We start from the raw sequence: 72,089 nt of genomic DNA, 5'->3' as shown, positions 1-72,089 counted from the left end.
CAACTACATAGGGAGGATTGTGGTCCCAGGCTAGCCTGGGCAAAAAGCAATACTCTATTTAAAAAAAATAACTTGCAAAAAAGACTGGAGGCCTGGCTCAAGTGACAGAATGTTTGTCTAGCAAACCCAGTACCATCACCAAAAAAAAAAAACAAAACAAAACACTTGAAGCAGAAATATGTCATTATTGCAAAGTTTTGGCAACATACCAAATGATGTTTATTCCCATATATATATATATATATATATATATACCATAATTTTTTTGTTTTTGACAGTACTGGGGTTTGGACTCCGGGCCTTGTGCTTGCTCAACAGGCACTCTACCACTTGAGCCATACCCCCAGCATCATAAAATAATCTCCAATACAGCATACGATAACAGTCAGAAATTCAATTGCCACTTGGGATTATTTTATTTTCCTATATTTGAAAATACAGATAACAATTGTTTTCCAGGCCTTCCATACTTAGTGGAGTGCATTTTCTGAAGAAGAAAGAAAACCAGTCAGTCCTGGTTTATTTCTGTTTATCTACTTCCTAGCACACTTTCAAAATCCTGTATATCTAGAATACTGATTTTAGGTTGCAGTCTCTCGTGTAACTTCCTGAAGTGTTCATGAATGCTTTTTTTTTTTTACCTCCTTGTCTACCAATTCTGTCTCATGTGTCATTTCTAGATCTGTTTCTTCTGATTGACTTTTCTCCTCATGCTTCCTTTCTTGGGTGCCAGACATTGTGAATTTTAACTTATTGGGCACTGGAGATTTTTGTGTTAACTAACTTTCAGTCTTTGTTCTGGGATATTGCTACTTGAAATCAATTCAATTCTTTTGAGTGTTTTTAAGCTTTGCTAGGTAGATGCCGACAGCCTTAATACAGAGGCAATAACACCTTTGGGAAACTCTATTTGATCACCCTTCCATGCTGGCTAGCAGGAGTACAGACTACTTCCAACCCTGAGTGAGCTCTGAAGATTATTCTGCTGCACTTTTCCAACTGTTCTTTCCCAGTCCTGGGTAGTTTCTCCATGTGCATACGATGATCAGTACTCAGGTGAAGACTACAGGAACTCTACAGATCTTCTGCATTCTCTCTATGCAGGTGTCCTCTCTCCAGTATCGCCTTTGTGAATTCTCTCCTCTGGAGACTGCTGGCTTCCACTGGGCTCCCCAACTCTGGGCTGCATCTGGAAAGGTTCTCTCTGGACAGAAGCTGGCTATTTGGAGGGTTCACTTCATTTCCCCCCACACAGGGATCACTGGCCTATATTTACTACTGTTCCACATCTAAAACCATTGTTCCATATATTTCACCTGCTTTCCTTAGCTGTTTAAGGCAGAATAAAACTAGTTCTTGTTACTCCCATCATGACTTAAAATGGAAGTTCTGAAAGGTAAACATTTCTCTAGAATTCAGAATGAAAATGAACTTTCTAAATTTGGAATTCTTAAAGAACAAACAGGAATGAAAACTGACCCTTTAAGCCCTTCAGCCATGGTATTCAGTTCAAAGTAGAAAAGGAAAAAAACACACTGGAAACTTCAGAGTAAAAATTCTAATGTATATATACCTGAGGATGTGATTGAACATTTTAAAGGTAATTTACCTATCCTGTTTCAAAAATACCACTTCCATTCCTTAAAGGTCACAAAAATCATTGGTTCAATAGCCAGCAATGTTTTCTGATGTGATGATAAAATACAAGTTATTTTTCTATTTCTGTTCTTAGGTAACAAAGAAAACCAAAAACTAGTGTGACTGCAGTACAAATCTGTGCAGAGAGAATACAAAATTAAAAGGAAGGAAACAAACAGAAAAATTGGTCTGAGAAAGCTGGTAGGATTTTTTCTGACATGCCCCACTTTGTATTGGTAAGACCAGATAATGAGTAGCACTTTTTCTTTGTAACAATTCATTAATCAGAGAAATGATCCTTGCTAGTGTTTAGATGTTTTACTTAATTTGGTACCTCTGGCCTGCTGCCCCACTCATGCCAAAATTATTATTTCTCACCCAGCAGGTGATAAATAACAACTTCAGTCATGATTAATACCATGAATCCTTCAACCTGACTAATGCAAAAAAAAAAAAAAAAAACAAAAAAAACTTGAGACCTATAGAACAAGTGGTGATAATTGTTGTGAAAACTGTTGAAGCTCTGCTCAGCTTGTGAGGGAAGAAATCCACAGGCAATGAGGCGTTCGCCAGCAGGCCAGCTGATCCTTGGAGGCTTCATTAAGCCTGTCTCAGTGACATTCGCCATTTGAATACCAGTGCTAGCTTTTCTCACTCCCAACACTAAGTTTTAAGTATCTTCAGAGAAAAGAAACCACCAACTCACTTTGGCATACACTTAAATACTTATTAAATGGATGAATGAGTGATTGAATAATAAGAAAATAGAATTCTTGGCTAGCACTAGACATTGTCATATGGGTCATTTGAGAGCTACATACAGTTATCTCTTCTCATTTCTCTAATAATGCAACTGTGCACAAATGTAGCTTTGTTAAAACCCATAGCAGAATTAACATTCTCTGCTAGCAAAAAGAAAACTTAGCAATGGCCAGTAACTGAAGCCACATGATGCCATCAACTTGATTACTGTCATTTAGCACTAGGAACCAAGGTGCAGTAACAGAGCTTTTCATTGGGTGGATAGTCTGAAAATGCTTCCCAGGATATTCCTTGCCTCCTACTTGAGAAACTACTTTACATGGTACTATATATTTTAAGTCACAAGTCAACAGATTCATAATAATGGTCAATCAGTTGAATGTGGCCTACAGATGGCAAGTTTTGATTGATTGATTTTAGTTTAATGCCTTTAGGTAGAGGGATGCATTCTCCAGTTTGGTAACAGTCCCCTTTATTCCCTTTGTCTAATATCTAGTTTGTCTCACTACTCATTAACCCCTGGCTTCTGAACTGAGTTTGTGGTTTCTGGCTAAATGGAAAGGCACTAAGCAATAACAACAACGGAAAAAAAAAAAGTCTGAAAATAATTTGCATAGATGTATGTCACTACCTATACCCAAAGATTTTCAGGAATAACAAATTAAGCATCAATTTCACTACCTAAAACATATTTTACTTCTGCTCTTAGCTAAAACAATACCTGGCATGGCATCAAGATCACTTGAAAATCACACAGCAGTGTAAATGGTATGAAAACACAGAGGAGGGGAATGGAATCCAGACTGGATCTCAGGACAACTCTTAAGAACAGAATCTCAAGTAAAAAAAGAAACAGATTAAAACAAGAACCATCTTTCCTCATTAATCAAGTACCTCATAATTCCTAATAAAAAATGTATAACCTTAACTTTATATTGAAAGACTAGATTGCTGACATCACTGATGCACTCCTTAGGAGTAAATAAAACATTCAAACAAATTAACCAAAACTAAACTGGATTGATAGTCAAAAAATCTACTCCCCAAAGCCTCCGATTTATGAAAGATAATCTCTTCTATGTTTCAAAGAACAGAAGAGGTATAACTACTTTAATTCTTTAACTCAACTTTTTGAGGAATAATTTACATTCAATAAAACTTTGATGGTTTCACAAATGTATACATCTTATATCAAAATCAGTCTTTTTCCATTATCCCCAGAAGTGCCCCCTTGCATTCAAGAGCAAAATAACAATGAAAAAATCCTGACCTTAGGCAACCATTGATCTGCTGTCTCTATAGGTTCACTTTGCCTTTATAAGATTTCATAGATATGTAGAGTATGTACTTTCATGCTTGGCCTCTTACCATCAGCATAATGGTTTTGAGATTCACTCAGGTTGTTGTAACTAACAATAGCTCATCCCCTTTTATTACGATTATTTTATTGTTTAAATGTATCATAACTTCTCTTTTCCTTGGGAAAAGAGATGGATCTTGGGTTTTTTCTTTTTTTTCAAATTCTGGGTGCTTGTGAATTAAACTGCTATGAATATTCAGGTAGAAATCTAGGCAGGGACATGGCTTCAGTTCTCTAAGGCAAATACTTAGGAGTAGAATCCATCAATGTAGCAAACGTATATTTAAGAAAGAGTTGTCCAGTGCTTGCACCAATTTATGCTTCCACTAGCAGAGAACGAGAATTTCTGTTATTCCTTGTCCTTGACAGCACTTGGTATTGTCTCCTTTTCAATCTTAACCATTTTAATACATGTGTAGTGGTATCTCATTTGTAGCTTAATTTATATTTCCCTGATGAATAATGGTATCATTTCTTTATTGGCCACTGATGTATTTTCTTTTGTATAATGTCTGCGTAAGTCTTTTGCTCACTTTTTAACCTGGTTTGTTTGTGTTTTTACAAAGTTCTAAGAGTTCTTTGTTGTTCTGGATGCAAGGCCTTTATCAGACATATTATTGCAAAAATTTTCTCCTTGTCTGTGACCTCTTCATTTTATTAAGTATCTTTGGCAGAGAAGTGTTTAAGTCCAATTTTTAAATATTTTCTCTTTCTTGTAAGTGCTTTCTGTGCCCTATCTAGAAAATCTTTGCCTACCTCCCCAAACACAAAGTTTTTCCAAGTGTATTCTTGTAGAAGTTTTAGAGTTTTAGCTTTACACTTAGATCTATAAACATTTGAGTGAACTTTTGTATTTGGTAAGATTGGAGGGGTTTTTCCCCCATAGTATCAAGTTATTCCAGAACCATCTTCTTAAAAGTATTTATCCCCCACTCCAAAATGACTCTTTCTTTTCACATAAAAGACTTAATTAAATTCTGAATTGCCTTAGCTTGTAAAAATATATATCAACATACTAAATATTCAACAAAGATCCAGGATATGGAATATTTAAAAACACTTCTCTTGGATCAGCCAAAAATACCGTTAGTTTCTGTATTATCCATGTCAATAGATGAGTTAAAATTACTTCTAATAAAAATCACAAACTTCATAGAAATCATTAAAGATGCATATAGACACTAAATTTTGACGTCAAGGTCAGGCACTTCACTTGGAAGAACATGGAGTGCCCATGAATTTTTATATTAAGACATTTGATGTCAACTTTGTTTTATGGGAATATTTTATATCGCACATAAAGAAGGCACTGCTATTTAGAAACTTAAAAAATTTGCTAGAACCATTAAGACTGAGGTAAAGAATTTACTGAGCCTTCCCCAATTTCAAAGAGGTAATGACAGATACTATGCCCACTGTCAGCCACTCCATGAAGAGGGGTATACTCATCATCATCCCTAGTGTTTGTGTGAGTGGCCTTTTAAGAGAGTTAAATCCACACTGTAGTAAACTTGTTTTTTTTTGGCAACCCAAACAAGGAATTTGCTTGGATCTATTTCAATTTTTTTCCCTTGCAATTGATACCACTTCATTTTTTCCTACCTTGTTCCTCATCTTTATCAGAAATGCCCATCTAAAGACTTTTGAATATACCAGTAGGAATAAAGTGCCCATGTGTTTTCAACAATTCAAGTTGGTTAGTGTTCATGCTTCCCAAGTATCTGGGGTGACAGGCCTGTGACACCACACCCAGTTTTTATTGGTTAAGATGGAGTCTTGTGAACTTTTTGCTTGGATTGACCTGGAAGTGTGATTCTCCCTACCTCCACCACTTAAGTAGCTAGGATTATAGGCATGAGCCACTGTGCCAGGCATAAGGTAGTTTTTCTAGAGATGATTATGTCTGCTTTATCTTATTCAACAAGATGTTACAGAAAGGAAAATCATGAATCTCACTTCCAAGTTCCCCAATTGACTCTTTTGAGTTACTACCTACATTTTTACTGATCTTTCTCTAGTATGTCTCTGCTTTCTGTTATTCGAGTCTCATTTATTTTTCTCTATTGTACATTTCCATTTTATTGATTTCCACTCTATTATTTCCTTCACAGTACTTATGTATAATTTAATTTCTTTTTTTCTAGATTCTAAAAGTAGAAGTTAAGGTCTTGATTACAGACTACTAACAGGAGCATGTAAAGCTGTAATCTTCCCCCTAGGCAAGAGGGGAAGGATGGGACCCCACAAATTTGAATATATGTATTTTCATTATTGCTTAACTCAAAACAACAAATTAAGAAATATTCTCAAATTTCCTTCACGATTTCATCTTTGACCTCAAGCTATTCAATTCCTAAATACTGAGGGATTTTCCATGATCTAAATCCACTCAGTAAGTATTTGTGCACCTATTGCACATTCAAAAACTAACTGGAGAAAGGGAGCAGTGAATTAGACAGTACCGTTTTTATTCAGAAATGCACAGTCCTTGCCAGGCACCAATGGCTCATGTCTGTGATCCTAGCTACTTAGGAAGCAGAAATAAAGAGAAATGAATAGTTTGAGAGACGCTTTCTCAAAAATACCCAACACATAAAAGGGCTGGTGGAGTGGCTCAAGTGGTAGAGCACCTGCTTAGCAAGCATGAAGTCCTGAGTTCAAACCCCAGTACGACCAAAAAAAAAAAAAAGAGAAATGCACGGTCCATAGCAAACTAATGATGTTTGTTAAATGAATGAAAATAAGCACCTTGGAGGATGTTTACATCCTCCAAAGAACCTAATTCTCAAGAGTATTAGTCTGGAAATGAAGTAAGAATTTAATACCACGAGATAAAAACAAAGTGAGTACTCAAGAGTTTGCTAGCCAGATGCAATGGTTCATGCCTATAATCCCAACTACTGGAGGTGAGAGATAAGGGAATCAGAGTTCAAGACCAATGCAGACAAAAGTGAGCCCCCCCACATCTCAACAAAAAAAGCTGGGTGTTGTGTACACTTCTGTAATCCCAGCTACATGGGAGTCATAGGATTGCAGTCCAAGGCTGGCTTGAGCAAAAACACAAAACTCTATGTGAAAAATAATGAAAGCAAAAAGGTATAAGAGAGCCAAGTGGGAGAGCACTTGCCTAGCAACCACAAGGCTCTGAGTTCAAACCCCAGTAACACCAAAAAACAAACAAAAAAACAACCACAAAACAACATTGCTAAGTAATGCTTCCTGAGCCGTCCAGTGAGAAATTCAGCACTCCTAAATTGTGCAAGAAAACAGAGAACGAAAGCCTATCTGTTGGAAAGAACTTTTAATGTCATCCTATCTCTGCTACTACATTACATGAGTAATATATTACCACTACTTACACATAATGGCCTTAAATCCAGGAACAGTTCACAGATTAAGTAATTTCCCAGTCTATGTAAACATCAATTCTTGATAAACACCTAGGTGGAGTGTCTTTTTTTTTTTTTAATTTCAAAGCCCAGAGCTTTAAGAGTTCAACACCTTAGTTTCATCACTGGCTTTGCCTTTTCTTTTTGAGATTCCAAGTGTGGTCATCAGTAGATTATTTCACATTTTCTTCATGGTGTTTTCATCTTGTCTTTCAGCTTCTCTATTTGCTGTACGAGTTTTCAATACTGTATAACTTGTTTACTCCAACAGGGAAAAAAAAAAAACCAGGGATCTAAACAAATCAAATATATACATCAAAAAGTTAAAAAATAATGCAAGGCCGCAAGTTCAATCCCTAGTACCAAGGGAGAATAAAGGCTAAAACCTATCCTTAATGTTTTATTTTAATTATCTCTGGTTTCATAGGAGTGAAACGTAACACTGATGAATGTGTATTACATTAAACTTAGTAAGCCAACATTTCTTATTTAAAGGAACAAACCTCTACAAAATTGGTAGTTTTGGAGGCATGGCTCAAGTGGCAGAGCAATTGCTTAACAAGCACGAAGCCCTAAGTTCAATAGTACCACCAAATTTGGTAGTTTTTCTAGTCTTGTGTTTTGTTTTTTTTAAAAACACATTTTTTCAAAACAACTTTTCTTCACTTTAGTTTAAACCAAGGTTTCTGAAGGAGCTAATCCTCCAGAAACAACTTTGTGCTACATAAATGGTCTATTTTTTTTATGTATTCCTAAACCAAAACAAAATAATTACTGTTCAACATTAACAAAATATACAGATTAGAGAGATTTAATATTCTCACTCCTCAGGAACACACAGATTTTTAACTCAATAATCACTGAAATTGGGACACTGACCTGAAGAGTCTATATTGACCCATCATCTAAGTTAGTATCCTGATAATTTGACATACCTTGTAAAGTTTTCAAAATACTTGGTAAAGCAAAGGGTTTCCTTCTTTGTTTTTTAAGGGGAGGTAGGAGTCAAGAGGGAGAAACATTGTTTTTCAAACTGTAATCGCTAACATTTTTTCTTTGAACATAGATCTTCATCAGTAAGTAGGCATACTATATATCTTTAGTGTTTAAATAGTGTGTAACCAAATCAAATAAAGTATGTTTTAGTATTTTATGAAGATTAATGATTATGGTAGAAACAAATGAATCTAGCTTCCTACCAACTACATATTTAATAAATTGTCACTAAAACTTGCTATTCTAACTGATCTTAATAACCCTAAAACATTACAATATTCTAGAATAGCTTGATTCATCCTGAGAAATTAAAAAAATGCTTGATGCAGTTTCACTATTAGATTTTACTGCATTATAATTATTTGAAAAGTGATAATCCATGTAACAAGAAATACTATAACTTTTATAATAAAGTTACCAGCAACATTTCTGAACAAAATTTCAACTTGAAATTTCATATAACATGGAATTCTAATCAGTGAATGCACAAAAATATTGGGATGACTGGCTAATCATTTGTGTAAATAAGTAAATAAACATACAAATACTAGACCCAAATCCTTAACTCCATTGTATTACTCAAGATAATTTTCAGACAGACCAAAATGAGTACAAAAATCAGGAAGATGAAAAAGATGGGTTGTGCTGGTCAGCTTTCCATCACTGTGACAAAATACCTAAGGAGGAAAGATTTATTTTGACTGTTTCAGAGGTCATTTGGCTCTGTTGTTTCAGGGTCTGTGGCAAAGCAGTATGTCATGGAGGGGGAAGCATGTGACAGAGCAAAACTGCAACAACAAAATACAGTGAGAGGAAGTGTCCAGGGTCCCAATAGCCCTTTCAAGAGTACCCCCCAACAACTCAACTTCCCTCCAATAGGTCCCATTTTCCAAAGGTTCCACCATCTCCTAATAGCACCATCAGCTGGGATCAACCTTCAACACATGTACCTCTGATGGACATTTAGGATACAAACCGTAACAATAACATATTTCAATTCATTAAAAACATTTACTTTCACTTTTTAAAAATGAAGTAAAAAAGTAAATGGCAAGCTGAAGTCGAATTTCCACAACACCTATGAAAACAATGGGATAATTTACCTATGACATAAAGATCACATGTAAATCAATTAGGAAAAGAAACAACCTGATCAACAAGGATAAAAATAGATTATGAATAACCAAAAAATTGAAAAATACTAACAATTTATTAATCAGATACAAAATCAAAGTGTAATGAGATATTTTTCACTTAGAGTCGGAGATATTTTAATGTTTCTTGATGAAACGGTTTCATGGGAATGTAAACTGTACAATTTAGCTATACAACCTTAAAACATTTCTTAATCTCTTAATGCAATATTAATATAATCTCTAATCGATTCAAGTGTAAGTCCCAGAGTCTGAAGGCCTGAGAACCTAGAGATTTGACATCTGTAAGAAGATGGATGTCACAGCTCCAAAACAGGGAGCTAATTCACCCTTTTTTCCTCTTTTATTCTACTCAGGCCCTCAATGGGTTGGATGAGGCCCACACCCACTGTTGAGGATAGATCTTCTTTACTCAGTCTACTAATTCAAATACTAATCTCTTCTGGAAACATCCTCACAGACACACCCAGAAACTGTTTTATCAGCTATCTTGGTATGTCTCAATCAATCAAGCTGACACATAAGATTAACCATCACACCAGGACAGCACACAAGGAAGAGAAAGTACAATTAGAGCCTGGAAGACTCACAAAGTTGAGGTGGTAGAGAGAAGAGGCCAAGGAGATGAAGGCTGCTAGAGTCTGCAGGACTGAACAGTGGGGATGAAAGAGAACTCCAGAGATCTGAGGAAGGCCTTCTAGGCATTCAGGAGACCACTGTCAATGAGTGTGTTTTGAGGAAACTGAGGCCAGGAACACCACACTGACAGATCACATTGTGCCTGTTTCCACCAGTAAGATTCACAAATCTCATAATTGACCGAGTGCTAGACAGAATATTTAAAGAATTAGCCCTAGACTAAACATCGTTCTGTTCCTACCTACAAATTATTTCAAATCTTACTAACAAGACCCAAGAGTCAAAATGTTTTCCAGAAGTTTAGCTGTATTCCAGAACAAACTTCAAGAATATTCAAAAAAGCAGAAAACTATACAGCACTCCAAAAGAAAAAATTAACAGTATTTGACATTAGATAAAAAGTTACCAGGCGGAGTGGGTGGTAAGGGAGGGGGTGGGGGCAGGGGGGAGAAATGACCCAAGCCTTGTATGCACATATGAATAATATAACAATAAAAAAAAAGTTACCAGGCATGCAAAGAAGCAGGAAAATACAACTTATAAGCAGGAGAAATATCAGTCAATAGAAAACCAACCCAGAACTGACACAAAGACATTACAACTGCAGTTGTAACTAAACATGAATGTTTAAAATATGTGAGATCAATCATGTTAAACATGAATGTTTAAAATATGAGATCAATCATGTTAAAGAGACAAAAAGGTTGGTGAAAAAAAATCAAACTTCTAGAGATAAAAAATATTATGTTAGAGATGAAGAATACACTACAGAGGATCAATGACAGGTAAGATACTGCAGAGAGGTCAATGTGAAGACGTAGCCAGAGGAACTATCCAAAATGGAGAATTCAAAAATTTAAAAACTTATTCTGAATCTTACATGGATGTGCAAAAAGCTAACTTTAATTCCTGAGAGTAAAGAATAAGATGGGGTTTATCAGGCATCAAAATTTGATATAAATTATAGGAATTAAGACAATTTGACTTTGATGCTGAAACACTCAATGTAACAAAATAGCCAAGAAACAATTCTGTGTGTATATGGCAACTTGACAGTAAAACTGAGATGTGTATCAGCAGGAAAAGGTCACACCAGTGAGTAAAGAGTACTGGGAAAATTATCCACTTGAGAAAAGAATGAAATTAAATATCTATCCCCATTAAAAGATTCATATTCAATAGACACATGGATGAGCCCTTTGTCCCTCTGAAAGTTTTCATCTCTCCTGAACTTCATTTTACTTCCCCTTCAGAACTTGACCCTCTGGAATTACTTTTATGCCCAAAGGCCTTTTTATACTCAATTCTATTTCTTTACAACAAACAGCTTCCTGTGAGTCAAACCTTTCAAATTTATTTTCTGTGGGACAAGAGATTTTGTTATTATCTTCCAGATTAAGTCATTTTCCCAAGTACTGTCATTTCACAATTTCTCAAAGAATATGAAATGTTACAGTGATAATTATTACACGTGACAGCAAAATTTCATTGAAAAGTATATTTCTTAGTAAGCTGAGTAAAACTGATTTTCTAACCAACTTGTTCTTATATCCAACAATCAAGACTCAGCCCCAAGGAGACAGAATTCAGCCTCAATTACATTTCTACTTTTGTTTTATAGTTATAAATGCTTTAAAAAAAAAAACCTGTTTGTATGAATATGTAGATAAGGAGGTATATTACAGCAATATCCTTTTTTATTTTTACAAACTCCTTATAAGTAATAGCTCCCAAATCAGATCAAAAATAAATTTTTAATTACTTTTTTTCTTGCTACTAGAGTTTGCACTCAGGGGTTTGCACTTGCTAGGCAGGTGCTTTACCATGTGAACTGCACCCCACCCCCAAGCTAAGAACCTTAAGATGAGGGATGGGGATGTAGTTCAGTGCTAGAGTACTTGCCTAGAATATGCAATACCCTTCTTCAACATCAAGTACTGCCCACCCCCCAAAAAAAGAACTTTAACATAAAAGGCAAAAATTGCACAAAAAAAATTGGGGAGCAGCTTTTATTATCTCAGGGATGATGAATATAGTAAGTTAATGTTCAACATCCACTGCCACCTCCTTTTAGGGCACCTTCTTCTGCAGAAGATGGAAAGTTAAAACCCACATTTTTCCAGACTTCCTTCCAAATAGGGTTCTGTGTGTTACTTAGTTTTAGCATTTGACCAGGTAAGTTGTGAAAGATAAAAGTGAGGTGGAAAGTCTAATACTATCATTTCTATGGCAAGCATTATCATAGGTTTTTTTCTGTAGAAATGCCATCAGAGGTATCGCCTGGTATCAAGTCATTAGCTCTGTGAAATTAAGAGGCAATGTGTGGGCATCCATTCTGGTAGTGCTTATCACAGCAGGGATTTTCTGGTTCTCTTCTGGAATGCTACAGCAGTCACAAACAGCATCCCATCATGGCACCTTCCTGATCAAGATAGGTATAGTACAACTGGAGCGCTCATGGCTTCCCAATCCTAAAAGAGGCAAGAGTGTCATTGCAGACCTGCTTCTGCGGAATCGCTCCTCAAAGCACAACCTCCAGTGTTTCTTCAGTGCTGTAAAAAGATTCTGTAAGCCACTTGAAATCTTATAATAAACTCCATCCTGCTTAAACTTTCTAGAGTAAATTCTGGTAGGATTTTGTTTTGCTTTTTAATGTTTTAGAAGATTTATTAAGAGTCACATAGGTTGTCAGCAAAAAACCCTGTAAAGAACAGAGGAGCTATTTGAACAAACAATAGTCTTTTCTAGGACAATTCGAGAGTCAGGACCAGAAAGATTTTTTTTTCTTTAACTTTTGTACAACTATGTAGTTGAAAATTACATCTTCCTCATTATGTCTGATATCAGTTTCCCATTATCTTCCTTCACAAATTTCAACAAAAAGGTGAACTGAATGTGCTTAAGAATTTCAAAAAAGGTCTTTACCGGTATTACTTTTGGCATATGGTTTTTAAGGTCTCAGTTGTAAAGTAGGCAAACTTAAAAGGGAAACACTAAAATACACAGAAATATTTTGCTCATCATCATACAATGGGTCACGTATTTTATGACTGTGTCCACCTACTCAGTTAAAAAAGAAATGAGCCACAGGGCTTAGTAGTTAATCTGCACAGAAGGCAATAAGATCTTAAGAGTTCCATTAGTGACTTCTACAGGGAAGGATGCCCTAAACAAGGCACAAAAAGCTCAAATCATAAAGAAATCAAGCATCACTTTAACTATATTAAAATTAAGAACTTCTATACATTGAAAGACACCATTAAGGAAGTAAAAAGACAAACCAACTAGGAGGAAATATCTTTAACACTTATAACCAACTACGAATTAATATCATAGAATTTCCATAAATCACTAAAAACAGATTAAAAACAATCCAACAGGAAAAAAACAGACAAAACTATTATGAATAGGTAATTCACATAGATATACATAAGCACAGAAAAAAATAGCCAATAAGCATAAAAAATATACTCAGCTTAAAATACAAACTAAAACCACATTAAAAAAAAATTAAGTCTAGGCCAGGTGCAGTGGCTCAAGCCTATAATGCTAGCTACTTGGCAGGCAGAGACTGGGAGGATCACAGTTTGAGGCCAGTCAGGGCAAAAAGTCAGCAAAACCCTATCTCAACCAATGGCTAGGAGCAGTGGAATGTGCCTGTCATACCAGCTATGTGGGAAAGACCAAACAGGAGGCTCACAGTATAGTCCAGCCTATCTCCAAAATAACCAAAGCATAAAGGGCTGGAGGTGTGACTAAAGGGGTAGAGAGCCTGACTAGCAAGCACAAAGCCCCCTCCTAAAAAATTAAGTCTAATAATTCCAAATGTTGGCAAAGAAGTGGAAGTGTGAAAATTGATAAATATTCGGGAAAATAACTTGGAATTACCTACTAAAGTTAAATATACACATATCTGACAACCCAGCAACCATATTCTAAGTATATACCCTGGAAAAATCAATACACATTTGCACCAGAATATATGTACAAGATTGTTCATAAGCAGTTTCTTTTATAACAGCAAGAATCCTGACACACCCAAAAGTCCACCAACAAGGGACCATAGAAATAAAGTATTACATTTGCATATAAAAGAATACTATTAACAGTGGAAGTTAGCCACTGCTAGGTTGAATGAAATGAATGAAATTCAAAATGTAACACTGTGTGGAAAAAAATCAAAACTCAGAATTCAAATATGTTCTCATCTATGTAAAGATTGAAAACAGAGAAAAAATTAAAGTGTGGGAATGATTCACACAAAGTTCAGGATAATGGCAGTCTCCAAGTTGAGAGGGGCTAGCTTTAGATTAAATCAGTGTCATGTGAGGCCTGCTAAGATTAGAAATGTTTACTTTTTCACTTAGATGTGAATTTGATGCATATCACAACAAAATATTAAGATAAAGGAATACTGCTGTATATTACATTTTAAGCAGACATGTGAACAGATATAAAATAATATTGAAAAAGAAAAAGAAAAAAAACCAAAAAATAATGGGGTATCTATTGGCCTTGAGCTAGTAACTGTTGAAACAAGGCTGATAGGTAATAGTAGTACTTTTTGCTACTTTCTCTACTTCTGTGTATGTTTGAAATTTTATATAATAAAACCTCTTTTTAAAAATTTCGTACTTTTAATTTTAAATGAATACTTTTTATATCAAGAATAAACAAACAACCTTGATTTCCAACTTCTGCACAGACTATAGAAAGATGAAAAGAGCACTGCTCCTACCCTTACAATAACCATAAACACCACACAATCTGCAAACTTTCTCAGGTTCTTGAATTCATCAGTAAACTGAAGCTATAGGGACAACTAATTCAAATCTAAAGGGAGAAGGGACATGAGGACTTACCTGAAACAGGTACTGTTGAACAATAATGAGAACTAAGCTAAAAATTAACTAATTGCTAAAGACTGATTGTGGGCTAACAAAAGATTTAAAATAAAACAAAAACCTGAGGTTCACAGATTCAAGGGGAATTTATATGCATTCAAAGGTTCTAGGAATCTCACAGAAAGTTCATACAAAATAAATTAGAGACATGGTAGGAATTATGAGAAAGTTTACTATATTATGTGTGTTTTGACAGTATAACAGTATTTAATTCTTTTGTCAGCACACTGGCTTTTCACTAATAATTTTTAGCTACTATCACTTGACTTTATAAATTCAAATGTAAAAGATAAATGCAGGAAACTGAACTCGCCATTACAGAATGTCAATGTTTCCACTTTCCATTACATTGTGTTTTGATAGATTCATTTCAACACTGAACAAACCATCTCTGAGAATAATCCACATACAATATAGATATCTCACCTTGGAATAAACATTCAATATCTCCTGATAAGAATATAGCAGTTGTGATCATTAAGATTAAAAATATCAAAACCTATGACAGAGTATATCCAAAAAACTCAGAGAAAAAAATTTGTATTATGTATACTGATTGTGTATAATACTTGCATATGTAAATGAATTATGGCAACATTAAAAGAAAAATGTGCTATATGCAAAACATGTATATAAAAATATACACAAAAATCAGTCATAAAAATTGTGCAAAAAACCCCAGATGATGGGGGACTTTTTATTTTATTGTACACATTACAAAAGTAACTCAGAAAAAGCTAATAGTGGTATATCCCAAAGTGCGATACTCAAAGTTTATGTGGGATTTAGACCAGAATTTAGATTAGAAGAACCTGTTAATCCTTTATAATCTTAACAACAACAAAAAAAGCAGAATGGTGAAAAGTCAAATTGATGTCAGACTGCCTGGGTTTGAATAACAATTCTATCACTTACTAGTTCTATATCCTTGGGCAAGGTATCATTATTTTTGTGGCTCTATTTCCTCACCTATAAATTGGGGACAAATAAGCATCATAGTATTTTTGTAAGGATTAAGTGAATTAAAAATCCCTGTTACATAAAAAGAAAGTACTATCATTCTTGACATTTTAACATTTTTTACAACTAGTTCTTTATGCCATCCCTAGTTTTATAAGATATATTAGAAAATTTGAAAGCACAACATATAATTCTTAGTGTTTACATATAAACTGCCATCAATACTTCTGTGAAAACTATCCTCTCTTCCCCAAAAAAAGGAATAAAAGAGCATTATCGAAATGTTGTCTCAAAAAAAAAGTAAGGTCCTTCAACCCATCCCCTTATCAAATGTAAATCACAGCTGCTCTGATGAAATGCTATTTAATCCAATCCAGTCTGGACATAAAGAATGCCCTTCCATGTTAACTCTTCACCTCACTGAACTACCTTATAGTCATCCATTTTCTAAGTGCATACTTGCTAAGAGCATTGTTCCCATGACCAGTTTCATCAAGTACCTAAGGAAGTAGTATTAGAGTATGTAACGCAAATTTCTTGCCTAGAAAAGACATTGTTTACCCTGTATTTATATATAAAGCTGAGTGAGTAGCTTTCAGAAAGATCAAAAGAAAGTGAGTAACAATCACACATTTATTTAAGTTTTATTTTTATGTGCTTATAAGGAAACAAACATTTCAAAATATATAGAGTACAATATATCAAATGAAACAATTCAAAATTAATGTGTACACAAATAACAATGTAAAGAACATACATAGGATACATTATGTAATTTGTTTTGAGGTTTCAAAAAACAGTGTTTTTGGTTTTAAAATTCTGATGCCAATCTCTATCATAAATTCCAAGTAACATGTATTTTAAAAATTAGATTTTTTTTTAAAATAACTAAGTTCACATATAAGCCTAATGCAACCTGCCTTTACCTCGATCTTCAAAATAGTGCTGTTCGATTCTTCTACAGAAAGCAAGGAGGTTGCTGTAGTTTTTCACCTTCTCAGAAAGTTCATCATTGGTCAGCTGTGTGGTAAGAATAGTGTACAGATGGCCAAATACTAGGGCATCAAGTTCAGTAGGTCTAAAACAAAAGTAAAAATGAGAGTAACATGAACAAGACCTAACTTTAAAGTCAGAAAATATTCTGACTTTAAAATATTTTATTCATCAATTAAAAATTAAAATGTCACATAAGAAATAACTCCTATCATAACTTGATAGAATTTATTCCATTTTAACTTCGTTGTAAGACATGAAAACACTAAACTATGATTTAATAGTTGTGACTTGCTTGCTTGTAGTACTTAAATGTGTTAAAAAATACATAGATGTAAATAGATCACATTAATTTAATTATTTTAATCACCAAATAAATACAATAAGTACTCAATGTGCCAGAAACTGTACCAGAGGCTAGATACAAAAACAAGAAAGACACTCTAAGACATGGATAAAAGCATAACTTACCACAACATAAATTATTAAATATTTTAATAGATTCATAAACAAAATTCTGTCGAAGCATTTTAACAGGATTTCACTGTGATGCTGGGACCAAAAAAATGATACCCAATTATTCAATCATGAACCAAGAACATTATATGATCTAAATTTTTACCATTTGTAAAAGAATTTAGATTTCTGAAAGAGACAATCTTAAAGATGGCTTCCTCCTAATGTAACTTTAAGCTTCTACTCATTCTGCATATTATAGTCAAAATGCCTTTTGCAATGTTACTAGGTCACACCACTCCAAGTATAAAACATCCCAGTGGATTTCCACTTTCACTAAAATAACAAACTCCCTACTCTAAACATATAAGGAGTAGATGATGTGGTCCCTTCCCATCTCTTCAGCCTCATTACCATTCTCAGCACAACTAAAACTGCGCTTTGCTTTTTTATCTGAACATAACAAACTCAAGCTAATCTTGAGGCCTTGGCATCAACTATTCCTCCTACCTGAATTATTTTTCCCCTGACTTCACGTTTGGCTCCTTCTTGATTTTCAAAGTGATGCCCAAATGTCACATTTTAGAGCCAATTCTGATCACTCAAACTAAAGTGGACACTGTGTCACTTACTATCAGGTAATGCTATCTTAGTTCTCCATGTAGTAGTTAATGTCATCTAATATTTACTGTTCATTATATGTCTCTTCTATGAGACTGTAGGTTCCATGAGGAAAAAACCTGGTCTACTACTTTCTAGCTATATTCCCAATGCCTAGAACAATGCCTAGGACAAAATGGGTCCTCAATATGTGTTGCATAAATCACTAAAAAAATTATATGCTTCTCTTTATTACACTATAACTGTATTTATTTAACTGTTTTCCTCACTACACTCCAAATTCTTTAAAGGCAATACTGCCTATATCTTTACTTCCCCAGTTCTTTGTACAGTATCTAGAATCTAAAAGATGATTTGCTGAATAAATGAATGAAAGAGAAAAGAAAGAATCCCACATGTGGAGCGTGGGATATTTTATTTTTTTCAGTAGCGGTTATTCACATTCTTTCAAAGCCTTCCCTCTTGTGACACATTCATGAGATATTAATTAAAGTAAGATGTATAGCTGAACATGGTAGTGCACACCTGATTCCAGCACTCAGGAAGATGAGGCAGGAGGATTAAGAGTTCAAGACCAGCCTGGACTTCATAGGGAGACCCTGTCTAGAGCAAAATAAATAAACAATAATAAAAATAAAATAAAGTTAGATAGGCAGTCTATGGCTATACCTAAGAGGACAGTCGATAGGATAGTTTTTTAAAACTGTAAGCGTCCTTAGACATTACAGACAAAGAATAAATAGCAAACAGATCCTTATAAAACATTAACTCTTCCACATTCCTAAGCATTTCTTTTTGGCTGTCCTGGGATTTGAACTCAGGACCTCAAGCTTGCTAGTTAAGAACTCTACCATTTAAGCTACACCTCCAGCCCTTTTAGCTTTAATTTTCAGATAGGATCAGATTGTGATATTCCTACCTATGCATCCCACATAGCTGTGATGACAGATGTAAGCAACTAGTCCAGCTTGTTTCTTGAGATGAGGTCTTACTAACTTTTTTACCCAAGCTGGCCTCAAACAATGACCCTCCTGATCTCTGCCTCCTGAGTATCTTGGGCATGTACCACCTGGCCCCCACTAAACATTTCTTAAAAGGTATATCTTATCTTAACAATTAAGGACTTATTTTTTTAGTTCTTGTTTAGTGGCAATTACCTTTTGCTTCTTATACTAGAATCTCAAAAACATGAATAGTTTCTCTGATGCAACTTCCAGCAGTATAGCTATATGTTCTTTATCAATAAATGAAGACTCTGAATGAGTTCAAGAAGGAATGCATGCTCAAAGTAGAAACGTCCAGAAATACTCCTGAAGTGGTCAAAATGTTATTTGCTGCAAATATATACCCACATAACTCCAAAGGTGCTGAGTTACATATGGATATGAGCATACAAAAATTGATCTGATGTTACATAAAGATAGCAACTTTGTGGTAGGTTACTTTAGAAAGTCTAAGAAGGGGGGGAGAGCGAGGAGGGGGAGTAGGTGGTGGGGGGGGGAGCAGGGGGGAGAAATGACCCAAGCATTGTATGCACATATGAATAATAAAACAATTTAAAAAAAGAAAGTCTAAGAAGAAAGAAGTAAAATATAATAGATTAAATCGAACAAAACATACACACAAAACTTATAAAGTATATTTCTTATAATCTTTACAAATTTCAGCAACTCCCTATATTAATTGATTCTGACATATATAAATTACCAATTCCCACAATCCCTTTTTTTTAAAAAAGTACACTTATGGTGGTAACACAATTACATGCCTTTGTTAAAACTCATACAACTATATTCATAAAAATACCAAGTTTACTAAACGTAAATTACACCTCAATAGACCTGACTTTAAAAAAGGCAAACAATAAATTCAGAAAAATATCTACAATTCATCTGAAAGACAAGGACAAAAAACTATACTTTACCCAGAATTTCTCATTTGTTTAATCAAGCCAAGACTTTAATGACTTTGCTATACTGTAAGAGGAGAAAATACCATTTTCTATTCTTATGCTTGCCAAATAATTTGTGGATTGTAATTTGGATAGAGAAAGCAATTCTCCTCCTAAGAGCTCTAAGATATTTCAAATATATTGCTGCATTTATCTTTATAGACTTTTTATTAGAAAAATATTCCAGGATGATAAATATATTTTAAAGTCCTAAGAAATTTGTTGCCTTCTTATCTTGCATTCTCATTTTTTTCACAGTTCTGTTTATCTATTACTCTTTCATTTGAATATCAAAACAAAAAAGTATCATAAAATGTGAATGTTTTCTTGACCTCTTCCATTTTTAATTTTTGTGGTACTCATCTTTTTTTATTTATTATCATTTCATCTTTCCTTTTTCTTTCTGATACCCTTCATAGAATCATCTACTTTTAAAAACAGTAATTTTACCTAAGGGTTTCCTAATATATTATTAACTTGTCACATCTTCACACTACTAGAAATAATCTGTATCCTTTCCATAAATACCAATCACTGGTCTTTAGAACTTTCATTCAAGTATGTAAATCAAACCCCTAGCTTCTTGGTCATTTGTTATCAACCACTGTTCGTAAGAACAGTGGTTCATAAGTACGAACCACTTAACTATCCTTTTTCTCTTCTCTCATCAAGCAAAGTCATTTGGTTTCTTTCATGAGTCCTGTCTCAACATCCTTGTAGAATAAAAGTTGATTCTAATTTTAGGGAGTAAAAGGAGAACACATAGGAAAATTAAGAGAACTTGTCCAAATTCAGTATATGTGAGAGTTAAGAATAGAATTAAAAACAGGTCCTGTCTGGGGGCTGGCGCCAGTGGGAGAGGAAAGGATATAAGGAAAGGGTGTAGGAGGGTGAATATGGTGAAAACATTATGTACTTATGCATGAAAATAAAAAATGAGACTTGTTGAAGTGTTTCCAGGAATAGGGGGAGAGGGGATAAAGGAGAATAATAGAGGAGGTGAATTCAACTATGATATGTTGTGAGAACTTTTGTAAACGCATCCCCAGTACAATAATAATTTTTTTAAAAGAGAAAAATAAATTTTTTTTAAAAAAGGAACAAACTAAAATTCAGGGCCTCCAACTTGGAGTCTAATCTATTTATCCTATCTTAACTTAAGCTAGCATTGTACTAGCTACAATATCATGCCTCACAAAGGAATGACTCCTGCCACAGATAAAGGAATGAGAAAAGTTTAGTCACAGCAAAGTGAAAATACTGGCTACTTTTTAAGAAATGTAGTTTATTTGTATTTTAATATTGATTAAATGATTAAAATTTAAAAATTGAGCTTATTCTTCATTCATAATTATTGGTTAGTGAAAAAATCTTTAAGTATCAAATAAGGTAAAATTATCTCAAAAACCTGTATCTTTATATCAATTAAACAGTTCCTTAAATGCAAGCCTTTGGTTTTGCAACTATTCTAAATTTGAATTTCTTACGTATAATTATACCCTTATAAAGAAAAGGAATGTCTTGATATTTCCTCTAAATTATGTGCCAAATGATCTCTGGTTGTAATGAATTTAACTGAGAAGAAGTTATATCTATTTTCTTGGCTTCTCCTAAAGACAGTAAGCATGCACAACAAAACTAACTCACTCATAAACCAGAATACACTTCAAACAATAAAATATACCCCTTCTGAGCTTCTGAACTACTAAGAATTCAGTATCAGAAAGAAAAGGAACTCCATAGTACTAACATTTGGATATATTTCCTTGTTACAGACTAAACAACAGAAATAGAAGCACAGTTGCAGAAGCTTTACCTATCAGGATTCCATAATTTGAACTCTGTGACCTTTCTAATTCAGAGATCAACAGGTTCCAAATTTTATCTCAAAATCACTGTGTTACAGAATAAAATAGTTTAAACATTTCCAAGCTATCATTATAGCCATTTTTACTATAAATTTTAATAGCTTTACCAAATGATATCTGACATGGCTATAAAGATGAATGCCTATGAAGATATAAAAATAATAGTAAATAAAGCCTTTTAAAAATTATCAATCTAGGGCTAGAGGTATGATTCAGCAGTAGAGCACCTGCTTTGCAAGTATTGAAGCCCCAAGTTCAAATCCAAGTCCCACCAAAAAAAAAAAAAAAAAGAAAAAAAGTTATCAATGTAAAAAGCAAGATATTTTTTAACAAGCTAAAGACAAAGTTTCTAAAGCAAACCACTGACATTAAAGTGCTAATTTAAACCCATCTTATACTGGATTACAGAATAAATAACCATTTTGACATATTAAAACTGTAATTTTTTAATAAACAAAATTCATTCTTTGCCTACATTGGCAACTTTCTTCAAAACTGCAAAAAAAGAAAAAACCTTGTCAATGAAACATGAATTAATTTACATGTATATACATACATTTAATCTACATCCTTTTATATTAATTTCTGTGCTTTACAAATATTATTCCTGTTTTTAAAAGATAAGTTAGTAATAGTGCTGTCCATCCAACAATATTCTTTATTGCTTAGTCTTACTGACTTTCCTAGTCCTGAGTCATATCTCATATAGATTGTGGCTGCGTTAATAGCAGCTTCAAGTTTTTGTAGTTCTTTAAAGTTTATAATTTTAAGATTTTATAGTTTATACATAGCACCTTGAACTACCTCGTTATCTTGTCACAATGATCGATTTACATAACTAGCCTTAAGAAAAACTCAATGACAAAGACTACATTTTAGAAATCTTGGCTTCCCAAAGCCTAGCACTGTGTCTGACAGCCACAGACGCTAAATAAATGCTTAGTGAATATAAAAATGAATTTAAAAATAAGTCTTTTTGTAAATATTTCTTTCTTTTTTCCATGTCCTGGTGCTTGAAGACTCAATGGGTGGATGGGACGTAACCACCTGAAGATATGACACCAAGGGGACTGAAGCCCTTTTGCCTTTGTACTTAACAGGGAAAGAGACCAAAGGCCCAGGTCTCTGCCGAGAAAAGGAGGGTTATAAATATTTCTTGAAAAAGCAATTCCTTTATAATAAAAGAAATCTGCAACCTAATAATACAGAAATGAAACTAAATATATATATAATAATCAAATGTCTTACTGCTTATTGAAGAAATATGGTTGTGTTCCCAGTCTTTGAGAAAGAGCTTGACAGCACTGGTCTACATCTTCTAAGACCTAACATGGGCAATGGACACCAAAGAAAAAATATCTAAATTAGCAAAACAATAAAAGTATCCAAAACTTAATTTGTATTACAGCTTATAACAGAAACATAAACTTAAGGTAATTTTTTATAATTTATTTAAATAAGACTATAGGCAACATACATGACATAGGTAATGCTTTCTATATAATTGGAAGAAAATATGAGAGTGAATTTCCTTCCAATAAATTTAAGTTACTTATAAGGATTACATCAAGAAAGTTTTTCTCTCAACACTGTCTAAAAAATGTTTTCCTGAATCCATACATTCAAATGATTTTGCATATATTAAAAAAATCTGCCACATAAAAATGATACTACTAACCCACCATAAGTAAAAGCATTTCAATTATTTTTCTACTATATGGAGGTAGATGTTATTTATTCTATCCCTATTAATTTATTAAATACAAATCAGTAGGATGGCTAGCTAGGATTAGGGGTAGTGCTGGCAAAAATGAGACATCAATTAGCTTAATGACACTCAAACTCATGACCTTAACAAAATATACATATATATTTTTTTACATTTTGCTACTTTAGTAAAGAAAAAAATATATTAGGGACCATATTTAATAAGGTTTTTTTAAAGCCCCAATGCTGAAGATCTGTATTTACTGACATAAAAGATTCCCACAATGTATTATTCAATTGGGAAAAAATCAGGTTATAGAGTAGCAGGCATAATATGATCTCATTTAAGGAAACTATTACTAAGAGACATCTAGAAAAATGTTCTCCAAATGGTTAAGAGTGGCAATTTTAAGGTGGTCTGATTTCAGACAATTTTTATTTCTTTTCTGTATATAATTTTTTGACAATAAGCATGTATAACTTTTATAAAAGAAGTAAAAGTACTTCATGGAAGAGAAAAATAGCAAATGTTTTGCTAATTTTATATTATCTGGAATTTTTTTAAAGGAGTACCATTTTTAACATACAAAAGTTGAGGCTTTTCTCAACTTCATCCTGAACTGACCTGGTCAAGGGTCTTGTTACCCCATCCAATAGCTTTCATCTTTCGTTTGACTTCCCATTGCTTCTGATAGGCCAAAATATGATTCAGAGGCCAAGGGTAAGGAGATCCATACCTAGCATGAGTGATCTAGAGCATAAAGACTTTGTGAAAATATGATCCCTCCTAAAAACAATGCTTATTTTCACAAATAGAATTCTAAAATATATTTATAAAGAACATACATACAGCAATCTGAAAAAAAACACAGCTTATGATCTAAAAAAATAAAATTTTAAAACCTTCCCTTTAAAATATATATATACTTTTATGTACTTTTCGAGTTATATCAAACAATGACACATAGCTTCCCTAAAATGTATGTGCAAGCAAAATTAAAGTAAGTGAAAACCTGTATCACTAATGGTATAAACCACAATGTTTCATTTATGAGCAGGGACTTGCGATTCTGAGCAAAAGTGTTTTCTCATTAAATTTTAATTAAGATAAATGCTGCAGAACCACTCACCTCCCCTACTGTAGCTTCATCACACCACTGAAGATACAACTTCAAGGAACAAAAGAACAGTTACCAAAACTTTAGAATATCAAAGAGAAAAAGGATAAAGTTATTCTTTGCCATATTAATTTTTTATAAGCCAACTTTATAAGTCACATATATGAAGAGGTTTTTTTCATAGCTAATATTGCTATACAGAATTATCAAATTTAATGGTGGTACTTTATAAAAACATTTTCTTCTCACAATGTATCTCAAATACCATTAAAATATTATAGGTATTATTTAAGTAAACTTCAAAAGGTCAAAGTAAAATAATGAGTAGACAAGAATCACCCTTTCTTATAAGCAGAAAAAGTAGAGCTGAAAATATCAGGTTACTTGTTAAAGGTAATTTGGACAACCATCAGAGCCCTGCAATCACTTGATTATGTTCACATTTTTCAGTAACTTTAAAATAACCCCTAAGAAAGTTACATATTTTATGAGAATACAAACTACAAAAGATTTTATTTTATTTCAAGTCCTATTATTTTATATGATACCTCCGCAGTCAACAGCATATTGTTGACTAATTCCATGTAAGCTTTCATTTCTGCTTTTTGGACTTCATCCAACCCATCACTAAGAGAATGGCCCTAAAGGAATTTTAAAAAATTTAAAATAGCATTATATTAAATATACAAAAACTTTCGGTTATCTTACTAACAAGTGATATAACATGCAAGTGTCCAATGGATTAAATTCCAAAATGTCTCCTAAAACAAAATTGTTTTATATAAAAGCATATTTAATATTTTATCATTATAAAACACTAATTAATAATTAACAGTATTTATTTATTATATAAATTACTTCCATTGGGCAAAATTACAGAAATTCTTTCATAAAGGAAGAAAACAGAATAGTCAATAAACCTTGTATTTTTAAGAAATAAACCTTAATAATATAAGAAATGCCAGAGGCTGACATGTGTCACTTATAAAGAGGTCAAAGATGAACCTGGGGAAAAGGCACTAATTTAGAAATTCTAATACTACAGTATCCATGGAATAATCTTTACTTCAATCTGGCAATCTGTCGTAAGATTTTTAAAAGGTATACCCTATAACATCCCAATACCAAACTGAGGAATATCATCCTAATGAGAAAGACAAATGTACAAAAGTTGGTGCAAGAAAACTTATTTTAACACTCATGACAGCAAAAAGAAAACAAAATGGCCACAACCTAAATGCCCAACAATAAGGACTTAATATGGCAGAATTTATAAACATATTGGTAATTTTAAGAGTAAGTTGCAAAATAACATCTAATAGTATGATCTGCTTTTTTTATCTACATAAAATGAAAAGTCTAGAGAATGTTCCAGAATTGGTATGCTTCTTAATAGCTATTAAAATCTAGTTAAATGAAAAGTAAAATTTATCAAATAGATAAATTCTTTTAACTTCTAAACATATCCTGCATCTCTCTCTCAAAAATCAACTGAACACTTAAGAACCTAAAAGTCTTCCAATGTGACCAAAATTCTCATTAGCCTAAGTTAGAAAACTATGATATTATAAATATCAAACTACTTTAGAAATATTTGCTAGTAATTTGCATCAGCATTTTATAAAACTAGGTAAAAATCTATGAAAACATTAAGACAGGCTAAAGAAGGATGAATGACTTATTTAAGAGTAACTGTGATCAAATGCATTTAATATCTTTTTTATTACCTTGGCTTTAACGAATTGGACTATTGGACCAAGTTCTGATACTACTTGGTTTCCCACATGAATAAAAGGTACTTTACCTGTTGAGGGGGAAAAAAAAGTATGAAAACATATTCAGTAAATTAAAGTTTGTGCTAATAAAAAGAAATTACAAAAAAAACCCCCTCAGGTATGTTTTATTAATAAAGATTTTTATAAAACTATAAACTTAAAAATTATAGCCAGATACATGTGGTAAACTCTGCAAATTTTTAAACACTGATTACTAATCAATTTTAAAACAAAAGAATCAGGCATGGCAGAGCATGCCACAATTCCAGCAGGAAGTCATGAGTTCTAGGCTAGCCTGGACTATATAGTGAGTTCCATGTCAGCCTACCTACACATAGTGAGAGCCTGCCTTGAAAAAAAACAAAAAAACAAAAGAACAAGTAGACTCAATTCTAGAGTTCTCATCTGGATATAATAGCAGATGTCAATATTCTCTTTTCAGAGCTGACACTAAACAAATCACTTCTAACATAAACACTTAATTATCCAAATTACATGAACCAAGCCACTTGTAAATTTCAAAGAAATTTAACTGGGTTTTCTCTTCAAGGGCAGTACCAAAATTATTAAATATTATATCTAAGAAACCTTTTTATACTTATTTCAAATCTCTGATATCCAGTAGGGTCAATAGTTTAAGCACATAATGGTGCATTAATATATGTCTTTGAGTCAAAATATCAGGAGTTAAAAGAATTAATAATCTTTAAAGGTATGTTAGTTTGTTAGGGAGAAGACAAAGTATGTTCCCAATACATGAGGGAAAATAGAACAAAATAGTATATGCTTATAAAAACAGCTTCTTTAAATAAATGCCCATTTAAAATATCTAATTTTTCATAAATATTAATGCTTAATGCAGTTATCAGACATAAAGAAAACAAAATAGTTGCCAAACAGTAAGAACGTCTACTCCAAATACTAAAGCATGACACCTGCTGTCAGATCTAGTTCAAATAGAGTTCACATCAACAGCAGGTTTTTCCTGTTCCTTTTCAAAGGATTCAACTTCTCTCCTGCTCATCAGCCAGTGAGTAATGGATGAGGTGCACAACATACAACACCAACAAAAGCTTCAGTCTGCATCCACAGGATAACATGCATTACAAAAGGCAGGCCTTTTGCAATACAACACTCAATAGATGTATTTAGAAGACATTTCCCTATTTCCAGTGGTGCATTCCTTCCTTCTGCTGTTTTCTAAATCTCACACACACACACACACACAAAAGAATTTCCTAACTGGATAAGCATTAGGCCATACTGATTTTTAACTTGGACAAGACTTTTGTAACCACTAGAATTAGCACAGGTGGTATGACATATATATAATTTTTTTTAGTGCCTAAACTAAAGGGTATTTTGGGATATGGCATTTTTAGAGCAGTATATTTCTTCTTTTAAATGACTAGTTTCAGGCTCCTGGAAAAAAAAAAAGTACTTCATTTCATTTCTTTAAAATATATTGAACACTGTAGATTCTAAAGTAGGGAAGCAGTGTGGATACTCAATTGAGTATGTATCTCTAATCATAAGGACATATAAAAAAAAATCAATGTAACAGATGAGAAGTGAACAATGTTTTCTATCACCAGCTTGACTTAAGATGGAGCCAATGTCAAAGTATCAGGTATTTGCAGGTATCAGGCAAAAAGCAAAGTGAGACAGTTATGCTCTGGCACCAATTAAAGATCATAAAAGAAACTGGGGGCTGTTTTTCACTTTAGGCAGTCACATTTTGAACTTTTATTTCTAAACACAAAGAAAGATGTTGCCAAACAAGTTTGTAGATTTAGACAATGTTAGAAAGGACCTCGGATGTCATCTAATTTGTCTACCTCATCTTACAGATGAAGTCACTGAAGCTCAAGGAAGAGAAGTAAAATTTCCCAAGGAAATAGTCAGTATGTGACAAAGTCACAGAAACCACTTTAAAAAAAAAAGTAACATTTATGGAGTGGCTGGGGATTTTAAAGTTTTTGTTTTACTCAGGTACAAGCCAACTATTATATTGTTTATTAAATGACATTTCTGATAAATCCTTTTTATCTATATTTTGTGCTCTGCTATGCTGGAATAAAGATTTCCTAACTCTTAGCCAAGCAGTCTTCTGTCTGACTATCCCATGGTCTGTGCTTTAAAAGTCCATCACAAGATCAAGCAAGCAAATAAAATTTTTTTAAAATTTCACTTATCACCCCAAGTCATAAGGAAAGGGAACACTAATTTGAGACATGATAAAAAATAAGTATCTTAGTAGAAAATGCCACTTTCATCTACATACAGGAGATACTTCGTATGAATGAAAGTATTTGTACATGTATGAATTTATTGTGTTTCTCTAATATTTAGCTGTTTGTCTTTCATAGTCTTTTTATAAAAACAAGATAGATCTAGGTATCTAAGTGACACTAAGTATAGTAATTTAAATAAATAGATGGAGGAACTATATGACTTCTTACTTGCCAAAGATTTAATTTTGTAATGCATTACTAACCTTTTTGTATGTGTGTGTGTGTATATATATATATGTATGTATATATATAAACATAAACATAAAAATTCTTTTTGTATGACTAAATAGAGGAAAAATACAGAACACAATACATTTTACCAGCATTCAATAGTTTATGAAGCCTATATATATATGTATATATAATTCTACACATATATAACCAGCATAAAAAATAAGTCAATAAATGAAGAATCCAAGAATCTAAAAAAATTTACATTTATAGTCTAGAAAATTCTTTAATGGAAATGTTTTCTAAATGTATATTCATAAGCCTAATAATACACATGTATTCACACAGAATTTTCTGTGCATATGGGGTGGATATCTTCATAACCTTTTGACAATTATCATCACTGTCAAGAACTTAAGGGTGAAAATAAAATGCTTAACACAAATCATTCCTAAATTGACATACATCATAATAAACAGATTAATATCTCACTAAAAAGCTATATAACACACTTAAACTAATCAGTTATTCATGAAGGAGTGATTCTATGTGTTATTATTTCTCTAACAAAACCACAATTAAAATAATTAACGCTAATTATAGTTAACATTTATTTATCAGCTTTGTGGTCCTACGTTTTTATACTGAAATTATTTGAATCTTATTTATTTAAAATAATACTTAAACCTACTAGCAAATGACCTATAGAAATCATAAAGAATAATATCAATCATAAAGAAAAACAGCAAAAAGGAGAGTCTTTATTCCCATTTATTGCACAGGGAACAGGAAATTTTTCTCCCTTTTTTTTCCACATTTCTCCCTACTTTATTCTGTTATACTAAAATAAATTCTTGCTAAAACTTCAAAAATATAGTAAGAAAAGTAAATCTTTAATAGAAAGTATCCTAAAATCTGCTAAAATAAAACATTAGAGAAAGTTAAAAACCAAAAACATTTCAGTAATGATTTTAACTAGATCTAATGACAACTTAATTAGTCTACGATCTTTTTTCTTCTATCTGTACTGTGGGCAAAAATAATTTAGAGAAGTGTGTTGAATAACAAATGGATTCATTAATATTAAAATTTGTTTTCTGAAGAAAAAAGTCCTATGTAAGTAAGACTGGGAAAAACTGAGATTATATATTTCCTTAATATTTACTATCTTAAATAATTCCCATAGCATGCCAATAACCAGCTCTATCTGACCAGAGTTGAACTGAGTAGGCATACTGCCTTCAAGATTAAATTTACAGCTATTACTTTATAAAACAGTGGGAAAATTCTTCAAAAGATAAGCCAAAACTCAAGCATTTTAAATATCTAAGTACAGCCTGGAAGACCACTATAATCTTATCAACCCAAAACACTGAGAGAGAAGAAAAGAATATACTTACCAGATGGAGACATATATTCTGCATTGGCCCTACAAACCACTTTGATGGGCAGATTACACATCTGCAAAAAAGCCTGTAAATAAAGAGAAGTACAAAAGCCTAGTAAGGACAAATACTTAGTTCTTCATTTCCTAAACTTAATAGTCCATCCAAGCAAAACTCCACTGGGAAACAATTAACTAATTTAATGAATCTGTTTTCCCAACAAAAATAAAATGCCACTTGTTACTAAAAAAAGGACTTATATATTAGTAAATATATGAAACTTAAAGCATTTATATATGCTTAAAGAAAAAAAGGAATTTATACTTATTTTGTTTATGTAAGTAACCAATACTATGTATTGCTTTAATTTTATTTAATAGATTACTAAAGTCCAAATTTTATAAGACACTGATTGCTCAATCCCATTACTCTTTACAAGATCAACATCTTTCTAATCTTACAGGGGAAAAAAATGTTATTTCTGTTACTTCAACATTCTATCCAGTAATACTCAAAATCCTAATCTATAGCTTCTGTATTAAATCGCTTTTTAACGACTTGAATGTATTTATTTTCACTTGGCTTATAGAAACAAAACTTTTACAAGGAGCTTAACTTTCTAACAATATGGGAATGAACAAGTAAAACAGTAAATTCAAACCACAGAATGTTACAATCAACTTAAAAGCTTATGTTTTTGAAGAATTTTTATGAAAAGAAAAAAACTATACATTATAATATTAAGTGAAAAAATACAAAACTGCATTACTAGCTCATACCAATTGTTATTCAACTGGGAAATCATAAGTTAGAACAGCTCTAAAGAAGACAAACCTCTTACCTATTTTGAAGTTGAGGGTACTACTATAGAGATAATCAAATGTGAGTTGAAATAAATTAACAAGGCTATTATTTCTTATACATTAAAATCATGAATAGGACAGCCTGCTCACAGCCAGTAAAGATTTTTCATACGTTTGTTTACTTACAAGTCCTTCCTCAGTTCTGGATTGGAAATCTTTCTTTTTTGTTTTGTTTTGGTGGTACTAGGGATTGAAGTTGGCGCCTTGTCTATGTCAGACAAATACTTAATCACTGAGTTATAATCCCCAGCCAAAAATCATTTTTAAGACTCATTAAGTAGTAAGAGTATTAAACAGTGATTAGTGTCTTGCACAAAGAATCCCATTCACCCACTTGGGAGGCTAAGGCAAGAGGATCCGAGTTCCAGGCTAAATCTTGTCTCAAAAAAAAAAAAATCATTTAACAAAAGTGTATCAACTCTCTTCTTCAAACCTATCTTCTAAAATTCCAGTCCTCTAGTAATGCTCTCCTCTAAAAGTAAGTCCCACATGAGTCTGATCCCTCTTCACTTACAACCTGATTGCTATATTACTCTGTAACTTCTATATGCACATTTGACCTCCCCAAATAAGTAAAATCTCTTAGAAAGTCAAGAAGTATATTTTAAGGGTTTTCTTTTGTTTGGTTTGGTTTTTTGTCTTTGTATTTCTGTCACATTCTCTTTTCCCACAGTTAACTTAGGATAGTGCAATACTTATATAATCAGTCAATGTTATTTACTGAATGATCCAACCAAAACCCCCAAGGGTTTATTGTGGCAGATATGTTCTCCCTTTCCCTTACAGTGATAGAACCTGTACATTTTATCTGTATCATGACTGCCTGAAATAAAACACTTGTTTTTCCCAGTTTCTCTTACAAGCAACTGGATGTGACCAATATCTAAATTCTACTCTAAAAAAGTTCTACTGAGAAGTTTCTTTAAAAGAAGGGATATCTCTTTATTTCTCCTCCTTGCTGACCGGAATGTGAAAAAGGGCAACTATAGCTGTTAGTGGCCAAAGTGAACCATGAAAAAGAGTAAAGGAGCATGGGTTCTTGATAATCATATAGTGACCAAATCTAATGGGATTACCTGTGTTTATAAAAGAAATAAATCTCTACGTTTCACACCAGTATTTTAGGTTTCTGTCAACCCACAACCAAAACTAATCCTAATTTACTTACCTACAATCACTCAGAGTTTAAACACCACCTTACCAACCAAAAGTTGATTCTTCTGCATCTAAGTGAAAACTAACAGTCCTCTAAATGCTATTATCTTTGACCCCAATTTTTAGCAATAATAGTGAGCTTCTTGTTGACTCACAAATACAGACTAGGATAGTAGTTCTCAAACATTAGCATGCAGCAGAATCATACAGAAGGTTTGCTAGAAAGGAAAGAATTAGAAAAAATATAAAAAGTTCTTTCAAAAAGCCTGGATCAAAAGAAAAGGAAGAAGAGAGTAGAAGGGTCAATTCCCTTTACTACATATTAAATATGTATCTATACAGATGAAGAGTGGCGCTCTTCACAAAAAAGAGGAAAAAAAACAGTGGAGGCTGGGGATGTAGCTCAGCAGTGGGGAACTTGTCTAGTTATGTGCAAGGCTCTGGGTCCGACCCTAGCATTAAAAAAAACAAAACCTCAGTGGAGATAGGCTGAAATTACAAAAAACAGGTAGAATAACTGACCTAACAAGATCCTTGAGAAGGTAAAAGGGGTAATAAGAGCTCAGGAAGAAGGAAGGGGTTCCACTGTATTGCAGAAGTGGTAAGGATCAGCACTGATGATTGCAAATTGATAAAAAAAAAAAAAAAAAAACAAAAAAGACAATAAAATAAATGCTCACACAATGTGAAACGGGAAGCGAAATCATTTGCTGAAAACAAGAGACTAATTGGGGACTGCGGCCTTCAGTACAGCAAGAGGTTTAAAGAACTGTTTAATGAATCTTCTCAAAGGCTTGACTAATATTCAATTGTTAGTTAGCAATCATAATCATATAAAATAGTACATATGGCATATTTTGCTAGACTACATGCATAGTGGTAACTATATTTATCAATATTCCATAATAAAGTTTTATTTTGCTGAATAAAGTTTCACAAATACAGCATTTTCATCCAAACATTAAAAATGCAAAACCAGGGGCTGAAGATGTGGCTCAAATGTTAGAGTGTCTGCCTCACAAGCAAGAAGCCCTGAGTTCAAACCCCACTACTACCAAAAAAAAAAATTGTGTCAAAAATACAAAAGCTTCAAAACAAAAGCAAGCTTTTCCTTTAATACTATTTCTTTTTTCTCTTGTGGGATGGAAGAAAACCTCTAAAAAGTTCCAAAAGTACTTTCATCTTTTGCTTTCATTTCAATCTTATTAGCACACAAAAATAACTCCAAATAATAGGTATGATACACCAACCTAAAACACATTCTGTTTTCAATTGTGAAGTAGCAATCTTCCTATTTTATTCTTAGGTACATCTAAGGAAAAATATATTAATTATAATAATGAACTTAGGATAACTCACCTAACTCTTATTCCTCAATTAGGTACTTTATCCTAAGCCAATTCAAATTTAACCAACATAAAATATTTTGAATCAAATACTTAGCATATGCTATTACAATGTTTTACAACTATGCTGTACAATACAGTAACCACTAGTCACATGTTGCTATTTAAATTTAAATTTATTAAAATTAAATAAAATTTTAAATTCAGTTTCCCAGGCAAACTAGACATACTCCAAGTGCTCAACAGTCACCTGTGGCTAGTAGTTACTATATCTATTGGACAGCACAGATACCAAAATTTCTATGTAATATAATGATGTCTATTGGACAGCATGAGTCTGTAACAACAGTAATCAGTACATAAAAGAGACCCTGGCGCAAGAAGCTGACATCATCTAAACGTGATTAAGCTAAATATTATAAAAACAACCTGAAAATAGTATAGTGCACAAAAACCTATAAATGATCAATCAAGTTTTGAGGATAGTGACATGTTAAATACTGTATTTCTAAGTTCAGAGAGAATTAATTTAAGATTACTCATTTGTTGAGCAACTCTAATTGCTAAAATGATCAAGCAAATTAATTAGGAACTAAAGAATAAATTAAAATTACAGTCAATAAATATATTCATTCTTTGAATATAAGTTTACTGAGTACTTCCGCATGACATGATGGGGAATGTTTTATACAGATAAATACACACACACACACACACACACACGTGCGCGCGCACGCGTGCGTGCATTCACACAGAACATAACAGAACCTGATTCCTTAAACCCTGAAATTTAACAACCATGATGTAGTTTCAACATATTAAATGAATTTATTGACTTCATAATGTTAAAAAAATTCATTGATGGGATTTGTTTTTACTTCAAAAAAATGCAAAGAAAAAGATCATCGATAACTGGTTAAATATTAAATACTAAGAACTGAACTTATACATTTATTTCTGCAAAGAAATAACCATGAAGAAACATAAGAAGGATGAACCCAAAAAAGAGACAAAGAATGGGAGAAGAGACAAAAGCAGACCAGAGATGTCAATCCTTTTTTCTAAGGAAAGCAAATTTAGCAGGGCAGAGGAAACTAAAACCTAAGAGCCTTCAAAAGAGAAAACCAAAAACATGTGCATCATATAAACAAGTAAGATTCCAAAACTGGAGGTAGAGGAGACGTATGGAACTACAAACAGAAGAACTAGATGAAAGTCTATATAAGCAAAAGACAACTGCTTTCCCCCAAAACTAAGCAAGAACAGGAGGTTTATTCTTTGGAGAAACTGAACCAGAAGGACACCCAACTCAAGGATCCAAGCACAGGAGAACCAGAAAAATGGGAACCCTCTGCATCAATCTCAACAGTCAGTATAAAACATAAAGAAGTTAAAAGAGCAAAGAAAGATTCCAGTAAGAGATCTCTGGGTGGAATCTTGGCAACAGTGTCAGCTTACAAGAGTTCTTTTACCTCTTCAGCTTTCTCATTTCTACACTGAAAACAATGTGTTAGGCAGATTAAGATGTTATATGTAAAACACTTACATTTATACACCACCTGGCACAGAACAGTTCAATAAATGTTAAGATATTATTACTAATATTAGTAGTGATAGCATTAGAATACTCATTTGTCCATCTGCAAAGGAAGAACGACTATTTAACCTTGATGACTTCAAAGAAAGCTGATTTTACTTATTATTTTTTAATGGCTACTTATAAGAAAATGTTGTAAGCTATATTTCCATAAAGTGAAAACAGTAAAATTGTGCATTAAAATAAAAATCTCTGAATAGATATTGGAAGAATACAATATAAACAAAGTACTTCTTAAAAGAAGAATATAAATGCTGAATATGATTCATTTCAATACATATAACTATGTAATATAAAATCTTTTCTAACACATCTTGATATTGACAAATTTTTACTCTATAATTTTTCAAAGTCATACACAGACTAATAAATTAATTGATGAAAGACCTCCTCTTTCAGAATACATTAGTAAACACAGACTATCTTTACTACCTTGTCCCTGGCATACAATAGGCTCTTGATAAGCCCTTGCTTAATAAACAACATACCTAAATTCATAAACAACTACTAAGCTACAATAAAGATTAGCATTTTGTACTTTTATGGGTCCAAAGCTCACTGCTTTAAATAAAACATAGTTCTTATTAAATTAAAGGATATTTTAAAAAAATCAATACTTAAATAAATAAGCAGACATTGCTTTAGAAAACTGTAATAGGAATTTGACTTAAAAAATAATTAACTATGCAGTAATCAGAAATCATAATTCAGTAAGCAAAAATGCTACTACATAGAGCAAATTTGTTACCAAAACAATGAAAATGTTTGAGAGAACACATTTCACATCAGAGAACAGAACCTTCCTTAGTACAACTCTCACCTGAAAACTACTCCTGGAATATCTGACTCAATTTTAGATACATCAACATCTGACAGCTGTGGGAAAAAAAATCAGATTCTTTATGAAAGCCATAAAAAGACAACCAGAATATTCCAGAAAAGATATAAGCTTTCACTGTCAGAATAACATACATACAAAAATTAAGTTTTACGGTCAAAATTAAGCAAGAGTTATAAAGCAGTCAACCATACAGAAAAAATGATTCTTGTAAGCCAAGAACCTAACACAATACCAGTGGCATAGTTAGCACCAAGTGAGCAACTGGATAGTGAAGGGGAAAAAAAAAAATCTTTTTTTTAAGCCCTATAATGAATGTTTTAAAGTTGTGTTATAACACATTACCAACTGAGAAAAAGAAAAACAACAAAAAATTTTTAATTTTACGATATGCTACACTATGGAGGTAGGAACACAAAATATACTCATTTCATTTCAGTTAACTAATTAGTAATTCAATATTGAATCATCTACCAATGAGCAACACCATCTTCTTTCCTCTTATTGAAAAACAAAATGAACATGTATCTTACAAGTTAAATACATAATGCTCTTTAATTACACATAAGCAATAAAATCAGCACTGCGTGCCAATATAAATATTTAAATAATTCAAAATTTTAAAGAATTGTCCTTAATAAATTTCTAAAGAAATCAATACCATGTAATTCAAGGGGTTACAGACACAGGTTCTAAATTTATGTAAGCCACAATAACAAAGTTATTCAGATTCTAGATAGGTAACAATCCATTTTCAGCTCAATCAGGTAAAGCTATCCTTAAACAGAAGACCTCACATTTTCTTCCTTAAGACAAAGCTTCTATTCATTTCATAATTAAATTTGAAATGTTTTATGTGAGAATTCACTAAGAACTCTTCTCAAGCATGCAATGCATTTTCAGGGCACAAAATGAAAATGGTTCTGAATTTTAATTCATATCCTGCTTCACCAGGACACAAAGGAATATATGTAGCAACAGAAGAATTATTTTCCATCTTACTGAAGAGGCATGTTTTAAAATTAAAAACCATGAACAAATCTATCTACAAAATAACTCATTTTTTACATCAAACAGCTGTAGACCCTATAATTGAAATAACGTATCTAAGGTTACAAATGAAAAGTGTTAGGTATCATTCTTGAAGTGACAGATTAAGTTCCTAATCCTGTTACAGTAATAGCTATATTTGTAGTTTAACATAAATTAAGACCTTAATTATATTTGTGACTATTTTAAACAAAATAACAAATTCCTTTGTACCTGTGAATGTAATTTATAGCAAAGCCAAATTCATTTTCCAAACCAATCTATTTCACACTGCAGAAGTACTCTGGTATAATGGTATAATGTAATTCTGGTTGTAGAATGTTGAAAGAGTAGATTCACTAAAAGCACAGAAGAGGTTTGAAGATAAATGAAGACACTATTCATTCAAGGGTAATTTCATCTTAGAACTATATGAAAGATGTTCACTCACACAGGATAGAGTATGGCCTCAAATTTAAGTGTATTTTCAGCTCAAATATAATGCTGCTAGATTGATTATGTTGATACTGTATATCTAATAATAAAGAATTCTAGCTTTTTTCTATTTAAAACCAGACTTTTTTCATCTTATGCCTTTATTGTTCTGTTTAACAGCAACAAATTTTAAAAGCCTATTTGCTATTTACTTGTCAAGTATTTAGCTAATACTCTAACTTGTAATCTGAGAACTATAGAAAAGTGTTAATTTTTGCTAAGTCAAATAAATATTTATATTAGCAAATCATTACCTTATAGCTGAAGAACTAATATTAACACTGAGAATTTCTTAATCTGCTAAATTCCATTTGCAATTTAGGTTCACAGTTATCTTTATAAGTATAACATTCTTATGTGTACATATACCTTGTATTTATGCTTTATATAAATCATGCCAGGTGTTACTAGTATAAATCACCATCAGGCTCTAATACTTCTGGTATAAAAATGATAATGTAATATAAAATAATCTGAAAACTTTTCATTCAGTGATATCAAGGAAACATCTGCAGCCTCCATTTCGCTCATTTCAGAATACTGCAAAGGATTTTAAAAGGCCTCTTATCAATATGTTTACTAATTTCTCTTTTCCCCTTGGTTTTCCTTTCCTTCTAACTCTGAAAGTAAATACAAAAGCCTCATTTTGCAGAGGTGAAACTTTAAGGAAGTTTTTATTAATTTTTAAAATATTTCTCCATAAAATATTATTCTATTAAAATATACCCATTCTACTATAAAATATCCTGGTATCATCCTACCAAGTTTAAACTGACACTTTAAATTGCATATAACCCTGAACTTAAGGTAAAATGTGCACAACCAAAAATATCATTTCCTTTGAAATTCTTCAGGTAAGCTCTCTACTGTGGCCATGTGAATGACATGACAAGTTGACAGCAGCTGTATCTTCATACGTCCAGTTGTTTCTGCAATGTAACAACCAACTTGCAGCCCCAAACATCACATTAGGATATCACTATTTAATCACTAATATGTCCACTTAAAAAGCATTATTTGCTAAAAGGAAAAAGCAAGGTTCAGCTAAGTATTTATCAGAAGATCTAACATGTTAGTGCTCATGGTCTAGCATTAATGGGGCCTATAAAAATGCTGACTTTTTTAGTGATATTTATATTTTACTCAACAGAAAGAATTCTTCTGTCATCCTCTTTTTTTTTTTGGCAGTACTGGTGTTTGAACCAGGGCCTCACACTTGCTACACAGGTGCTCTACTGCTTGAGCCACTTCACCGACCATGTTATCCTCTTTCATTTTAATTTATTCATAAAAGGTAAGGGAAAATAAAAATATTAAACGGAACAGAGATATTCCTTCAACCTGAGTTTAAATGTTATTCTTATTTGAAGTAAAAAGATTACTCTCTCATGCAACATTCTAATAATGATCATCAGCTAGGGACACTCTAAAAAATACATTCACAATTTTATATCTACATTAAGTATGTAAGTATCTTTGTATGCAAAAATAAAACTGCTGGGTGTGGTGGCACAAATCTATAAGCCCAGCACTCAGGAGGTTGAGGCAGAGAACAGCGAGTTTGATGCCAGCATGGACTACAAAGTGAGACCTTATCTCAAAAAAACAAAACAAGAAAGTAAGCTTCTTTTTAAATTGGCATCATATATAGTAAGCGAAAATCTTTCTGAAGCAAGTAATATTTTATTTATATGACATTCACAAAATAGGTATATAAATCTTTGAAGTCGAAACTGGTACTAATTCTTCATCAGGCATCATCTTGTATTCCTGTAGCTTTTACTTTTTCAAAAAGAACTTCTCATATGTAAGACTAACTTTATCTCATTTCAAAAATCCAAAAGCTAAGACATTTTAAAGACATTTCATACCTTAATATAAACTATAAATTGTAAGATATGCCTTGCTAGAAAAGTCAGAAATAATGTGTAGTTAAATATTTACTTATTGTTGGGTAAAAGTTCAAAGATTTTTATCATTGACTAGAATGATACACAGCAAAGTGTTTTGCATGTGGACTGTCAACTCAGACCCCCTAGGTTTACATTCCAGCTCTGCCAAGTACTTTTTATGTAACTTTTTACCAACTGGTTAAACTCTCTGCCTTACCTTCTCATCCATGAGGAAATAAACAACAGTACGTACTCCACAGAGTTGATCTGGAGAGGGTTATCATGTAGCACTGACCTCATACAGTTGTTACAATGATTAAATGAGTTAATTAGCAAGAATTAGGTGCTCAGCACAGTGACAAGCACATGTGGCATTCAACTAATCCTGTTGTTCTCTGTTTACTTTCACAATTTGTAGGCTCTATGACTTTGGACAGAGCACCTCTGAGTTTTAACTCCTCTATCTTTAAAAGGAGAGTAACAATAGTACCTTGCCTTAGGGTTGTGGTAAGAATCAAATGCAATACTTTACAGGGAAAAAAAAGAGTTCTCAATACAGTTTGTTATGCAATAAAAGCATTTCATATTAAATTTCAAAACAATTTTTTTTGTGTGGTACTGGGATGTAAACTCCGAACTTCAAGCTTGCTAGGCAGGGGCTCTACCACTTGAACCATCCTACCAGCTTAAACAAATCTTATTCAATAATGTCATTAAAATAACATTTTGTTTGAATTAAAGGATTCCATGTTAATTTTTTTAGGTATGGCATGAAAGAATGATTTAAAAATTATTATTAATGCTCGTACAAATACAAGTATGTCTCCCAAAAAATCTAGGCATAATCAATCCCTCAAGTTCCCAATCCCCTTGCTGAAATTATGTGTATTTCTGTCAAAGAATCAGGAGAGAAGGAAATAATGATCAACATTCATTGCATATATATTTTTCTAAATGCTAACACATTCAAATCTTCATAACCCAGTAAGACAACACCTATTATAAGTCTATTTTATAGATGAGGAAACTTGAAATAAAGAGTTCCACTTAAGTTATGATATATTTGTAACATGGACCAACTGCTCATTTTACTTGTAGAATTGGCTATAAAAGACAACATATACTGAATCAGTACAGACATAAACTTCTTGAAGAATTTTCTAACACCTGTTACAGAAAACTTGTAGAATTAATATGAATTTACTCATACTGTATTTTTAAACCTGCACTATCCAGTACAAGAGCCATATTTTACTATTGAGCACTTGAAATGTGGCTAGCACATATTAAGACATGCTGCAAATATACAGTCAAATTTTGAACTTAAAATGAAAAAATGTAAAATAATTTTTCTATTCATTCTATGATAAAACTAACATTTTGATACATTGAGTTAAATAAAATATCTTATTTAAACTTAGTTTCACCTGTTTCTTTCATTTTCTTTAAATGGGGCTATATGAAAATTTTCAATTACATGTGCACTAACATCATATTACCTATTGGATAGTTGGTTTAGGTTTAAGGGCTAGGAAAAGGTAGTAACAAAATTACTATCAAACTTGTTTTATCAATCAATATAAGCTTAAGTTCTACAAAGTGGTATTATAGAATAGAAAACTGCCCTCCTGTGCCTTTGTGCACATATATATTACAAACACATGCATACAGCTCATAAAAGCTAGATAAACACTACATACTACTATTTCACTATATTCAGCATACGAGATTACATTATGACCAGGCAAACATTTCCAATACTTTTGACAGAAAGGAAGCAAATCTAAGAGGAAACAGTCATAGGAGGGAAAAATTAGTTTATTTTCTTTTAAACTGAAAGTGAAAAGATCTAACCACTTAGCATCAGGGTAAATACCAAGCCTATATGGTAAGAAAAATTTAAATTTCCTGATGGCTAAACTGGCAAACAATTAAAATACTTGCTGTTTGATATCTTCTAGAAAATATGCACTTTATGGATATCTATCACATTATTTCAACCAATTTTACGCATCAAACATGAAGCATAAACGGATTCTTCTTAACAGATGCTGGTCCACTATACAGAAGAAAATTACTCCATAAAGTTTACATCAGATATGTGAAAAGTCACATTTATAGTCATGGCTACTATCAGCTGTCAGGCCTAAGAATATTAAAGAAAACCAAGAATTTTTAATATATGCTGGTTAATTTATCATCTAAGTGACATATGTAGGATAAAAAAATTGAAATGGTTAAGCAAAATTCTATTATTTTAAAAGGTCCTATTTTCTGGTTTTAATTGCAACTATGATTTTGGGAAATTATGGAAAGAACACAAATGAATAAGAACCATAGAAACAAAATTGATAAACTATACACTAAGATACCGTTTTTTTCTTCCTTTTTCCAGCATACTTAAGTCGTTAATTTTTTTTAGGTGGTAACATACTAGTATTTTGCTTTGTACTGAATGCTGGTTAAACCATCCATTGCAGAGTTTCTCAAGCCTGACAACATTTGCATCTGGGACTAGATATTCATTGTTGTAGAAGACTGTCCCATGCTGTGGCAAGTTTAGCAGCATCCCTAGTGTCTACCAATAGGTACCAACAGTTTGACAACCAAAAATACCTAAATGTTGTCACATGTATTCAGGGGTAAAACTCTCCCTATTTGAGAACCATTAGTCTATTCCTACCAAAAATAACTTCCTATTTGGTGAAAATCACATCAATACTTTCTAAACTGCTATTAATTAAGTTTATGGGCTTTTACAGGGGATCCCCATATAGTGTCAGTAATGAGATTAGTCTGCTGGAACCATATGCAGAATAGTCTGGGTAAGTTTTTATTTCTGTGTGTATAATGGAATATTTTCTGGGAAAACATTCTAGGGGTTTTGTCAAATCCTGAAAGTTATCCCTGAAATGGCAGTTTAAAAAGGGGTGAGAATTATTAGAGCTTCAACTAAAATATTCACTATGGCTTGAAGCTAAGATATAAAATAGAAAATACTATAAATTGAAATACTGCTACAAGGTTTTAAGAGAAAATGTGAACCTTTCTTACTATTCTAGTTGAACACTGAATGTAAATATATACATACAAATACATGTATGTATTCTCATATACATATTAAACCAGCAATATGATCTCCAAAAAAAAAAAGAAAGAAAATACTATCTTACACACCACAAATAATTTATTTGCACTAACATTTATCAGGCACAATTGCTTTCACCACCCTTACAAACTGTTCATACAATGAACATTTACTGAGTACATTCTATATGCGAGGCAACTCATTATTAGTATTTAAAAGCTCAACTTAAATTACATCTCTCTCATCAAAAAAGGGGAAGGTATTGATAAAAAAGGATTAATAAAGTCTGCATTGCATGACTGCAAATTTCTGCTTGTCAAAAGTTAACATAATAAGAAGTAAAAACTAAAAACTTACTACCTAAAGAAAAAATAAACATAATTTATAATCTTGGAAAAAGATGTAAAACAAATCTAAAAGAAACTTAAAGATATTTATAGATACTAAATTATTATCCCAGCACATTTCCATCCTTTCTTTCTCTGACTTAAAACAGATGTACTGAATGCTGAACTATCATACTGAATGACAGTATCAGATACTGTTACTAAGCCCAGAGGATATCTAGTTGAATAAAACTATAAATGAGATGACCTAAAATTAAACGCTTAGCATTATGTCTACAACACAACAAAAGCTTGATGCTTTCATTCCTTTCCTTTTTTTCTATCCTCAAGGAGTTCACAGTCTCACCTCCAATAAATGTCATATTTCTTAGATTTCCCTTTTGAGTTATCTTTTAGATGCTGCACAACAAAATTTTCTTTGTGGCTGGAGGTGTGGCTCAAGCAGTAGACCACCTGCCTAGCAACCATGAAACCTGGTGTTCAAACCCCAGTAGCCAAAAAGGAAAAAAAAAAAATCTTCTTTGTGATTCAAACTACATTAAGTAAGTAACAGTTAAATGTATATAAAATGTTTATATAAATGCAATTCTATGACCTACATAAATGTTTACTTTTTTAAGTAAACAAATCCCCACGTATCCTATAGTGTAGTTTAACGTTTACAGAGCCACTCATCTTTTTTGGATTACATAACTGTGATAAACAACTTGAAGAGCTATTGCATTCAGTAAGTAAGTGGTTTGAGAATAATAAACATACATGTAATCAATAAACATAAAAGGAGTAGCTAGAGAAGAACATGCCTGCTTCAGGATTACCAAATGGGATTAAGGCTAGAATAAGAACAAATGAGCGGAATGATGGTTAAAAATACGTAGCAAATAAGTCTTTAGAAATAAATTAGAAAATAATTCTGAGTCTATAAATGAAACTATTACCCCCCAAATAACACTATCATATCTAACCAAAAGCAAAACAACTGCTAGGACACAGAATGTGCCTAGCACTTAAAAGTGATTTTGTTTAAAAGAATAATGAAGATTTTTTATGTTTATTTTATATACAGATGATAATTAACTTCATAATAATATTCATAATAAAATTATATTTCACAGAGAAGCAATGCTACTAAAAATAGTTAAATCACACAGAAAAATTCTAAGCATATAGCATCAGACCTCGTGGAAAGAAAAAAACTACAACTCAAAATGATAAAAATCACTAGAGGATAAAAAAAAATTACATTATTTACATATTTACCTGCACAGCAAGAGAAGCTGCATTGTCAGAAAGCAAAATTTGCTCCCCTGTGGAAATACAATGAAAAAGGTCTGACTGAAAGTATAACTCATAAATAAGCAAAATGTATTTTTATTTTATAAAGTTATTCCTATTTAAAAAGAAAAGTTATATCCTACACTAGAGTAATTATAAAGTTCTAAATCAATGCTATTTTTGATTAAAATATCACATGTAAACAATGATAAAATAGAATTGTTTCCTCTAAAACTATTTCATTATTTATCTTATCTGAAATATGTAATTAAAATTACTCATTTAAAAACAAATTCACTTTTAAATTTTCAAGAAATATTCCCTTTCCAGTAAAATAGCATCTATTCAAATCTCTCTAGTTAAAAGTAAAAGCATTCACAATCACACAAAACCAGCTTGCAGTTAATATTGCACAGTGTGTCTAGGTCTGTCACACAAAAGAAAGATGACAAGTTCGCTGCAATAAAAATTCCATGCTTAGAAGACTAGGGCTGCTGCCTATTAGTCTTCATTACTTTGCAGTCTTCTGACAACTGTAGCAGGCTGCTGAGCCCCAAATGGGGTCCATAATGTGATCTGATGATATATGAAGAGCTGCTAAAGGGAGCCTGAACCATCCTAGCCTATACATTTTAACAGTTCCTTTTTACTGAGAGCCCACTTTACCACAGGACTTCAAAAATTTGCTGTCTCAGCTATTGGTGCAGTAAATCTGCCAAATGCTCCTGCAACCACATCATTTTACACTGCCTCCAGCAGCCAATATAATGAGTCAATAATAAACTAAGGACCTTACAGGCCATGAACAGTTGGTTTACACTAGCAGATACAAGTTTAGGCAAAACCTCCTAGACAAATTATACAAGGGAATCCGTTCTTTATGTTTTATGCTCTCTTTGCAGTAAATTATATTAGTGAGGGTTTAGGGGAGTTGGTAATAAATATATTTTGATACAAAGTCACTTTTAATTGTGAACAAGAACCTACCTTTCAGTTGCTGATATAATGTTGCATTTTCAGGCCAAGGTTCTGTAGCTGCAGAAACAAGACAATGACGATTATGCACATATGGACAATCAAGCAAATTAATATGTATATTGTCCTACAGCATTTAAAGTCAATTGCTAATAAGGTTATCTTAAATATGGGAAACACGCTAGCTTATAATCCATGGTAACCTAAATAAGTAGGTTAGACTATTTGAAATGCATGTTTGTTTTATTATTTGGTGATGAATTATTTTTTGTGGGGAGAAGAGGTGAAAACATCTTGTCCAATCAAAACTGAGAATTTAACAAATAAATAAGTTTCCTTTAAATACACCTATGCCCAAATGTTGTTCATACATATAAAAAAGATACTGATGCTTTATTCATTACAAATAAAGATAGTGAAACAACATCTGTAATATTTTACTGTAAGCTTTTAACCAAGTAAAATTTCACACTCTACATGAAAGACTCAAATACATCTGAATCAGGCTTTCTACCTTTCTTTTAAGCTAGTATTATTTAAAAACACAGAGGAATCCTCTTATGTTCTAGAACATTTCATTGCTATGTATACTACCACCCCACAAAAACAGTTAAAGCAAAGTGGTGTGAAAAAGCATTAAGCACCTACAATGTGAAACAAAGCCAGTAAAGCTAATTTTAGGTCTGAAGTGAAGCTTTACCCTGACCCTTAATCTTTCATCTAGAGAAGATTCCAGCTACAAAGAGAATATTAGCAACCTACCTGTGCTTAGGAAAAGCACTAGATCTGAATTTTGTCTAATCAGCTGCACTTAATAAGCAATTGCTCCACACAGAATATCAAGGTATTTTTTGTTGAATTCTTTCCAAAAGCCATAAACATTGGAATCACCAATTCTAATACAGCAGCTACATTTGCTCTCAGCAAGTAAATTAAATATCTGACATTTCATAACTGGTACTTCTCTTATTGTGTTTATACCAATCCCAGTCTCTGACATAGCAACAAATCATTTTAATACATAACTATGGCTGTCTTTTTTAAAGAAATGTATATATGTAAAGCTTTTTTTTTTTTCTTAAGACCAATAATTTGAGAGGGAGTATGAAAGAGGAACCCCTTAGTTTGCTTTTATCACACTTTACAATGACAAGAAAAACACAGTATAGTATTACTATATTAAAAATTGTAAATGTTACTTTCAGCTTAGTTTGGGCTCCACAAAAATTAGATTCACATTGAATGATAATACCAGGAAATCAACAAGCAAATAATGAACCACAGATACTTCTGTATACTATTACCTACAATACTACACATCCATGTAAGTAAGGTTTACTGGATTTTGACACACAAAGCAAAAAGTCAACAAGACTAAATATTTATTATATTTTACTATAATATTCATTTTTAACAAAGTAAAATTTCAGTATGAACCCAATTAACCTTTATAACAGAGTTTTAAAATAAAAGTCGGAAAAAAAGCTGACATCAGCAAATTACTCAAAAGTTACCTTTTAGTATAAAATGTACGGTCAGCATACCTACACAATTGACATCTAAACTAGAAATACAACAAGGTTTATTCATTACAAAATCCTAAATCATCAAAGATTCACTTATATGCATTATATTAACCTTATTAAAGTTTAATAAAGCAAAGGAATAAGATTTATAAAATTTTCAAAGAATAAATATTTAAACTAAGTTCTTTAAGGGAACAGATGTGTCTTAATTGACTATTAAAGCCATACTGTACTGTGCCTTGCATGCAGTTGGTGTTCATTAATTGTATATATAAAGAAAGAAAAAGAAATCTGATTAAACCTATCATATTTCATTCCCTAGACATTCTAGCTAATCACAGTTTTAAAGAACTTATTATCATCTGTATTGGGACAGTAGGATGTTTGAATTAAAATCTGGCAATTTTAACTTTTGGTCAGCTATTCTGTATACATACTAGACATACATTAAATTTTTCCAAACAACGGAATAACATACACTGAATATTAAATGTATGCTGAATATAATTTAAGTATTCTTTGATAAATTAGAAGTTACTCTATTATGTTGTAAAGATGAGTTCTCATATGAACAGCAATTCATGAGTTCAGTAATTCCAGTTAAAAGTCAATTCACAGGGCTGGGAATATAGCTCAGTGGTAGAGCGCTTGCCTCACATACATGAGGCCCTCCCTGGGTTCAATCCTCAGCAGCACCAAAAACAAAAGTTCATTCATCACCGCCACCAGGGATTCTCCAAATACAATCCAACAAACATATTCAGAAGTTATTTTGCAACATATTACCTGATTGCAAATAAAACTAAAGAAGTTGCCAAGAAATACCAAAAGTTCTTGTCATTAAGGACCTAAAGCTGGAAACTGGAGGAAAGGAATAAATGTTTTGCTTAATCCAAGGTATAAAAAGAAAAATATCTTTGAAATAGTAATAAAACATTTTCACCTTTTACCAATTTTTTTCAATTTACCATAAATTTGTTTTAGACCACAAACTACTTCAATAGTAAATAAAAACTCATAGCTCACATATCCTTATCTATTTCAATTTCTACCAACAAAAGCACTCTCTGGACTTGAAGTGTTGTTTTAAACATGCTTTAGGGGAAGGGGCAGCATTAGAAAAACTACAAAAGGTGAGACTGAACATTTCTGAAGACGAGGTTGATAAGAAATGGAAGTTGTGAGAGAAAATTATCCAACACTGTCAAGGTACAAGTTACTGGTATGTTGACAACAAAAGTAAACTCTCTCCTTAAGACACATCAAGAGTCAAGTAATAAAGACCAAAATCCTCAACATGACCTACCAGGCTCTATTTGGCCTTACATATCACCCTTTCTACCCCATCAAACACACATCTCCAGCCCACTCACCCTCTTCTGTGTATTTCAGCCACAATGGTCTTCATCCAGTTCTGGATGTACCATGAGCTTTCCTGCCCTAAGACTCATTTGTGCTATTTCTCCTGTCTAGACCAATCTTTTCCTCCTCTTGTGTCATCACATCTTGGCTCAAACATAACCTCTTCAGGTACATACAGGTTCATGAACATGTAACCTATGTGCTTGTTAGAACCAGCACTTTAAAAACTCCCTATACTTCAGTCAGGCACTGGTGCCTCACACCTACAATCCTAGCTACTCAGGAAGATAGTGTTTCAAGGCCTTCCTGGGCAAATAGTTCATGAGACCCTATCTTGAAAATGCCCAACACGAAAAAGGGCTGGCAGAATGGCTCAATTAATAGAGTCCCTAATTAGTGAGTGTGAGACCCTGGGTTCAAACCCCAGTACACCACAAAACAAAAACAAAAACAAAAAAAAAAAAAAAGAAGAAGAAGAAGAAGAAGAAGAAAGGAAAAAAAAGAATCCTATACTTATAAGGTGCTCTACAATTTTTAACAAGGGGGGGGTCTCAAATTTTCATTTTGCAATAGGCCCTACAAATTACATAGCTGATCCAATCTCCAGAAAGGCTTCAATAACCTCCCTGGATTTTTTTCAAATACTTTTTACCCACACACTCCTTTATACCACTTATCACAGTTAATATTTTTACAATTTGACTGTAATTGTTTATCTCCCTCACTAGGAAATAAGCAGCATGACTCTCTAATGCTCATGTTTGATTTTTGCTTACCACTTCATCCCTAGAAACTTCATCCTTAGCACATAACGGGTAATCAGTAAACATTGATTGAATAAATATTTTTACTGTGTACCACTTAGGCTAAGAATGCAGCTGGGAAGATAAGGAAACTACACTGCACGGTAAAATTTTAAAATAAACTAAACTTTATTCAGACAATTCTATACTACAACCAATAACACAAGTCTAAAATTATCAAACAGCTGCCTAAAAACAGTTCGAACTTTCATTTCAGCTTATCTTTTTAACTCTTTCTACTTTCATTTTTAGTGTAAGCTTTTTAGTATGTCTGATATACATTGGCTCAGAAATTAACTACCATATGACTTCTAAATCTTATATTAAAATACGTTATTGATGGGGACATGAGACCTTAAAAAATGGTGATGTATAGGTTAGCCACAGGATGTGCAAAGGAGAACTGTGGGACATCTTGTCAGAGTTGAGGACCTAACAGGCTTAGAAGTGGTGTAACAATATCTGATTGTTATGGGTTGAATAAATGCCCCCCACACTCATGTTCAAAGTCCGGTCTCCAGCTGGTGACACTATATTGGGAGGTGTGAGAAACTTTAGGAGGTGAGGCCTGGTTAGAAAAAGTAGGATATTGGGGCGTGTCTCTGAAGGCCCTTCCTGTTTCTCTGCTTCCTGGCCACCATGCAGCAAACAGCCTGCTTTGATTGAGGTTTCTCACCACAATGACGTCAGCCTTGCCTCAGGCCCAAAGCAACTGTTCCCCTGACCATAGACTGAAACCATGAGCCAAAATAAATCTTTCGTCCCGCAGATATCTTTCACGGAAACAAAAACTGACTAACAACTGATGAAAACTATGTTTTTCACATAAAACATCAAATAGAAATTTCCAATTTTAGAGTTAATACAGAGGTAAGAAATGCAGAGCTAATTTATAGATAATTTTCTTCCTATACTTCGAAGGATTGTCTTGTATGCTACAAGATACACACCCACATACTCCATAACCCCGTACAGGAGAACATTGTTCTAAGTAAGTATTTACTTGAAGTTTTAGCAGGGAACCCAGAGATTCACATACTCTTCCTTCTCTCTCCTGGTGAAATCGTCTTTTTGACTAAGGAAAAAACAGAAGGAACATACTTGAATAAATAAGGAGGATGGAAGTCCCTGTCTCCATATCTACCTATAATAAGATCCTTGTGTCCAACCAGAGTGTATCAAATTTCCCCTGCACACTACTTCTTCACCTTTATGACTTTGTGCAAACCCTTTCCCTGCAACACTCCTTCACTGCCACATACCCAACCCTATACTTTTTTTTAAGACCAAATTTAAATGCCACTTCCATCAAGAAGGCTTTTATAATAAATCAAATTTCCCCTTTACCTATACTGTCATAGCAGGTTGTGCTTGTCTTATTTCATGTATTATTTTCTATTCTATCATATGGTTATATTAATATCTTGTCTCTCTTTCTAGGATAAAATTCCTACAATGTGAAAATTTTCTATGATCCTGAAATTATTTATTAAAAACTTGGCTTCTCAATTGTTTCAAACTAATGATAGCACTTATAATAATATATGCCAAAATATGGAATTTGAATTATTTTGCTTTTTGTCTAAGTATCACTTAAAGCTAACATCTTTACTGCAAGAATTCCAAATTAAAACTACCTATCTTTCAGAAATTAATTCATTTCTGAAAAAGAAAACTACTATATCCTTTCCATGCCAAAGCAGTAACTTAACTCTAAGACACTTAATGACTCATATTAATTTACTCTTTAAAATTATAATTACTATTCTAACAGTATTCACTAGCATAACATGCATTAAATTTTATCATTTATATTCCTATTTAAGAATACCTAGAAATAAATATCAGAACACCCCATAACTAAGTGCATCTCTAATTAATGTTAATTAAAATCCAGTTAGTCCTTTACCTACTTTCTGATTTTTCCATGGTCTATGTCCCCATTATTTTACATTTTAGTGTCCTCTTTACCAGGAGCAAAAGAGATACCTCTTTAAGTTTCAGTCTTTAATGGGATAAAGAATTTTTTTTATCCAAATGAAACACTTCTTAAATTTTTCAAAGAAGCTTTCTCTACTGTTATAAGTATTTATGGTGAGGAAAACAAAGTAAAATTAAAAACAAAAGGCCATGCACCAAACCTGGTGATGATGTGCACCTATAATCCCAGCACTTAAGAACCTGAGGCAGGAGGACAGAAAGTTCTAGGCTAGCCCAGGCTACACAAAGAGAACCTGTCTCAAAAAAGAAAAATGAAGGCAGGAGGGGCAGACATACATGTCCCTTCTTTTGGACTTGAACTTTTGAAAGCCATAATAGAAAAATGCATAAACATTAGAAATGCACATGCCAAAGCAATATCAATAACCCAAACCACACAAATTTGCTTCCTGTTGTTTTAATTGTATTTAAGCTACTTATGTTTAAGCTTTTCAACCAATATAATATAACCCAAAAAAGCAATATTCTTTACTACTAGTACTCTATTAAAATTGTTAGTGAAATGACTGCTAGCTAATAAATTCACATATGTACATCACTGGTTCTCCTAAAGACTTTACATATTACTTGATTCTCTTCAATGTCAAGTTAAGCAATAAGTCATTCTGGTGGCATATGATCCATCCATCCCATTCAATTCAGGGTATTTCACACTATGAAAGTGCTATGACCTAATATACAAGTCTAGATTGCAATGTCCATTTCTGGATGATCTAATCTAAGAGGACAAGAAAAGGGCCATGAAAAGAGGTGCCCTCTGTTGTTGGCTTCTTTTCTTTTTTTTAAGTCCCTCATTTTTAATGTACAACATGACTCTTCAGGCATATGAATGTAGGTGAAGACATAATTTGTAGAATAATAGGCACTAATATTACATGCTGCTTCAGTTCTGTCATTTTTCCAATCCATCAAATTGATTAATGCTATAATAACTCTACGCAAACCTATCATTTGTGCACTAATGAAGTCAAACTCAGTTTATCCTTAGGCAACCATATTCCAAAAGCTCATAGATGTCATCTCTTTAGCATCACAAGACTATTTAGACAGTGGAAACATGTGTAGCCTATCTCCAAATTTGGATGGCTTTCTGCCAAAGGTGTAAATGCAAATACTAATAATATACAAAATGCTCAAAGAGCACTTGGTGGCTCTTAAACATAGACAAGGTCCTGCAAGACATATAGAGAAAAGAAGGAAATAGATGTTAATTTGACATAGATAACTATACTGATGATCTCAATATCAACAAATACGGACTAAGTTTAAAACCCATTAAGTTTTAGATAATTACAACATTAAGGTTTCATTTTAAAATAATTTTTAGGATGGCTAGATTTAAAATACAATATGGAACTATTAAAATGGGAATTTTAGGAGCCATGTATCTTCAAGAAGAAAAAAACAAGAAATAAGATAACAGTCTTATTATCACAGAATTCCTTCATAAATACAAGAGCAAGGGTAGAAAATCCTCAGAGATTCCTCCAAAAAATATTAAAGCCATTTAACTGAAAAAACAGGTTATTAAATGTCTAAAATGTGCCAGTGACGATAATAAAAAGATAAAGATAAATATAAAACTGTCATTTAAAACTGTACTATAGGATCTAATTTTATTGAATGGGTGCAGGGCAAGGAGAGGAAGTGAGAAGAGGGGATGACAACCATTTACAACATAGTAAGTGAATTCAGATGGTGTAAAGAAAAAAATCTAGGTCTTAAAGTCAGACATACACAGGTTCTCTTCCCAATTCTACAACTTACTGTCTGAGTAACCTTGGCCAAGTTGCTGAACTTTTCCTTGCCTCAATTATCTCACTATAAAAGGGGGAAATATTAGATATCTTCATGATTATTAAAAGAATAAAATTACATAAATTTTATAAGTGCCCTATATAGTCCTTAACTCAGAGAATGTATCTGATCAATAATTATTATTAATATAAACACTAGACCAGAAGTGTATATAAAGGCCTATATAAATACACTTGAAGAAATAATTTGCCTGAAGAATACAGGAATGAATTCACAAAAGGATATGAACTATGAATTGGGGCCAAATAATAACTGGAAGCATGCCAGAAAGAAGGTGAGGGTCAAGGACAGTAGAGATGTTTACCAAAAAACTTAACACCTCTTATTCAGTCTTAGGAATGTTAAATGCTCAGCAAAGGCTAGTAGCTGAATTAACTATCTCTGTACAGGTTTCTATAAGGTATATCACTTCATATCGAAATTATCCATTTCAACAGATGTATCCTACACAAGAATCTAAGTTCAACAAATGCAAGAATTGTATTCATTTTTGTACTTCCTAGAACCTGGCAGAGCTCCTGGCACAACTCAGACATTCAAAAACTATATTCTGTAGGAAATACAAGCAGGTCTTTTCCTGCATAAAACTTGAATCTGACATCAAAAACTTGCTACATAGGGCTAGCGGAATTGCACAACTGGTAGACCTCTTGCCTAGCCAATCTGAGGCCCTGATTTCAAGGCCCAGTACTGGAAAAAAAAAAAACCAACTTCCTATAACTCTGAAAATAAAACTAAAGAATGATGACAACTAGATTCAATGGTGGATATTCAAGAATTAACTTTTTCTCCAAATTGCTTGATGGTTCCTAACCAGAAGTGTACAACCAACCCATCTACAGAGTATTTGAAAAATATTCTTGCCTTAGTGCCCCCTCAATCTTTCCATAAAATAAGCTTTAATGGGCTGGAGATGTAGTTTAATAGTATAGCATTTACCTACCATGTACAAGGCACTGGGTTCTATCCCCAACACCACAAAAAAAAAAGCTTCTGGTGAGAAAAAAATGACTGTGCAAGTATGCATGCATGTTGGGGCAGGGGTGCAATGCAAGGTAAGCATCTCTAGTTTTAAAGCGTTCCACAGATAATTGATTTTAATGTGCAATACCACTTTTATGCACTACAGTCCACTCACTACCACCTCCCATGCACTCCCATCCCATTTCAGAACCACTATTAAGTCATAAGAGGGACTAGTCAGCTCCCAGCTCTAAATAAACAGGCTTAGCTAAGCCCTCTATACCAGTGCTATATTACCACATTGGTTACTTCGGCAGAGGCTACCACATACCCTAAGCTACCAGCCCTTCCAGGATCTTACCACTTCCCCACCAAGAAGTAAAAGCTAATTCCCTTCCCCCTGAATACAGGCAGGCTTGTAACTCTGTTGTGACCAACAATAAGGTAGAAGTAATGCTGCATGTCTTTCAGAACTTGGTCATATAACATGATGCAGCTCTACCTTGTTAGCTTGGACACTTGCCTTTGAAGAAATGAATCACCACAGATAAAGTCCATCTCCCCCCCCCAAAAAAAAGACTATCCTCAGGCCACCATTCTCCAAATTATCACCAATAGCAAGCATTAAAAAAAAAAATCAGTATACAAATACATGGCAAGAAGGAGAAATCTGTTTGAGGAATGTGATGGTTAATTTTAGGTGTCAACTTGACTGGATCAAGGAATACTAAGAGAAATAGTAAAACATTATTTCTGGGTGAGTCTGTGATGGTGTTTCCAGAGGAGATTGGTGAGGGAAATCTCCCTTCAATGTAGGCAAGCACCATTCAATAGTTATTCTTGAGACAGGGTCTTGCTTTATGCCCAGATCGGCCTAGACCACCAGCCTATTCATGCTTCCCCTTGTAGCTGGGATGACAGACACATGCTAACACCATTAGTGTTAAGATATTGGTTAAGATGGGGTCTCACACACTTTTTGCCTGGGCTGGAATCTTCCATAAAATCATAAAATAAGCAAATCAGTACTACTTATAATCCATGATGTCAAAACATTTTCTTTTTTTTTTATTTGTTTTTTTTGGGGGGAAATAGTTGTTGGGGGGGTGGTTTTGGTGTTTGCAGTGCTGAGAATTGAACCTAAAGCTCAGGAATGCTAGTCAAGCACTCTAGCACTGTGCTACATAGCGAACCCCAAAACACTCTCTTACAACATAAAAACTAATAATCAAAGAAAAAGAGGTTAACAAAAGACCAAATCAGATGCCAATATTACTTTACAGAAATAAATACTTGAGTAATGATAGCCTCTTCATGATAAACATATGATACAATTTATTTGTGTAAAGTTCTAGTCAGTGCTATAGACTGACCAGATAATGAAGTAAGATGTGTGAGGGGAAATTCCACTATATCTAAGAATACTGTATCCAATAGGACAAATAAACACACCAAGACTTTTTTAGAAGTCCAAAAGTAGGTTAAGTTATGAAGAATTTTCTTTTGGGGCTTATAAAATTTCTTAGAGGGCTGGTGGAGTGGCTCAAGTGGTAGAGCAACTGCCTAGCAAGTGAGAGGCCCTGAGCTCAAACCCCAGTACCACCAAAAAAAAAAAAAAAAAAATTTCTTAGAGACTAGACTGGGGGTGGTAGAGCATGCCTATAATCCCAGTGCTGGGAATTCAAGTTCAAGGCCAAGGTAGGCTACATAGTGAGTTCCAGACAAGCCTGTCTCAAAAAAACAAAAACAAAAACAAAAACCCTTAGAGATAAAAATATATAATCAGCACAAAAATATAACTAAGTGTATAAGCACAATAAAATGCATTTTATGGTTTCTATTTTGCTAACACAGTTACAGTTAATGGGAATTGTCATAACAAAATGATTGTTTTTATGAAAAGAATCTTCTTTATTACTAACCAATCAAATTTCATTTTATTACTGATGTGAAAAAGTTCAAAATCATGATTCATTTATAGAGCACACAAAAATAAGAAAAGTATTCAAGAATAAAGGATCACTTACAAAGCAATAAAAAATTAAAGCATGCATTTCTCTTACTGGCAAGGCAAATACTTCTCTTCTACATATAAATGAGTATAGCTAAATTTACTGAATAATATAACTGCTGTCTTTGAACAAAAAATGAAAAGCCTGAATTTTCAATATCTCATCTCGATTTGGTATTTTCATTCTATCTGATAACTACTTATCAAGATATTTTTAAATGCTTGAAAAATGTTAAGAAGTCTGAAGATGTTTTCTTTCAATTTCCACTCAAATATGGAAGGCTTAAGCTAACATTAATAACTCAAAAGTCTTCACAGAACTAAGACTGACAAATCTTATCACCAAAATCTTTTAAGTTAAAAACCAAAACTCAGGACTGGAAGTATGGCTCAAGCAGTAGAGTACCTGCTTTGCAAGCACAAAGTCCTGAGTTCAAACCCCAGTACAACCAAAAAAAAAATTCATGGGGTTGGGAGTATAGTTCACTGCCAGAGCACTAGCATGTGCAAGGCCCTGGGTTCAATCCCCAACACTCTCCTCAAAAAACAAAACGAAACATAGTAACAAAGATTACCAAAAAATTTTAAAACTAACATCACAGCTTAGCTATGCACTATTTATGTAAACAGCCTTTCAAGGGATCTTAACACATCAAAGTTTTCAAAAGGCACCAAAACATTGTCTCTACATAGCTGGTTCCAAATCTATTCATGAATATAGTATGAGAAAATAATAAGCCATGCTGTTGTCAGTAACCTGTACTTTGGCTCTAATCTGAAGATTTGTCTTGGTTTTATTTCAATATCAACTTCTTATCTATAAAGGTTGTAAGTTCCACAAGTCACTACAGGTGTATATGTACAAATGGGTATATGTAAGCACTGTTAGAAAAGAGAAAAATCATATACACCTATAACAGCTTGGCACACATCAACTTTACTAAACTGTAAAGATTACTAAATTATAAAGATTAGTAAACTGTAAAGATTAAGGATCAAGATTCCAAAGCCAACCGAGGTAAAAGTTGCCAAGACCCTATCTAAAAAAAAAAAAGGGGGGGAGCTGGCGTCACGGTTCAAGTGGTATAATGCATGCCTAGCATGCTGGAGACCCTGGGTTCAATCAGTAGTATCCAGATACTCCAATCAGCACCTAGTCCTGCAACTGCTCTCTCTTCCTCCTGAATCTCTCCCACTGAATGCCTATCTTGTGCATTCTGAACTTGCTTGGCCAGTGTGAGCTGTCCTTTGTGTGTGTGTATGTGTGCATAGAGACAGAGATACAATACCCTAAAAAACTTATAAGAATATGATTACGTAACTAAATTATGGTTTATAATTAAATACTAGATAATCATGAAAAATGATAATACATAATTTCATCATAGACATAAAAAGACACCACAATGTTATATTCCAAATAGGTTACAAAAAATATGAATATTATATATTATCTATGTCAACACATTTTTAATTTAGGGAAAAAGTTTTAAATATGAAAATGGGATTTAAAATCTTAATCTGGGTGGTGTGATTTAAGGTGATTTTTTACATTATTCCTTGTATTTCTCTGGATTTTTTTTTTTTTTTTTGCAGTACTAGGGCTTAAACCTCAGGGCCTAAGGGGACCAGGAACTAGAGAAAAGGTTAGATCAAAAAGAATTAACCTAGAAGGTAACACCCACGCACAGGAAATCAATGTGAGTCAATGCCCTGTATAGCTATCCTTATCTCAACCAGCAAAACCCCTTGTTCCTTCCTATTATTGCTTATACTCTCTCTACAACAAAATTAGAGATAAGGGCAAAATAGTTTCTGCTGGGTATTGAGTGGGGGGAGCGGGAGGGGGTGGAGTGGGTGGTAAGGGAGGGGGTGGGGGCAGGGGGGAGAAATGAACCAAGCCTTGTATGCACATATGAATAATAAAAGAAAAATGAAAAAAAAAAAAAAAAAGGGAGATTGATGGAGGGGGTAAATCTTACTATGATATACTATAAGCACATATGTACATACCATAATGTATTCCCCTGTACAACTATTATATACTAATAAAATCATAAAAATACAGCTATATAAAAAAAAAAAAAAAACAACCTCAGGGCCTTCACCTTGAGCCACTCCAGCAACCCAATTTTTTGTAATAGGGTTTTTCGAGATAGGGTCTCACAAACTATTTGCCTGGGCTGGCTTCGAACTGCAATCCTCCTGATCTCTGCCTCCTGAGTAACTAGGATTATAGGTGTGAGCCACCAGTTGTTTTCATTTTATACAGTGGTCAAATGTCATTGTTATTATCTTTAGGAAAAAAAAAAAACCACTATAAACCTTTCTCATCTGACAGGGAAGAAGTGTCAGATTGACTTACACATTCAAATGGTGCTCAGAGTCTTAAAGAAGAAGTAAGAGCTGTGTAAGTGGACACTTTAGACAGAGGGCAACATGTGCCAAAGTTGGACACTACAAATTATTTAGAAAGGTTAAAGTTCAAGGAAAGGAGTGACAAGAGACAGGCTAGAGTGACAGACTTGGAATTAGTTATGAAGTGTCTCACATGCCACTCCACCTATTGACACTAGAAAACCAATGAAGGTTTAAAACGAGAAGTCACACCAATATTTTAAGCAAATAAAAATAAAACAAAACTCCCACTGAGGCTTACAGTATAGAGACTCATTTGGAAGAAGTTCAGACTGAAAGAAAAAAACAAAAATTCAAAGACTAATACAGTAATTCAAGTGAGAAACAAAACCTTCAAATAAGGTAACAGCAGATGAGATGGAAAGAGTAACTCATATAGTGGCATAGGAACAGAAAACTTGATGGGGAGGAAACAGAAGTAGTTCATTTAAACTGGGAATTCAAAGAAGGCTTCTCTGTCAGTGAGCTTTCAGATACTCTGAGAAAATACTTGAGATAATCAACTTATAAAGAAGAAAGGTTTATTTTGGCTCACAGGTGGCAAGTTTCAGTACATAGCAGGGCAGACTTGTTGCTTTGAGGCCTGTAGTAAGGCAATATATCATGACATGCAGCAGAACAAAGCTGTTCACCTCATGAGCAATACAAAAAAAGAAAGCAAAAGAGACCAGGGTCTCACAGTCCCAATGTCTTAAAGCTTCCACCAGTTTCCAATACTGCCACACTGGAGATCAAGCCTTTAACACATGGGCCTTTGGGGAACATTCCATACCCAAACTCTAGCAGCTTCCAAAAAAATGTCCTTATGAATAAGGCTCTCAAGAAGGTACTACAAAAATATCACAGGCACATTCCAGATGCCCTTAAATGTTTCCAAAAGAGACACTAAAAAGTGTTAGCTCATGTCCACTGGGAAGAAGAAAAATAAGAATAATAATATAAGCTCTCCGTAACCAAAAAAAGGAAAACCTAATTACTTATTAAGTTATAATAGTACTATATAAATATATATCTATACTTTTTTGAGGTTGACTTTTTACAAGAAAATCATTAGTTACTATCAGAAACAGAATATTATGAATGGGTCACACTTGTAAGTCACAAGTTCAACACAAGGTCTCAGATAAATTATTCCTTTGGCCCTCATCCTTTTTCACTTCTTAACAAGGTATAATATTTTAAAATGAAAAACTTATATTCATTTAAATTACAAAAGTAAAATATGCTCACTATAGTAATTCAAACAACTCAAATATACTTCCTCTACCCTCCACCAAAACCCTCTTTTTATTACCCTGAAACTTCTAGGGAAAATTAGTTGAATATTCTTCTACAAGTTTTTCTTTGCTTATGTAAACATACACATTTCTATGTAGGCTTTATTTATTTATCAAGTTCATACAAGACATATATCATCCTATAACTTTTTACTTAATATAATCCTAGCTTTCAAGCCAATATATTTGATAGGTACATCTCTTCATTTTTAAAAAATGTAGGCATAGCATCACTTTTATAAATTTAGTTTTCTAGTTAACAAATGTTTTGATCAATGCAAACATTATAGAAAGACTAAATCAAGCTATTTAATATATCATCACCTCACCAATTTGTCTATTTTTATGATGAAAACATTAAAAATTGTTTTTTTAACAATTCTGAAATATATGATTATTAAATGTGGCTACCATTCAGGGCAGTAATAGATCACTAAAACTTAGCCCTCCAGTCTAAGTTAAATTTTGTGCGCTTTGATGAATATCTCTCCTTTTTCATCCTCCTTCCCCCAGCCTCTGGTACCATCCCTTTTTCAGTCTCTATTTCTACAAGATCAATTATTTTTAGATTCTACATATAAGTGAGATCACACAGTTCTTGTCTTTCTGTGCTTGGCTGATTTCACTTAACAACAGGTCCTCCAGTTCCATTTATACTGTTGTGAATGACAGAATTACTTTCATTTTTTAAGATTTTATAGTATTCCACATTGTGTAAATGCCAATTTTCTTTATCTATTCATCTGTTGATGGACATTCAGGCTGCCTCCACATCATCATTACAAATAGTGCTACAATGAACATGAGAGTACAAATATCTCTTCAACATACCAATTTAAACTATTCTGCATATATATATCCAAAGTGGCATAGCTGGATTGGCATACCATAATCTGATACACATTTGGGAAACAATTTCTATTTTTTGGCTACTACACATAATGCTATAATTAGTGTCGTATATTTCTTTAAGCACTGGTCCTTACATTTCTATCAGATAAGTCTCCATAAGGAGAAGTTCTGGCTCAAAGAATAGCATTTTAATAAATATTGCTATATTAAGTTCCTAAAAAGTAGTATTAACAATAGTTAATTACTATTAACTATGCCCCTCTCAGTTCTAGAAATTATCATATTCATTTTGCCCATCTAACTAGGTAGAAAATTTATGTTAGTGAAGGAGAGCATTAGTTCACTGTCCATTTGTGTTTCCCCTTTTGTAAAATGCCTGTACCGATCCTTTGCTCTTAATTGTCAGGTTTTTTTTATCATTATGAAATGTTTTTTTCTTATTTATTTGTAGAAACTTATTTATGTGGTTTTTTTTTTTTTTTTGGTTTTTTGTTTGGTTGGTTTTTGAGACAGGGTCTTGCTATGTATCCCAGACTGGCCTCAAACTCTCAATTCTCCTGCCCCAGCCTTCCAAGTGCTAGGATTAGAGGCAAGTGCCACTACATCTAACTATTCATAGTGTCCTTTATCATACAAAGCTGTTAAAATTTTTCTACAACCAACTCTGCCATTTTTTTCTATTATGGAATCTGGATTCTGAGTTTTGTTTAGGTCTGTTCTACCACCCAATATTATTAAAATAATCTCCTGTATTTTCTCCTAGTTATTTTCTTCTAATTATTTAGCTATAATTTGGCTTATGTTTCATTTAAATCTTTAATCCATCTGGAATTTACGTGATATGATGACTTAAGACCGGTTCCAATACCATGGATTGAATCACCACCCATCTCTAACTGCTTCCTTACTAGTTATAATTCACTACAAATAGCAAAGACAGCAGACAAAGTTCCCAGAAATTCTTAAACTTTACTAATTGAAGCAGAATCCCAAACTTAAAATTTTATTAAAAGACATTTGTCGTTTTCTCTTTAAAAGAAATCACACATTAGGACACATGCACACAGTTTACTGGTATCAGCCTACACTGTGAAATGATCTTTTAACATTAACATCAATCTAAATAAATTACTAACTAGATAAGTCTAATTTTTTCAACCTAATTTTTATCAAGTTGAAATAATCACTGCTTGAAATCCCAAGACTATTAATTGATTCAAGTCGCAGATTATTTATAGAGGACCGAGGCCATGTTCACGATGACACGGGAGACAAAACGAGTATGATCCTTGCTTTCAGGAAGCTTACAATTTAGTGGGAGCTTCACCGTCTCCTCGAAAACAGTGCACTTTAAGTAAAAAAGAAATACATTGTAATGCCATGAAAACAAGTTTGGCAAAATTTATTACACATTTTGTACTTCCCATTTCCAAAATACTACTTTCTTACTTCAAATGTACCTATTTATTCTAGTGACAATTTCATTGCTGTACTCCAATAACATAATAATAAAAAATAAAATTAATTTAAAACAAGAAAACACTTGTTAGAGTTAGGATTAACTCCACCACACTAAACCTAGAAAAACCTACGCCTAGACTCCTCACTTTTTCAATATAATAATTTCTTTCACTATAATAAATAAAAACCTCAATTAAAAAAATATTACAAACCTATTTACATCAGTTCTGTTCGGTTCATCGAATCACAGGATATTTCTTTAAAGTATCTTAAAGACATTTCAATGACTCCTACAGTCTTAACAAATAGCAGTATTGTGACCCTTGAAAAGGAAGCAAGAACTTCGGTAATTCCTCAATGACAACAGGTAACAAGGACCGCTCCTTGGTGGCAGTCACCTCAAACTTAAGGCCCCACCGGGAGCCACTGCCCCCGGTCCTACACAGAAGCCCTCCGAGCCAGGCTGTGGCCACGCCCCCACTGCACCCCAAACCATGGCCTCCTGCATACCTCATCCGCCCCTGGAGGAGACCAGGACAGACAAACCACTGGCTGGAAAGCAAATGCGACCCGGCACCTGCGGGGTGACCTTGGCCAAGTGTGTCCTCCTCGGTTTTCTCATCCGTAAAGTGAGGCTAGCCCTCGGGGCACGCCTCCACCCCCGGGCCTGGGTTCAGCGTCCAGAGCCGCAAGGCTAGAGGAAAGCTCCGGCCCCCCACTCACGCTGCTCCCCGCACCTGCCCCGCGCCATTCCCGCCTCCGTCCAAGGCCACGCGCGCTACCTGCGATCTGAGAGACGAAGGCTTCCGCCACCAGAGACATGTCGGCCGAGCAGCCCCGCACCCCGGTGCCAGCTCTCCGCGGCCCTCAGCGCTTCTGGCAGTGAACAAGCCTGGCCGGGCTGACGCTCGGACTCGCAAAGTCCACCCCTGTAGCTGCGGCCCCAAGACCCGCAAGGTTACCAACAGGCCCGGCTAGGAACTTCCGGCGCCGCTGACAGCGCCACCCGCGCTTCCGCCCTCCAGGCTCCGCCCCTGTCCGCCAGGCTCCGCCCCCGCGCTTCCGTCAGGTTTTCCGCTCGTCCTGCAGGTGAAGGGAAAAAAGGACTGGAGAGAGGCCTGGCACCCCACTTGTCTCCCACCGGGAGGTGGGCGGGGGGCCTCGGAAGTTCCGGTAGCCTTTCTAGAAGCAAGGATTTTGTAAGCACCTTAGAACATTAGCTCCCACTGCACACCAGGCACTCTAAAATACATGTATACATGGCATTCTGTTTTATTTCGTCCACTCAGCAACCCATCAAGATGATACCGTTATCTCCATTTTAGGGATAAGGAAATAACCTTAAAGAGTTTAAACTACCTTATTTAGGGACTCTGCCAACGCCCAGAAACCTAAGTGAATTCCCTGTGTTCCACTAAGCTGTGGAGTCGATTGGTCCACGGTCAAACACATCCATGTGTTAATATTTAATTAATAGTGTTAATTATTTCTTATTATTTCAAACGTGCTTGTCAGAAAGGAGACTTGAGCAGTGTCTAAATTGAAAGATAGTTTGTCCTTCAGCTCCATACACCCTAAAAGAAGCTCAGCCTGGAGAATAAGATGCTTTAATTTTCACAGGCTTCTCAACTTTTGGGGGGAAGGGAGCAGAAGGAGAGGACACTAAGTGAATCCTCCTTAACCTAATCACTTCTTAAATTATACGTATAAAATTGAAGAAAAATCATATATATTACAGAAGCAGACGCATAAAGTATTACAAGTGGAACAGGCTTTAGAGGTACAGTGAGCCAAAGCCCTCTTTTGATGTAAAACAGATTTGGAGAGGTTGAGGTAAGTCATTTAAATCACTGAATAAATCAAAAAGTCGGTGCTGGGATGTAGCTCAGTGGTAGAGCATTGCTTAGCATGCAGAAAGCCCTGAAATCCATCCCCACATTGCAAGAAAAAAAAAGTCAGATAACTTACTAAATTTTTGCAAAGAGAACCTGATATTCTAATAATTACTGTCTGCAACACAGAAAAGTATGTCTCCTTTTTTTAGATCCATAAATCTCTGAACCTCTGTTACAGCTCTTAATCATATTTCTGTCTCTTTAACTAGTATATTAGTTTCCTAAAGCTGCCGCATAGATTACTACAACATGGATGGCTTAAAACAACATATACTTATTCTTACAGTTCTGAAAGGTAGAAGTCTGAAATTAAAATGTTAGCAGGACTCTGCTGTCTAAGAACCCATCCCTAATTCTTCACAGTTTTTGGGATTGTCAGCACTCTTTGGCTTGGAGACACATCACTCCAATTTCTGCTTCCATCATCACACAGCATACCTGCCTGCTGTGTCTATGTGTCCAAATTTCCCTCTTCTTATGAAGGCAGCAGTTACTGGATTAGGATCCACCCATAAAAGTATAACTTCATCTTAACTTGCTTTCATGTGGAAAATTGTTTCCATGTGAGATCACGTTCACAGATACCAGAGGTTAGGATGTAAACATAACTGTTGGAAGGACATGATTCTATCCACTGCATTAGACTACAATAGGCTTTTTAAGGATAAGTCATCAAAATTTATATGCCCCTCAGCAACTAGCAAGTTTATTTAACTTTAAATTTACCCAATAATTTACATGGACATAAACATAAAAGTGTCTTTAAAAGCATCATCTTGGGCTGGGGGTGTAGCTCAGTGGTAGAGTACTTGCCTAGTATACACAAGGCACTGGGTTCAATCCCCAGCACCACAAAAAAAAAGAAAAGAAAAAGCAGCATCTTCTCTCTGGATGAAATTCAGGGTTGACAAGGAGTTGTGATGGTAGAAGTACAAGAAAGATAACAGGTTGTTCTTATTTGTACTAAGGGAAGTAACACTGATGTAAAGAGTATGTGGTACCCAATTGCCTCTTCATCCTGTTAGTGATCTTGACCAAAAGAAATGAGCTGTTCTAGATATTCTGGTGTCAATCAAAAGTTTTCAGTTTCTGTTTGTTCTCTGCACAGTGAAAAATTATTTGTAACTTTGTAAAGTGAAGATGTAACCACTTCAAGTTCTATTAGCAATTTTAGTTTGTCACCTTTGTAAAGCTGAAGATACAATGTTTTGATTACTTTTTGATAGATTTGGTGCTTACAGCCTGGGTGGGAAGTTGGGCAGTCTTTAGAGAGTAGTGAAGATTAGACTGGGAAAACCAAGATCAAACAAGTTCAAGGGGCAGAGATGAGAAAAGAGTGGAAAGAGTCAGGGACTGGGCATACATGCAAGAGAAACAGAACATGACTGAAACAAAATAGAGTATGTCTTCAGAATTTGGCTTAAGCAGTCATGGCTTAATGCAAGGTAGATGAACTGAGCTGGCTTAACCAGCCAGTTACTGGGCTAGCAAATATCTTAGTCTGTCATGGATGTTAGAACAATATACCTTAGACTGGATAGTTTATAAGGTGAGAGTGCATTCCTCATAGATGGTACCTTCTACATGTCCTCACATGGCAGAAGGGCAAAAGAGGCTAACGAGCTCCCTCAGACCTCTTTTATAAAAGCACTAATCCTACAGTCAAGGTGATTATGACCTAATCACCTCCCAAAGGCCCCACCTCTTAATACTATCACATTGATTATGTATCCACATCCAAATTTGAGGAGGACACAAACATTCAGACCATAGCAACCAGCTTTTTAGGAAGAAAAAAAAGAAAGAAGGATCTGCTGGGGGCACTGGGCACTGTCTCTACTCAACTCTTTCTTCATTGTAGTAGGGGAAACAGAACCCTCAGCACCATATGGATTTACTTTTTTTCCTCTGACTGACGGTTCCTTTGCTTCCCACACAGGCAAATTTAAACTGGAAAAATGTGTAATGTGGGAGGTCTTTATTACTAAAAATTAAATTCAATAAAATGCAGATGTCCTGACAGTGCCCACAAACAAGCTGTCTTTGTAATAAAGAGCCAACTGGAGAAAATATATTTATGCATCTGTATTAGAACAACTGGCAGATTTAAAACTGCAGATCTGTTTAAGATCACCACAATTAAGGGAAATACAAGAAAACAAGCCACTGGAATTTTTAAGAATGAGGTTATAAAACAAAAGTGCTAGGGAATCCATATGCTACTAAAAGGATAATCACACAATTATTCATTTAAAATAAAATATTAATGAATGACATCAGCAATCTTTTTGTTTGACCTAATAAAATCACTTTTCTGCCAGACTGTTCTGTTAAAGGACATTTTCATGTCCCTAATCAAAATTACATGTTACTGTATTAAATAGTAGGAAAATATACATCTATTTTTATGAATACATACTTTATTAGCATTATACTACTAATTCATTTTATCTGCATCTCATTTTTCTCTGACAGAATATGAATATTTTAAAGTAAATATTTTCTTTTTCAAAAGCTGTTGTCAAGAGAAGACTTTTGTCTAGAATTCCTTCAAAATTATACTATTTGGCACTGAAATAGTAATTTCAGACCTTGTTAAGTTAGTCTCCTCCTCCCTACCAATCAACAGAATTAACTATGGTATATTCACTCAACCTATATAGAGGGTTAATACAGTTAAAAACACTAAGGTAACAATGTTTTGCCCCAGAGCTTTTTGTTCCTCTGTTAATAGTCTTCACTTCTTTGAAAACAATGGAAATGTAGACAACTCCAAGCAATGTACTATATAGGGTTTACAAAGAATTTTTTAATAGGGAACCCTTGTTCCTTCCTATTATTGCTTATACTCTCTCTACAACAAAATTAGAAATAAGGGCAAAATAGTTTCTGCTGGGTATTGGGTGGGGAGAGGGAGGGGGCGGAGTGGGTGGTAAGGGAGGGGGTGGGGGCAGGGGGGAGAAATGAACCAAGCCTTGTATGCACATATGAATAATAAAAGAAAAATGAAAAAAAAAAAAAGAAACACCACTAATAATTTGTGGGGCCCTGTGAAAAATGAAAATGGGGGAGCCCTTATTTGAAAAGCAGGGAAAACATACCATTAAATGTACTAAAATATAAAGCTTTTCAAAAAAAAAAATTTTTTTAATAGGGTACAGACATGTGACAGTGTTCACCCTTGCATCTTTCAACTTCTTTCCTTCCCTTTTTAATTCCTAAGAAATCTTAACCAGGACTATTAATTTCTAATTTTTTTAACTTTATGATCCTATCCCTTTGTATTTTAGGCTAGCATTGCCTTACATAAACTACAGTATATTTGACTACACTTTGAGAAAAATCTACATTATTGACTGTAGTGGACCTAGAATCTTCAAACAGTAACAGGCTTTCAAAAGAAATTAAAATGCTGAATTTCCAAAGTACTCTTCCAAATTAAGCCTGTAGGTTGCTCACTTTCATAGCTTATTATTGGGAGCTGAATCTTTTTGCTGTATCTCCTGACCATGCTCTTTCTTCACTGGTGGTGATAATGACTCAGCTACACTCACAGAAACTGTATTAGTTTGGACATTCATGGCTGTAAGTTATAAAAACACAATTAAACCTCACTTAAGCATATTTAAGTTTATTGCCTCATTGTGACAGAAAAGATAGGGGCTCATTCACAGAACCGAAGGAAGACCTCTAGGAACCAGCTGTTCAGTAATTCTGCTCTCAGTGTCTCTTCACCTATGGTCTCTGTTCAGTTTTAGTCTTTTTATCTGAAGACACACCTTTTCCCAGGTGGCAGGAAAAATAGTTGCTGGCAACACCAACTTGACGTCCTCCCAGATTGGCAACCCCAAATGTAAAGAGAGTTACTCTCTTCCAATTCCACGTATTAATAACAGGGAAGAACTATAATTGTCTTTGCTTAGATGTTCTCATCCCTAATTCAGTACTTTGCCCAAGTGAATGGTTGGATGATTGATCTGACTGGAGAAGGGAGGGTGGGACAGGGCCTGTTGCAAGGAGGGAAATGGGAGAAAATACACCGGGGAGCCAAAACCACAGTACCACTAAGCACATAGTACCACTACTGCAGCCACCACTTGGTTTAAATCTTAGATAAGGGCCCGTAGACTAGCTCAAGTGGTAGAGAGCCTGCCTAACAAGCATGAGGCCCAGAGTTCAAACCACAAAAAAAAAAAAAAAAAAAAAAAAAAAAAACTTAGACTAGTCATTTAAAGCTCTTTATTATTTTTTCATTTACATAAAGGGAGTCGTAAAATGTAATGGTGCCTTAATTATAGTCCCTGGAGTGGGGGAGAGAAAATTCAGATGATCATGTTAGCTAAAAGAAATAGAGCTGAGAATGTCTCCAATAGAATTATTGTATGTAACTGAAAGTAAATACTTTCACATACATAATAAGCTAACTCAAGACTAAATCACAACAGCAGCAAACAAAAACCCACACACAATTGTCTCATCCTTTGGTGTATATATTACCCTTCCAGAACTGGCTAAAAAGAATATTTTCAGAAGCTACAAGTATTATGCATGAAGTCCATATAACAGCATGGGAAATATGAATGAGGCAATCAATGTTAACTAAAAATAGCAGAATGCAAAATGTATTTTATTGTGAATAAACTATGTAAAAATATATATCTGTATTTTTAAAATGGGATGAACTGGGCATTAGTGGCTCATGCATGTAATCCTAGCTACTGAGGAGTCAGTGATCAGAAGATCAAAGTTTGAGGCCAGCCGAGGCAAATAATTCATGAGACCCTATCTCAAAAATAACCAGAGCAGACTGGAGATATGGCTCAAGTGGTAGAGCACCTGCCTAGCAAGTGTGAGGCCCTTGAGTTCAAACCCCAGTACCACAAGAAAAAAAAATGCAATGAGATTTCTAGAGTGTGATAATGCTATTGTTATCTAGAAGGAGTAGGATTTTGTTTGTTGATTTGTTTTCTTTTTGCTGTCTTCTAAATTTTCTGTAATATTTTTAGGCCACTTTTACCATTTTTTAAAAAGTGCTTTAAAATGCACTTTTTAAAAATGTATTGGTGGTGCATGTCTATAATCCCAGCACTTGGGAGGCTGAGACAGGAGGATCACAAGTTCAAGGTTAGCCTGGGCTACATAGGGAGTCCCAGTCTCAAAAAAAAAAAAAAGTGTTTTATCAAACAGGGTAGAATTTTTTTAAAGTGACTAATATGGCAAGTCCTCTGAAATATCTGTGTCCAGGTCTTGCATAATATCAATCATATAAGAACTGACCTTAACCAGCTCCATGTTCTTGGCAGAGATTCACTGCCACATTAGTAATGAGAGAAGAACATATGCAGATAGAACAGCATCCAAAATGCATTATTATTTGATTACATGTCCTATTTAACACTGTCTACACATGCACAAGACAAATCTCCATGGATGACTCCTTTTGTTGAGTATGGAATAATGTGTCAAACTAGAGAAACTGGTAAACTTTGAAGACCAGGTGCAGATACTCTCGCTTTTGCTGATGATCTGACATTGCTTTTCAATCTTACCTGAGTTGTCATGTTTTGCCTTATAAACCTGTAACAAAGGTGAAGAGACTGTTGATGATGATTACAAAGGCCTGAAGCAAGTGTCCCCAGCATGTGTGTCACAATCAAGTGGTAAAGTGATGGGCCTAAGACACCAGGAATTGGAAAGGACTCCTGAGCACCTGGAGCTACTCTGAGGAAGAGGCTCCAATGATGGAAAAATGGATCGCCTCTGATGGAAAGCTGGCACCTAGAAGATAATGCCAACAACATGGTCATGCCCATTTTCCTTTGCCTTCTTTTCAAATCCAAATCTATCCTGGAGCAAGAGATTCGTTTCCACATTCATACATTCATTCATCAGGTAATTATTAAATCCTTGACCCTGGAGATACTATGGTGAACAAAACTTAGTGTTTGCTCTCTAGGAGATTACAATCCAACCATTTTAACATGTTAGTCAATCTGAAATGTTTGGTATTTTGCCAGACCAACCTCCTCCCCAACCCCCTACCGCTGCCCATTTTTTTGTTTGTTTGTTTTTAGTACTGGGTTTGAACTCAGGGCCTATACTTTAAACCACTCCACCATCCCTTTTTTGTGATGGTTTTTTTTTTTCAGATAGTCTCACAAACTATTTGACTAGACTGCCTTTGACCCTCCATCCTCCTGATCTCTGCCTCCTGAGTTCCTGAGTAGCTAGGATTACAGGCATGTGCCACTGGCACCCAGCTGCCAGCTTCTTTTTTCACACATGAACTAAAACAGGGCAACTCAAAAGGAATAGAAACAACTGATACCAGATAGCAGTACCTCCTGCCAATCATAGCAATCACTCCCCTTTTCTCTCTGGAATATTCATCTCTTTACCGTTGAACTCAGTCACTCCCATGATTCCACATGAAACTAAGTAGATGTTCTACTTAGTTTTGTCTGCATTTTAGTGCAAGTAAAGAACCTAATTCTAAGCATTAATGTCACCTCTGCCTCTGCTTTTTTAACTTGTGTTTATGAGTAGTACTGTCAGTCTACTCTAATTCAGGCAAAAAAAGAGATACTGTGTATGGAGCCCTCAAAGCACAGTGGTGCATCTAAACCTCACTCCAAGGCAGAAGTATCAAGAACTCAAATGAGAAGACCTTTTGCTAGCTTAGAAAGGGATAAGAGAATTCAGTCTTACCACATGACCCTTTCCTCCAGGTTTCTCTAGAGGGTTTGTAACTAGACCCTCACACAGCTGAGAAAGAGAACCAGCTTATAAATCTATATAAGAGAAGTTGCATACATACCTAACACAAATGTGAAAAAAAAATCACAGTGCCTTACAATGAAATGAAGTCACAGCAAAGACAAAACTAAGACAAGAAATTCTTTAAAAAAAAAAAATAGTAGTTAATTTACTTTGGGGTTTGGTGGTGATGGTGACAGGGTTTTTGTTTTTAGTTTTTTTTGGGGGGGGGTTGTTTTTGGAGATGGGGATGGAACCCAGGGCCTAATACATGCTAGGCAGGCACTCTACCACTGAGCTATACCACCCAAACTATTACTTTGATCTTTATAACAACTTAAAGATAAGTAGTCTATCTTTCTTTTCATGTTTCATTTTTCTTTCAACTTTTCCTTAATACCCATGTCATGTTAATGTATATGTCAATAGCAAGACATTTAGAAAAAATTTGGCATACTGGAAAACACTATGCTTACCAGCCCTGCCAGACCATATTGCAGTAAGAAAATACATAAAAGAAAACATAGATCTTCACAATAAATTAAGCTTATATATCTTAAGGAACCACACCATAGAAGGACTGTGCCTTTTCTATACCTCATGCAGTATACATCAATGTATCTTGTAGTGGTGATGTAATCACTTGGTTAAGGTAATGTCTTCCAGGTTTCTGTAATGTAAGGTTACGACTTTATTTCTTTGTAATAGCAGGGTGCTGGTGGGTCATGTCTATAATTCTAGCTTCAGGAGGCAGAGATTAAGAGGATTATGGTTTGAAGCCAGCCCGGGCAAGTAGTTCTCGAGACCCTATCTTGAAAAAAACTGGTAGAGTGGCTCGAGGGGGAGGCCCTGAGTTCAAGCCCCAGTACCTCCAACAAAAGTAAAAAAATAAAAAATAAGCTCATGGTGGGAGCTACTTTGAGACTACGAAATATCCTGCCTCTGATCACACTTTAATCCATTACTTCAAGTGCCCACCAATACTTCTTACCTGCAACCAGATTTACTTTGGTGCTTACCTAATGGTGATTTTCTCTTTTTTTTTTAACTCAACTTTATCAAATTTTTTTTCCCTTCTGATTCCCATTTGTCTTTTCATCAGAAGTAGCTTGGCAGACTGAATTACAGACAAGGAAATGGTGATTTTCTATTTTCATCATTCTGCTACACTTATTAATTAGAATTCCACCAAAAGAAAGAGCTGTGCTTTTCTCTCTTTATTTAATTATTTATTTCTATCAGCATGGATTCATGGATACTTCTTTTATTCTGTTAGTTACAATAAAAAGATTTTGTTTTGCTCAGTTTCCCAGATTTGTGTATTGGTAGGTATTTCAAGTTGATTTCTGTGTTCTTCCAAAATGCTCTTATTGTTTTTTATCTTTTTTTTTAAGCATTTCCTTATATCCTGGCACTAGATGTTCCATACTCATTTCATAGTTGCCCTGCTTCAGCCACAGTGTCTACCATTTTTCAATGTTCCTGGTTTCTTTCAGTGGAGAATGATACTTAGAACTCAAAATCTGTTTACTAGGTATTTCTGATGCTACTGTATTGTCATTGCTTCAAGGCACTTTCAGCAAAGACAAAGACAGGAAAGTGTTTCTAAAGCTGGTGTGTGTGTGTGTGTGTGTGTGTGTGTGTGTGTGTGTGTGTGTAAGGCCCTAGGTTTGGTTCCAACATCCTGGGAAAAAAAATAGTTCATACTGATACCCTTAAAATTAACAGCTCATTCTAGTTTCCCCCTTTCCTTATTTGCAACTTCTTTCCTGACAGAAACCTGGTTCTCATTATCCCTATATATTTTCTTATTTGTTCAATCATGGTATGCACATGAAATAGTTTCAGAATTGCAAACCAACTCCCCATGAGAAACAAATTTACAAACTAAAGTACAATTTTACT

At 33.9% G+C, this 72,089-nt stretch overlaps 1 protein-coding gene and 1 non-coding gene across 6 annotated transcripts; both read right to left on the bottom strand.

Moving 5' to 3' along the window:
* Nucleotides 1-16,430: 16,430 nt before the first annotated feature.
* Nucleotides 16,431-62,550, bottom strand: Mtx2 (metaxin 2). 5 transcript variants are annotated; one of them, XM_074071153.1, is made up of 11 exons: nucleotides 62,316-62,550; nucleotides 45,054-45,101; nucleotides 44,052-44,098; nucleotides 30,157-30,229; nucleotides 26,244-26,320; nucleotides 25,065-25,157; nucleotides 24,529-24,567; nucleotides 24,024-24,149; nucleotides 22,940-23,016; nucleotides 18,398-18,475; nucleotides 16,745-16,880 (listed from the first exon to the last, which is right to left on the bottom strand). In XM_074071153.1, exons 1-10 carry the CDS (start codon nucleotides 62,353-62,355, stop codon nucleotides 18,433-18,435), a joined length of 663 nt encoding a protein of 220 aa, XP_073927254.1. In that variant the 5' UTR covers nucleotides 62,356-62,550; the 3' UTR covers nucleotides 16,745-16,880; nucleotides 18,398-18,432. The 5 variants fall into 5 exon arrangements, 4 of the variants coding, with proteins under 4 accessions (XP_020032933.2, XP_020032934.2, XP_073927254.1 ...); XR_012447270.1 differs by lacking the exon at nucleotides 16,745-16,880 and adding an exon at nucleotides 19,030-22,186; XM_020177344.2 differs by lacking the exon at nucleotides 18,398-18,475 and having other exon boundaries at nucleotides 16,431-16,880; nucleotides 62,316-62,548.
* Nucleotides 22,691-22,833, bottom strand: LOC141422904 (small nucleolar RNA SNORA57). The gene has a single exon (XR_012447605.1). It is a non-coding gene; the product is annotated as a small nucleolar RNA SNORA57 (small nucleolar RNA).
* Nucleotides 62,551-72,089: the final 9,539 nt, after the last annotated feature.

This window comes from Castor canadensis, chromosome 4, assembly GCF_047511655.1.
Source record: "Castor canadensis chromosome 4, mCasCan1.hap1v2, whole genome shotgun sequence".
Classification (NCBI taxonomy): Eukaryota; Metazoa; Chordata; class Mammalia; order Rodentia; family Castoridae; genus Castor; species Castor canadensis.
The sequence above is the reverse complement of the archived record's forward strand: the minus strand, read 5'-3'. Positions and strand labels throughout refer to the sequence as shown.

Excerpts from the sequence above, each read along its gene's own strand:
- Mtx2 (XM_020177344.2), bottom strand. The coding sequence starts at position 62,355 with ATGTCTCTGGTGGCGGAAGCCTTCGTCTCTCAGATCGCAG. Across the intron at positions 45,102-62,315 it reads CTTCGTCTCTCAGATCGCAG|CTACAGAACCTTGGCCTGAA; the intron begins GTAGCGCGCGTG and ends TTGTTTCTGCAG. Across the intron at positions 16,881-22,939 it reads CCATATTTCTTCAATAAGCA|ACCTACTGAACTTGATGCCC; the intron begins GTAAGACATTTG and ends CTTTTGTTTTAG.